The sequence below is a fragment of the Homo sapiens genome, chromosome X, assembly GCF_000001405.40.
Source record: "Homo sapiens chromosome X, GRCh38.p14 Primary Assembly".
In the NCBI taxonomy this organism is placed as follows: Eukaryota; Metazoa; Chordata; class Mammalia; order Primates; family Hominidae; genus Homo; species Homo sapiens.
In genome coordinates, this window is record NC_000023.11 from 42,633,283 (window position 1) to 42,702,598 (window position 69,316).

At 39.0% G+C, this 69,316-nt stretch overlaps 1 long non-coding RNA gene across 1 annotated transcript; it reads right to left on the reverse strand.

Moving 5' to 3' along the window:
* Positions 1–48,266: 48,266 nt before the first annotated feature.
* Positions 48,267–59,494, reverse strand: LOC124905181 (uncharacterized). The gene is made up of 2 exons (XR_007068221.1): positions 57,937–59,494; positions 48,267–49,509 (listed from the first exon to the last, which is right to left on the reverse strand). It is a non-coding gene; the product is annotated as an uncharacterized LOC124905181 (long non-coding RNA).
* Between the last annotated feature and the right edge of the window lie 9,822 nt (positions 59,495–69,316).

The following is a 69,316-nucleotide window of genomic DNA, read 5'->3' on the forward strand; positions in this document are numbered from 1 at the left end:
TAAAACATGCTTTCTTTTTATCTGATCCCATTGTTTTTTCCTGTTGCAGGTCTGTTCTAGATTAACATTGCTATGGTTTGAATATGTCCCCTCCAAAAGTTATGTTGAAACTTAATACCCATTGTGGCGGTATTAAGAGGAGGGCCTTTGGGGAAGTGATTACGTCATGAGGGCTCTGCCCTCATGAATGGATTAAAATCCTCATAGAAGAAGCTTCAGAGAGAGCTTTGTCATTTTTGCCCTTTCACCTTTGGCCATGTGAGGACGCAGCAAAGAAGCCCTCGTCAGATACCGACTGCTGGTTCCTTGACCTTGGACTTTCCAGCCTCCAGAACTGTGAGAAATAAATTTTTGTGGTTTACAAATTACCAAGTTTTCGGTATTTCATTACAGAAGCACATTAAGCACAGAAGGATTAAGACAAACATTAACAAAAATTTTATGAATTTTATTGAGATTAAAGTAGAAATTTCCTTAACATGTTCTTTCAGTTTCTGCAGTGATTTCACCAAGTGTTTTCCTTTCTTCTAAACTAACAGGGAATTAACTTCTCTGTAAGTAGAATAGAATGATTCCCAGGCCCTGAATTGTCAATTGTTTTGTTTCTAATCATACCAAATGAGGAGAAATCTATACTGGCCCCTGTTTATAACAGGTAGAGGCTTGATCACCCTAAAGCTAAGAGAACCCCCTTCTTGGCCATAAAGGCAGGTGCTAGTTTTATCTGCAAAATCCAAAGCTTGAAATTCATTGCTCTGTGTTAAATTTTTACAGATTTGCTGAGCTGGAGTGGAAACTTTTTCTCTTCAACTGTTTCATTTTTTGACTCTGTAGAATGCATGAGTGATGATGGTGTTGAAGAAAGAGAAGGAAGATGGCAGAAGTAAATAATCTTGACTACTCTACCAGGCACTTTTCTAAGATCTTTAATTACTTATCTCATTTTATTCTCTTAAGAACTCTTTGAAGTAGCTACTATTCTTGCCCCATGTTACTTATAAGGGAACTAAGGTATGGATAGATTAAATAACTCAAAATCTTGCAACAAGTAGTAAGAAGAGGTCAGACTACTCCAGGTCTGTCTGATTCCAAAGTCCATGCTCTTGATCTTTATGCAATGCTCTATTCTATATAGGCTCTTTCTTGAATAGGTTGGTGCATGCCAATCTACCCCTGACCTCTGAATATAGCTTGCTTAGCCCCAGAGGACATTTCAGGATTCAATGATCCATCATTTCTACTGCTTTCAACTGCTCATCATGTTGCACATAGAACTCTGTGTCTACTGTAGCTTTGTGCTTGGAGCTAGAGGCAGAGAGTCCAGTGGCCCTAATCTCCTTCCACTGACTTCTTAAATGTGTTATTCTGTTTAGAGTTTGGGCATGCTTTGGCTAGTGCTTGTGGGGTTTTTTTTTCTTTTTAAAAAAATTTTTAAAATAGAGATGGGATCTCACTGTGTTGCCCAGGCTGGTCTCGAACTCCTGGGCTCAAGTGATGCTCTTGTTTCGTCCTCCCAAAATGTTGGGATTACAGGTGTGAGCCACCATGCCCGGCCATGATTGTTTCTTAATTCATACTTATGTGATATAGTTAATGAAAATTTCTTCCCGCTTCCACACTGTACTGGACTCTCCTCCTTGGTTTATTTTGTTATCTTATTGTAATTATTAATCTATTGTGCTACCACAATTTTTCCCTTTTGTTATCATATATTTTTTAAGGGAATATGAGAAAAGATGGAATCCAAAACCTTTAGCTAGCTATCATTTTTTGTTTGTTTGTTTTTTGTTTGCTTGTTTGTTTTGTGACAGGGTCTTGCTCCGTTGCCCAGACTGGAGTGCAGTGTGCAGTCACTCACAGCAGCCTCAACCTCCCAGGCTCAAGTGACCCTCCCAAGTAGCTGGGACCACAGGCATGTGCCATTATTATTTGTAGGACGGGGTTTTGCCACGTTGTCCAGATTGGTCTCAAACTCCTGAGTTCAAGTGATCTGCTGGCCTCTGTCTCCCAAAATACTGGGATCACAGGCATGAGCCACCATGCCCAGTTGCTAGCTATCATTTTTTTATGCCAAACCTCCACTCTCTTTTCAATGTTTAATTTAAAATAATATCTTAGAAGAAACATTAAGAATTGCTGTCTTTGATGCTATAGGCATATTGATATTCATTCAAATTAACAAATGTTTATTAAGTACTAGGAATGTGCAAAGTGCAGTGATCAGCAATTTGGGGATATAGATACAGAGAAATCATAATTCTTACTTTCAGGTGCCTCGTGAGAGAAACAGGTATATCTATGATTCACTATGTCTTTTTTAATGTCCTGTATGACACTCTAATGTAACAAAATGTTATGGGAACCCAGGAGGAGAAGGAATTATTTGCTGCAGGGTTACTGGAAAAGGACTTCCAGGATATCTTAGCTTGAATTCCCCTGGAAGCATGTATCAAGAGTAGTATTTGGGCACAGGGTTTATTTGGAAGGTGATTTAGGAAGTCAAGCAGACTGCACTAATAAGCAGCTTACTGTTATGGGCAACGGGGGCTCATTCCTACTGGGGACCTCAGGGAGATAGTTAAGAATAAACCTGAGTGTTGTTCTTCTTGAGGTGGGCAGAGGAAAATGAAATTTTTATTTACCAAATTTTATGTATCGCTGTTTGAGGGCTTTGCCAGGGATGTTAACTTTCCAGTACTTCTCACCTGTCCCACATGTGGGCTGAGTCTGTGTTTGTGCAGCCAGTGAAAGGCCTCAGACAAAGAGTTATAAACTTGAGTAGTGCATGGAAACAGGATTTGGCTGAGACACAGACAGCATCTGCTTCACTGGAGGAGGTGGCATTTAAATTGAACCTTGGATGATGAGAAGGTTTTTCAGCAAGTCGTGATATGGGTGGGGGTAAGCATTTCAGCATGTAAGAGTAGGACGGACAAGGCAGCATTTGTGTGGTCCATGGCAAATAATAATAAAGCACCAAAGTTTGAAAATGATTCACATTTTTAAAATTAGAGAAAATTCAAGGTTATCCCTATAAATATTCATTCTCACTCCCTTGCTTTGAGTGGGAAGGAACGTAGCTCTCAAGAGTTTGCTCAGAGGGAATCGTGCTTCACCAGCAGCCTGTCTCCTTTAGTTAATATCTAGGTTGCTTTGACTTATTACGTTGTTTTACTTCTCGGCAGAATTTTGGGGTTCTGTCCAAATGTGGGCATGACTATGTGAATTGTGTTGTTGTATATGGGGGATGTCATTACTTACATGCGTCACAATGGGGAGAAGGTTAAGAATTGCTGATACAAGGCTTGGTGATGTGGCAGGCAGGTATAAGGAAGAAAAAATAATCCAGTGGTTGGAGCATAGGTTGTAGTGTATGGGGATGGGAACTGAGGGTGGATGAGGAAGGGAAAGGTGAGGTGGTATATCCTTATATATCTATATATATTTATCTATATGTATAAATATATTCCTAACTTAATATTTGGGCTAATATTTGGTGAGTGTTTTAAATTCAGCATCTCTAAAATAATGAAGAGAGGCTACACATCACAGGAGTGAAAATGAGTCATGTGAATTTTCCTTTTACTTGCATGTAGAATGAGGAGAAATATCGAACCATATTATCTACTTCACAAGGTGCAATTGCTCCCTGCTAATAAAATCCATGTGAGGTTTCACTTCAACCTTAGAGAATATTGAAATTTTTGACAAGGCAGGTTATTAGTAGGTTGAGAGTCTGCAACAAAATTTGCACCTGTTTGAAAATGCTTCATTCTGGACAGGCAGCTGACATCTCTGGTAATTCGGTAATTCACACCTGTGAGCTCCTGAAGCTTTGGAAAACTGAGTAAAAGCAACACCACATCACTGCAGTACTTATCCCGCATTTCCCATGGGGCACAAGGCTATCAACTGTGAGCAGGTGAGGCTTATTTAAAACATCTTCATTTCTAGTTTGCATAACACGGAATAGAGTATTGCATGCCATATGAGTACATGGAATACTGAATACATAGAATACTTGTATAAGAACTAGCCTTGTTTCCATAGACTATCATAGAAGTAGAAATGACATTCTTCTGAGGGCTGTTAATAAACAGTGACAGTGCATAGAAATTCTGTTTAGAGAGAAAGACAAAAAAAAAAGGATGAGCTTTGTTTCAAAAATAATGTCAAAGATGAAGGATAGTTCTTAAGACTCCATAGTTTGTTTTTTGTACTATTTTTTTCTTTTCTTTCTTTTTTTTTTTTTTTTTTTTGAGACATGGTCTCGCTCTGTTACCCAGGCTGAAGTGCATTGGTGCGATCATAGCTTACTGCAGCCTCAAACTCTACTTTCAAAGTTCAGCATCTTCTGTGGTAAGAGGAAGTTTTATGGCATTTCCATTCCAGTTGTCTACCCCACAGTGCTGCTCTTATCCCACTCCTGCTTGGCAGCTCCATGGCTTCAGGTTGAACATCTCAGCCCCCTGAGCATTATTCAGCTGTTTCTCCTTTATGAAAGCCAGTGGCAAGTTTGCACTGGGACCAGCCACACTTCCCTTTGATAACCTCTCTTTCTGTTCATCACTGTATCTCCACACAAGGTAAAAAGGATGGGATACATTTTACTGACGGATTGGGAAAAAAAAATTATGATGGAGAAAACTTCAAAATCAGTGCTATAGCATGATTTTTTTCCCACAAGTTTTTGAGACAAACTGGTAAATTAAACCTCTCACAGGGAAATTGCCAATTTTATCTCTGTTTCTGACTTGCTTTTCCCCATTCAGTCTATCAAAAAGAGAAAGAGAAGTATTTTTCTATTTTCTCTGTAATTTTTAAGTTCTGTCATTCAAATGAAATATTAATTTTCCATTAGCATTCAAAGAGTGCTGAAGTCATCTCTTTTATCCTTCACCACTGCTCCCCACCTCCTCCATGACTGTTGGCAATAATAAATAGGCCCCTTACTGAGTTTTTTTGCCCTTTATTAGCTATTTTCTTAGCTACCAATAGAGAAACTTGAGATTATCACCTTATTAGCCAATGACTTTAATTTTCTCCACCCATTCTCTTGTTTTTGAGGAGAGAAGAGGGAGGAGAGATTATTTGTTAATTTTTTTAAAAATAAGATAATGTAAAGGTCTTTTGGAGTGATTTTGAACAATACTGTTGTTTTCTAAACTTTAAATATTCAGTGAACTCTATTGTAAAAACTGGTCATAGACTCCTACACTACCCCATCCATTTTCTCTCACCTTCTGACACATATTCTACTGTGGCTCTTATTTCATTGGCTTAGACATACCTATTCATTGGTCTCCTCCTGGGTGCAATGTCAGAGACCATAGCACATTTGTTTTGGTTCCTCTGAAGTCCTGTATCGAGAAAGGCAAATAACAGGTAATAAATAAATGGTTGTTGAATATATTTGTATCCAATCTGCCAACTCACCTTCTGAAGCAGTTCCATTTAACAAATTCTAAAACAATGACATTCATATTTTGGAAAGCTTCCAGAAACCTGTTTCAATATTTGCTACCAAGGAGAAATGGGAAAGGAGAGAAGAAGATCAACATTTATGAAATATCAACTCTGTATCACATATAAGTATAACATACCTCGTCTCTTTTATTCTTTAAAACAGTTCTATTAGGTAAGATCTACTAATCTCCATTTTTCCAACAAGGAAATTGGGGTACATAAAAATTCTGGAGGTCATGGGTTATCATGAGACAAAACCAAGATGCAAACCTGAGACTGTCTGTTTCCAAGGCCCAGATTCTTTCCACCTTACTTCTTAATCATTGCCTAGCGAAGAAAGAAAGTAGACTTGACTCTTGAACAGCATGGTTTTGAACTGTGAGTGTCCACTTAGATGCAGATTTTCTTCTGTCTCTGCCATCCCTGAGACAGCAAGACTAACCCTTCCTCTTCCTCTTTCTCCTCAGCCTTCTCAACATAAAGATAAGGATGAAGACCTTTATAATGAACCACTTCCACTTAATAAATGCTTTTTTGTTCTTATAATAACATTTCTTAATAACATTTTTTTCTCTAGCTTATTTCATTGTCAGAACACAGCATATAATACACATAATATACAAAATAACGAAATATGTATCAATCGACTATTTATGTTATGGGTAAGGCTTCCAGTGAACAGTGGGCTATGAGTAGCTATGGTTTGGGGAGTCAAAAGTTATACATGGATTTTTGACTTCATGGGGGATCAGTCCCGCTAACCCCTGAGCTGTTCAAGGGTCAACTGTATTCGTTTCCACACCTCATTGACAGATCAATTTACTTGATGCTTTATTTTTGCCCAAATCCTGTCAGTCATTCCCCTTTGTCTAACAGAGTTCATACAACACAGCCTGAATAGCAAGGCAGTACATCCCAGTGGTAAACAAGTTATGTGGGCTTCTGTGTCAGTGATAATGGGAACTCTATAATTTCTTACTTGATCTCATAAAACTATTCTGTTAAATGGGCATAATAATAGTATCTACTTCACAACAAAGTTTTTTGAAAATCAAGTGATATAATACATATGAAATGCTCAGCACAGTACACAGTAAGGACTTGATAAATATAAGCTGGTACCACTATGTGTTGTCCTTGTTGTTGTTAATATAACTTTACCATACCCTTCCTTACTTTTTTTTTTTTTTTGAGATGGTGTTTTGATCTGCCACCAAGACTGGGGTGCAGTGGCATGATCATGGCTCACCGCAGCCTCAACCTCCTGGCTCAAGCAATCCTCCCACCTCAGCCTTCCGAGTAGCTAAGACCACAGGCATGCACCACCATGCTCAGCTAATTTTTTTTATTTTTGTGGAGACAGAGTTTCACCATGTTGCCCAAGCTGGTCTCAAACTCCTGGGCTCAAGAGACCCACCCACCTAGGCCTCCTCAAGTGCTAGTATTACAGGCATGAGCCACCGGGCCCAGCCCATATCCTTCCTTTCTAACCTTTGGTTTTTCCTATAAAAGTGCTCCATAGCACAAACTTGCCTCCAGCTGGGCTGGGTTCCCCAAGCTGTGCCAAACTCTATGATTATCCTTGCCTTTATTCTTTGGCTTAAACTAACACCTCTTCCTCTCCATCTGCTCATGCAAATCCAATCAATTTTCTCTCTCAGGCAAAGCTGGTACTCCAAATAGCCATCCTGTGGATGTTGGCTTCTTTCCCAAGCTACCCTGTGGGAGAGTGCTCAATGTGCAAAGTGGCTATGGCATCAGGAATGGGGGTTACACATGGGCTTCACAATGCTGACTTTGCCTGACTAATGCTAGTCCAGCTACCACCACTATTGAATGTCTGCTTGACAACATCAGAAATAAAGTTGAGCCCTGTTAGGACATTATTTTCTGAGGATGAAGTTGTGAGGAGTCGGGTCAGGGGAGCAGGGGAGTCCAGCCAGCTTCTTGGTGGCATATTGATTGATTACATTCAACCTCTTCCAACATGGAGGAAGCAGAAATTTGTCCTCACTGGAATATATATTCTAAATATGGATTGGCATCCCTGCCCATGATACTATTGCCAGGACCACCATTCATAGATTTATGGAATTCATTATTCACTATATTATTTTGCATAGCAGTGCTTCTCAACAAATATTGAATTTTTCAGGCAAAGAAATGTGGCTTGGCTTCATGGTCATGAAATTCATTGCCCTTACTATGTGCTCCACTCTTCAGAAGCAGGTGACCCCACAGAATGTTAGAATAGCCTGTTGAAGATACAGCTATAGTGTCTATTGCAGTAGAAGACTGTATCTTTGTGGTTGGAAAACTGTCCTCAGGGATATGATATATTTTAAACCAATGACCAATATTGTCACCATTTTCCCATAGCCATAATGCATAGGTCTCAGAACCAAAGGGTGAAGTCAATAGTGATTTTTCTCATCATTCCACCTAATAATACATTCACTGAATTTTGCCAAAAGTTCCCTCTGGAACTTTTATTTTGGGCCCTGCTGGTTGAGAAGTGTTGATTCCCCAGGGGGCTTGGGAAGACATTTCTACTAATGGACACAATAATGGTTCTGTTGAACACGAAGCTGAGAGTGCCATCTGATCTTGTTGGTTCCTCAGGCCACTAAACTTACTGCAGGCAAAGAAGGGGGTTACTCTACTAGACAGAGTGCTTGATCCTGATTATCAAGGGGAAATTGAATTATTGTACATAATGGGAGCAGAAAGAACTTTGACTAGAACTCAGCAGGTTTCATAGGACACCATTTCTTTAATTATAAAAGTTAATTGAAGACTACCCAGTTAATGCAGGATCACTAAGGACTCAGACTCTTTACAATGAAGATTTGAATCATCCAACCAGCTAAAAGTTTGACCAGGTAAAGTGAAGGGTAATTATAAAAAAAGCATGGAATATGCAATGAACAAAAGACCTTCAATTTCCACTATGGATTCGTGTCCAGTTACAGAAACAAGAACTATTACATACTTTGTGCAGTGTGTATATTTGGTTTTTTGCTTGATTTATATGCATGTGTGTTTTATCATTCACTTCCCCTTTTCGCACTATTTTGTATAAGCAGTGTTGGTAATACTTAATTTTTAAATTTAGTCTTCAGATATTAAATACCTCTGTGGGCTTTTTACTGATCTAGAAAAGAAATTAGCCTTTCCAGAAAGGGATATGGTGACTAATAGGATCCTGTATTTCACCCTTTTGGGAAGAGAATAAGTATACCTTAACTTGTGCAAGAAAGAGTTGTAGTGGTGATGTCATAAAAATGGTGGAGTAGGAAACTCCAAAAATTGGTTTGTTCATTGAAGCAAGCATTAAGCAAAACTAAAAGAATCATTTTTTTTTGGAACTCTGGAGTCTAATCAAAATCTTACAGCAACCAGGAAAGTGTTTAATGAAAACAGACACTGCTAAATTTTGATAAGAAAATATTGTGGCATTTTCGCTTGCTCGCCTAACATCTCCCACTTTCCAGCTCGATAGTGGCTGTGGGAACAGCAGCTTGTATACCTGGCATGGTTTGCTGGTGCTGAGATGGGGGACAATATGGATCTCATTCTCAATACATTTTGGTTTTGATCAATCTAATGTTTCCCTGAGGGACTGGCACAGAGACTGACCTTTGTTTGCCACTACCTCCCTGCCCTGAGGCTAGAGCGACGACTTTTTAGGTGACATCTATCAAAAGTATTTCAAAACATACTCTACATGTCTGCCTGGGACAAGGGACAGAAGATGGGGCAAGCAGCAGACAGACCCAAAAGTCTGGGAAGGAAAAGACTAAGGAGGAAATTTCTTCAGGGAATAAGGGCTCTGAAAGGTTACCACGTGTACTGGGAAATCCAGGGTGCAACATGCATACCCAGGGCCAGATGCATCCTCACAAAAAACTTGAGAGGATTTTAGGCTTGCACTTCTGGTTAATCTTTGGGCTTTGCACAAGTATGAGGTAAAAGCTGAAGCAGAGTTTTAGGTGGCCTGGCTTAGTGTTGAAGGAGTGCTCCAGCACAGAGCCAATCTTCAAAAACTGGGAGAGTAGTTTTTTTCTTTTCCTTTTTGGCTCCAAGTATTTAAAGAAATTTCTGGCAAGTCGACGACTGAATGCTGAGATAACAACACAGAGACTTCAGAGACCACATACAACAAGAACCTATTGCAAAAAATAGTTTAGAAAAGTCATTAAACCAGTGGACAATTGCAGCCCTCAGTAATCAATAGCAACAAACCCAGAGGATGGGGAGAATATGATTTACATAGTTACCATTTTATAATATTTGCATTTTCTGGTTTTCAAAAACAATTCAGTGCATACAAAGAAATAGGAAAGTATGGCCCATTCAAAGTGATAAAAAAAAAAAAAAGAAATAGACAGAAAGTATTCCTGGGAAAGCCCATACCTTGGACTTAATAAAGACTTTAAATTGATTGTCTTAAATATGCTAAAAGAGTTACAGGAAACCATAGACAAAGAACTAAAGGAAACAAGGAGCAAGATGTATGGACGAATAGAGAATATCAACAAAGAGACAAATTATAAAAAGGAACAAAATAGAAATTCTAGAGGTGAAAGGTACAATTACTGAAATTGAAATTTCACTAAACTAAATAAAAAATTTACTCTCAGAACTTCCAGAAGGAATAAGTCCTGCTGACACCTTAACTTCAGCCTAGTGAAACTGATTATGGACTTCTGACCCCCACAACTGTGAAACAATAAATTTATGTTGTTTCAAGCTACTAAATTTGTGGTAACTTGTTATAGCAGCAATAAGCAGTTAGTACAACACTTTTAAATCAATTCCAACCATTAAATTCCTCTGTCATTAAAATACCTAGAGTGGTGTCTGTTTTCCTGTCTGAGTATTGATAAGTAGGTGTTCTATCAATATTTGTGGAATAAACTAATGTATAAAATCTGTAATGTCCAAAGCTAAGGTCCAAAGTCCTCCACTCTCTTAGTTTGGGTTCCTTTAGAAGCTGACCCTGAGCTAAGAAGTTGGTTGCAATGTTTCCTGGGAAATATTGGTAAGGGAGTGTAGACATGAGACAGGGAAGGGAACACAATCGAGGTCAATGCAGGGAATGACATCAAGCAAGTTATCACGAGGGAAAATTGAAACCTAATCTTATGGGGGAACTCTGGGAGCCAGTGTTGAACACGCACCTCAGAGTTACTCTACCTGGGGGGCAAGGGAGTTGGAGAATTTCTTACCAGCCATCATCAGTCCTTCCTTGAGGGCTACACCAACTCACTGGCACCTCTGATCTGCCACCTGTAGGGGCAGAGCAGGTTCTGGTGGTCAGAGAAAGTTCTCAGACCACGAGATGCCAATTCTGGCAGTTGGAAGGTAGGTGGGCATGCACTGAAGTGGTAAGGGCTTGGAGTTGGGGATAGAACATCCACAACTTCATCTATACTCACAAAATCTACTTTAGCCAATCCAGTCCAGGTTTACCTCCTTCCTATTAACCAATAGACACACACTACATGCACCACTCCCTAGCAAAACAGTGCCTTGGAGGCAATAATGTGCGCATTTTGTCCCTTAGTAGGTCTGCAGGATTTCTGACAGCACGGGCCATGACTTGTTTTTCTTTTATGTTTCTCACAATGCTGGGTGCCATAGCAACATATATATTTTGGGCACTTAATATATATTGTTGAATTGAATTGATTCTCATAATTGTGTGATATCTATTTCTTATATTTGAAGGTGGCTCTCTGTTGAGTTTTCTATGTTTCTTCTTTTTAACCTTTTCCTTCATTGCAATATTTTAAGTACACATTAACAAGTGATAACGAGGGAAACAACCTAAAGATTTTATTTTTAATGTAAGTATCTCCCTACCTACCAATGTGTTCAGCCTTTGAGGAAATCAATGTTAATACTTACCATTAGCCTTTCACAGCCTTTTCCATTTTCTTACAAATGCACGTGAATGTGCACATGCTATGTTTTTGTTTTTACAAAACATATGATTATATTATGTACCTTCCTTTGCCAATTGTCAATTTACTTGATAATAGGTCATACACACCACCAGGTCAAAATAGATTTAGTTTATTTATTTTAACAGTTGCAGAATATTATCTTTTGTATGTACTGTAATTTATTCAACCATTATTTTATTGATGAACATGTAATTTGCTTCCAGTTTCTTTTTGCCTCCTTAAACGATGCTGCAGTAAACATCCTACTACAAATATTCATTTATATTCTTCAAAGTGCTATTACTATGTCAAAGAGTATGTGCATTTGGAATTTTCATAGATATTGCCAGATTATCTGCCTCTTCTTATCCATATTGAAAATTCTCATTTCTCTTAAACATTTCATATTTTATTTATATGTAATGGGATTTGTCTAACCAGCATTAATATATACACGGTTATGAATGATAAACTGGCATGGTACTGCTAGGAATCATTTGCATGTATCAATTGTCATGAGAATTTTCTGCTGAAGGGGAATTGTGGGGGTTTCTTTGTGTCTTGGAGTAGAGAAATGTGGCAGAATCTGAAGCAGAGGCTGTGCTTCTTTTGTCTAAGCAATAAAGTATGATGCAGCTTTGGGGAAGCAGACTTGTCCCCACTTCTAAATGGAACACAGTGTAGTTGTGGCAGCAAAGAATCTGGCACACAAAAATGCCTACTTAGCTTGGAACATCCTAGGGGATTAGCAGAGATAACTGGGTTGTACTTAGTTCAGCAGTGGGTAGCAAAAGCCAATGAGACAAGTGTTGTTGCAATTAAAGTAGCTAGCCACTTTCCTCCCCCTAGATTTGTACCCATTGGCTAGCAAGGTGTGGGAAACTTACTTTACATATAAATGGACTTGAATTCTCAAATTGGTCTAAAATCTTATACCACTTTGAATAGACTCACTTCCTGAAATAGCAAATTATTTTTCTCTGTTGATCCTTTTATTACTGTAAAAACATTTCAGAGTAGAGAAATATAGTGATGAGATGATGAAACACTTTATTAATATAGCACTGTGAACCTTTTAATTGAAGTTTGTGCTTTATATTGTTTGCAAATGAGTTTCAAAAATCATAAGGAAAACTTTCCTCCTTTCTGGAAAATTCCCACTTCAAAGCTAAAATGAAAGCATTTAAAAAAATTAATTTTCAACAACAAAACAGCGTTAATGGATATACCTAAGGGCAATTCAGTGGCGAGAGAAGGCATATATGTTTTATGTACTAACCCAGCTTTGCCAAGTTTCCCACTTTGCTGCAAAGTTCATTTTCAAAACATTGGTAATCTATCATTTGACAGCTTGTTGCTTCTGAAATTCTAAATTTCTGGTATGCAGCTAATGTATGTACATTTAAAAAACACTAGATCTGAATTCATATGTATGCAACTCTTAAATTACATGCTGCTGTCAGGTATTGACTTTTATGGTTGATAGCTTTAATATTACTATTTGTGTCTCTATAAATTATTTTATCTGAAGCCAAAAAAGATGAAAATCTGGGTTTTATTAATAGATGTACTAAGCATAACACTCAAGACATAATTGATATGAATATCAATAGCATGATTTTAATAACATCAAACATTTTGGTGTCATAGGGAAATGTCTTCTAAATGCAGAGTGTGAAAGGTGCAGTGAATCAGGGGCAGGCTCGTAGGAGGAAATACCTGACTTGAATCTATGAAAAGAATGGAAGAGTCTGAAAACCATTAGAGACAGCATTTGAAATAGTCCAGAAGATTCACATTTATCATAACCTTGATTTTTACAACCATAAAAATTACAAATTTTATGAACCAAAAACAAAAAATTGGCTGCAATGAGGCCATCAAGATTTCTAGAACTATGCAAACAATGGGGATTTGTTATTCTCCTTAAATGTTGTATGGAAAATATTTGTGTGTGTGTGTGTGTGTGTGTGTGTGTGTGTGTGTGTCTTAAGGGAAAATGAGGTGTTTAATTACAGAGAGAGACTCCTTTAGAGTATTTCCTAATGACAGGAATTTATAACTTTAGGGATGTTTGGTTTCTTTCCAAGTTTGGACCTTAGCTTTGTAGAGTGGCAGATGTATGAGGAAGGAGCTTTAACAGGGTTTCTTTGAGAGAGGACAAAGTAATGCAGATGTAACAGAGGGCAGAGAATCCCTTAATGAAACTCCTTGCTGATCAAGTTTGACAGAAGAAGACACAGAGGAAGTCCTGACACCAGAGCCCCACAAAGTGTTGAACCCCTGGCAGTTGACTCATGGAAAAAGGGCCATTGATTGACCCAAAGTGAGATAGAGCAAAGTGGTCTTTAACACTTCCCATTCAATCCCTTCTCTCCCTTTCTAACTTCAAGCTCTATGGCCTCAGCTTACTCTCCAGTTACTCAGAACTTGATGTGGTTTGGCTGTGTCCCACTCAAATCTCATCTTGAATTCTGGTTCCCATAATCCCCATGTGTCATGGGAGGGACATGGTCGGGGGGTGGGTGAGATAATTGAATCATAGGGGAAGTGCCCCAGGCTGCTGTTCTCGTGATAGTGAGTGAATTCTCATGAGATCTAATGGTTTTATAAGGGGCTCCCCACATTTTCTCTGCACTTCTCTCCTCCCACCATGTGATGGATGTGTTTGCTTCCACTTCTGCCATGATTTTAAGTTTCCTGAGGCCTCCCCAGCCATGCTGAACTGTGACTCAATTAAACATCTTCCCTTTATAAATTACCCAGTCTCCAATATGTCTTTATTAGCAGGGTGAGAATGGACTAATACGGTAAATTGATACCGGGAGTGAGATGCTGCTGTAAAGATACCCAAAAATGTGAAAGTGGGTAACAGGACTTTGGAAGTGGGTAACAGGCAGAGGTTGGAACCGTTTGGAGGGCTCAGAAGATGATATGAAAATGTGGGAAAGTTTGGAACTTCCTAGAGACTTGGAGCACTCAGAAGACAGGAAGATGTGGGAAAGTTTGGAATTTCCTAGAGACCCGTTAAATGGCTTTGACCAAAATGTTGATAGTGATATGGACAATAACGTCTATGCTGAGGTGGTCTCATATGGAGATAAGAAACTTTTTGGAAATGGGAGGAAAGGTCACTCTTGCTATGCAGAGACTGGTGGCATTTTGCACCTGCCCTAGAGGTCTGTAAACTTTGAAGTTGAGAGAGATGATTTAGGGTATCTGGCAGAATAAATTTCTAAGGGGCAAAGCATTCAAGAGGAAAAAGAGAGAGTTACATCATCATGGCAGACAGGAAGCTGGACTAGATTGCAGCTCTGGAAAGAGCAGTGTGTGGAGGCTCACATTGTGAATTTGAGCTCCAGATCCACTGCAAGACAAACTGACAATCCTGAGAGGACCCACATACCCTCCGAAGGAAACAGACTGCTCCTGCAGGACCCGGGAGACCCCCATATACTCTGATTGCCCCAACTGCAGAAGTAGGAATGGGAAGCCCTCCTCTCCCAAACACACACCCCACTGGAGAAACCGAAGGTCTGTTTGCAGGAAAAGTTTCCAACCTTACCTGGAGCTGAGTTAACTTGGGGAGCCGAGTGAAATACAGGAAGCAGCAGAAAGGCCCTCGGAGCTCGCTGGGTCTCCAAGTAGCCCATTCCTGCCTGGTACCACAGAGATCCATCAGGAGGGTAGCCAGAGGAGCAGGGGGTAAAACTCCACAGGGAGAAGGAAATCTGTAGCTGAACTTTGTAACAATTTGAATGGGGCGAGAAGCCTCCTGGCCAGAACTCAGGGGAGTGCACAAATTTGGCATGCAGACTCCTCCTCAAGCAAGGGAAGAACCAAGCCCTTTTCTTTTGTAGCTGGAAGGCAGGTAGCCTGGGACAAGTTTTCAAGCCTATCTCACCCACCACCTGCAAACAGACTCTGGGCTTTTGGAGTGGGGAACAGTGGGAGTGAGACTGGCCCTTCAGTTTGCATGGGAGCTGGGTGAGGCCTGTGACTGCTGGCTTCTCCCCACTTTCCTGACAACCTGCAAGATTCAGCAGGGGCAGCCATAATTCTCCTAGGCACACAACTCCAGTGACCTGGGAATCTCACCCCGATTCCCCACAGCAGCTGCAGCAAGACCTGCCCAAGGAGAGTCTGAGCTCAGACACACCTGGCCCTTCCCCCACCTGATGGTCCTTCCCTACCCACCCTGGTAGCAGAAGACAAAGGGCATATAATCTTGGGAGTTCTAGGGCCCTGCCCACCACAAGTTCCTCTCCATACTACCACAGCTGATGCTCTCTGGAAAGCACCACCAACTGTCAGGAGGCCAACCAGCATAAAAAGAGAGCATTAAACCAAGAAAGTTAAGAACCATCACAGAGTCCATTGCACCCCTCTATCATCTCCACTGGAACAGGCACTCATATCCACGGCTGAGAGACCTATAGACGGTTCACATCACAGGACTCTGTGCAGGCAACCCCCAGTACCAGCCTGGAGCCAGGTAGACTTGCAGGGTGGATAGACCTAGAAGAGAGACAACAATCACAGCAGTTCAGCTCACAGGAAGCCACATCCATAGGAAAAGGGGGAGGGTACTACATCAAGGGAACAAGAGAAAGGTGAAGCCCAGTGCAAGGAAATCCAAAAAAAAAAAAAAAAAGATACAAGAAATGAAGCAAGAGATATTCAAGGAAATAGATAGATTAAAGAAAAATCAATCACCAAAATTCAGGAAACTTTGGACACACTTTTAGAAATGTGAAATGCTCTGGAAAGTCTCAGAAATAAAATTGAACAAGTAGAAGAAAGAAATTCAGAGCTCAAAGACAAGGTCTTTGAATTAATCCAATCCAACAAAGAAAAAGAAAAAATAATAATAAAACATGAACAAAGCCTCCAAGAAGTCTGGGATTACATTAAATGACCAAACCTAAGAATAATCGGTGTTCCTGAGGAAGAAGGGAATTCTAAAAGCTTGGAAAACGTATTTCGGGAATAAGTGAGGAAAACTTCCCTGGCTTTGCTAGAGATCTAGACATCCAAAAATACAAGAAACACAGAGAACACCTGGGAAATTAATTGCAAAAAGATCATCGCTTAGGCACATCATCATCAAGTTATCCAAAGTAAAGACAAAGGAAAGAATCTTAAGAGTTGTGACACAAAAGCGATGGATAACCTATAAAGGAAAACCTATCAGATTAACAGATTTCTTAGCAGAAACCCTACAAGTTATAAGGGATTGGGGCCCTATCTTCAGCCTCCTCAAATGAAACAATTATCAGCCAAGAATTTTGTATCTACCAAAACTAAGCATCATATATGAAGGAAAGATACAGTCTTTTGCAGACAAACAAATGCTTAGAGAATTCACTACTACCAAGCCACCACTACAAGAACTGCTAAAAGGAGCTCTAAATCTTGAAACAAATCCTGGAAACACATCAAAACAGAATATCTTTAAAGGATAAATTACACAGGACCTATAAAACAAAAATGCAAATTAAAAAGCAAAAACAAAAAACAAAAAAACAAAAGTACACAGGCAACCAAGAGCATGGTGAACGCCATGGTACCTCACATTTCAATACTAACATTAAACGTAAATGGCCTAAATGCTCCACTTAAAAGATACAGAACCACAGAATGGCAGACAACTATCTGCTGCCTTCAGGAGACTCACCTAACACATAAGGCGACTCATATAAACTTAAAGTAAAGGGGTGGGGAAAGGCATTTTAGGCAAATTGACACCAAAAGCAAGCAGGGGTAGCTATTTTTATATCAGACAAAACAAACATTAAAGCAGCAGCAGTTAAAAGAGACAAAGAGGGACATTATATAATGGTAAGAGGCCTTGTCCAACAGGAAAATATCATAATCCTAAACATATATGAACCTAACACTGGAGCTCCCAAATTTATAAAACAAATACTAATAGACTGAAGAAATGAGTTAGACAGCAACACAATAATAGTGGGGGACTTCAGTACTCCACTGACAGCACTAGACAGGTCCACAACACAGAAAGTCAACAAAGAAACAACTGAGGGTGGAGCCAAGATGGCCGAATAGGAACAGCTCCATTCTACAGCTCCCAGCATGAGCGACGCAGAAGACGGGTGATTTCTGCATTTCGAATTGAGGTACCGGGTTCATCTCACTGGGGAATGTTGGGCAGTGGGTGCAGTGCACTGAGTGTGAGCCGAAGAAGGGCGAGGCATCGCTTCACCTGGGAAGTGCAAGGGGTCAGGGAGTTCCCTTTCCTAGTCAAAGAAAGGGGTGACAGATGGCACCTGGAAAATCGGGTCACTCCCACCCTAATACTGCACTTTTCCAATGGTCTTAGCAAACGGCACACCAGGAGATTATATCCCACGCTTGGCTCGGAGGGTCCTAGCCCACAGAGCCTCACTCATTGCTAGCACAGCAGTCTGAGATCAAACTGCAAGGCAGTAGCGAGGCTTGGGGAGGGGCGCCCACCATTGCTGGGGCTTGAGTAGGTAAACAAAGCGGCCAGGAAGCTCGAACTGGGTGGAGCCCACCGCAGCTCAAGGAAGCCTGCCTGCCTCTGTAGACTCCACCTCAGGGGGCAGGGCATAGACAAACAAAAGGCAGCAGAAACCTCTGCAGACTTAAATGTCCCTGTCTGACAGCTTTGAAGAGAGTAGTGGTTCTCCCAGCACGCAGCCGGAGATCTGAGAACGGACAGACTGCCTCCTCAAGTGAGTTCCTGACCCACGAGTAGCCTAACTGGGAGGCACCCCCCAGGAGGGGCAGACTGACACCTCACATGGCTGGGTACTCCTCTGAGACAAAACTTACAGCGGAACGATCAGGCAGCAACATTTGCTGTTCACCAAAATCTGCTGTTCTGCAGCCTCCGCTGCTGATACCCAGCCAAACAGGATCTGGAGTGGACCTCCAGCAAACTCCAACAGACCTGCAGCTGAAGGTCCTGACTGTTAGAAGGAAAACTAACAAACAGAAAGGACATCCACACCAAAACCCCATCTGTATGTCACCATCATCAGAGATCAAAGGTAGATAAAACAACAAAGATGCAGAAAAAACAGAGCAGAAAACCTGGAAACTCTAAAAATCAGAGCACCTCTCCTCCTCCAAAGGAATGCAGCTGCTCACCAGCAACAGAACAAAGCTGGATGGAGAATGACTTTGACAAGTTGAGAGAAGAAGGCTTCAGATGATCAAACTACTCTGATCTAAAGGAGGAAGTTAGAACCCATGGCAAAGAGGTTAAAAACCTTGAAAAAAAATTAAACGAATGGCTAACTAGAATAACCAATGCAGAGAAGTCCTTAAAGGACCTGATGGAGCTGAAAACCATGGCACGAGAACTATGAGATGAATGCACAAGCCTCAGTAGCCGATGCGATCAACTGGAAGAAAGGGTATCAGTGATGGAAGATCAAATGAATGAAATGAAGCAAGAAGAGAAGTTTAGAGAAAAAAGAATAAAAAGAAATGAACAAAGCCTCCAAGAAATATGGGACTATGTGAAAAGACCAAATCTAAGTGATGGGGAGAAGGGAACCAAGTTGGAAAACATCTGCAGGATACTATCCAGGAGAACTTCCCCAATCTAGCAAGGCAGGCCAATATTCAAATTCAGGAAATACAGAGAATGCCACAAAGATACTCCTCGAGAAGAGCAACTCCAAGACACATAATTGTCCAATTCACCAAAGTTGAAATGTAGGAAAAAATGTTAAGGGCAGCCAGAGAGAAAGGTCATGTTACCCACAAAGGGAAGCCCTTCAGAATAACAGCTGATCTCTCGGCAGAAACTCTACGAGCCAGAAGATAGTGGGGGCCAATATTCAACATTCTTAAAGAAAAGAATTTTCAACCCAGAATTTCATGTCCAGCCAAACTAAGCTTCATAAGTGAAGGAGAAATAAAATCCCTTACAGACAAGCAAATGCTGAGAGAATTTGTCACCACCAGACCTGCCCTAAAAGAGCTCCTGAAGGAAGCACTAAACATGGAAAGGAAAAACCGGTACCAGCCACTGCAAAAACATGCCAAATTGTAAAGACCATCGAGGCTAGGAAGAAACTGCATCAACTAACGAGCAAAATAACCAGCTAACATCATAATGACAGGATCAAATTCACACATAACAATATTAACCTTAAATGTAAATGGGCTAAATGCTCCAATTAAAAGACACAGACTGGCAAATTGGATAAAGAGTCAAGACCCATCAGTGTGCTGTATTCAGGAAACCCATCTCATGTGCAGAGACACACATAGGCTCAAAACAAAGGGATGGAGGAAGATCTACCAAGCAAATGGAAAATAAAAAAAGGCAGGGGTTGCAATCCTAGTCTCTGATAAAACAGACTTAAAACCAACAAAGATCAAAAGAGACAAAGAAGGCCATTACATAATGGTAAAGGGATCAATTCAACAAGAAGAGCTAACTATCCTAAATATATATGCACCCAATACAGGAGCACCCAGATTCATAAAGCAAGTCCTTAGAGACCTACAAAGAGACTTAGACTCCCACACAATAATAATGGGAGACTTTAACACCCCACTGTCAACATTAGACAGATCAATGAGACAGAAAGTTAACAAGGATATCCAGGAATGGAACTCAGTTCTGCACCAAGCAGAACTAATAAACATCTACAGAACTCTCCACCCCAAATCAACAGAATATACATTCTTCTCAGCACCACATCACACTTATTCCAAAATTGACCACATAGTTGGAAGGAAAGGACTCCTCAGCAAATGTAAAAGAAAAGAAATTATAACAAACTGTCTCTCAGACCACAGTGCAATCAAACTAGAACTCAAGATTAAGAAACTCACTCAAAACTGCTCAACTACATAGAAACTGAACAACCTGCTCCTGAATGAATACTGGGTACATAACAAAATGAAGTCAGGAATAAAGATATTCTTTGAAACCAATGAGAACAAAGACACAACATACCAGCATCTCTGGGACACATTCAATGCAGTGTGTAGAGGGAAATTTATAGCACTAAATGCCCACAAGAGAAAGCAGGAAAGATCCAAAATTGACACCCTAACATCACAATTAAAAGAACTAGAGAAGCAAGTGCAAACACATTCAAAAGCTAGTAGAAGGCAAGAAATAACTAAGATCAGAGCAGAACTGAAGGAGATACAGACACAAAAAACCCTTCAAAAAAATCAATGAATCCAGGAGCTGGTTTTTTGAAAAGATCTATAAAATTGATAGACCGCTAGCAAGACTAATAAAGAAGAAAAGAAAGAAGAATCAAATAGACGCAATAAAAAATGATAAAGGTGATATCACCACTGATCCCACAGAAATACAAACTACCATCAGAGAATACTATATACACCTCTATGCAAATAAACTAGAAAATCTAGAAGAAATGGATAAATTCCTCGACACATACACCCTCCCAAGACTAAACCAGGAATAACTTGAATCTCTGAATAGACCAATAACAGGCTCTGAAATTGAGGCAATAATTCATAGCTTACCAACCAAAAAAAGTCCAGGGCCAGATGGATTCACAGCCGAATTCTACCAGAGGTACAAGGAGGAACTGGTACCATTCCTTCTGAAACTATTCCAATCAATAGAAAAAGAGGGAATCCTCCCTAACTCATTTTATGAGGCCAGCATTATCCTGATACCAAAGCCTGGAAGAGACACAATAAAAAAAGAGAATTTTAGACCAATATCCCTGATGAACGCCCATGCAAAAATCCTCAATAAAATACTGGCAAACCGAATCCAGCAGCACATCAAAAAGCTTATCCACCATGATCAAGTGGGCTTCATCCCTGGGATGCAAGGCTGGTTCAATATACGCAAATCAATAAACGTAATCCAGCATATAAACAGAACCAAAGACAAAAACCACATGATTATCTCAATAGATGCAGAAAAGTCCTTTGACAAAATTCAACAACACTTCATGCTAAAAACCTCAATAAATTAGGTATTGATGGGACGTATCTCGAAATAATAAGAGCTATCTATGACAAACCCACAGCCAACATCATACTGAATGGGCAAAAACTGGAAGCATTCCCTTTGAAAACTGGCACAAGACAGGGATGCCCTCTCTCACCACTCCTATTCAACACAGTGTTGGAAGTTCTGGCAGAGGCAATCAGGCAGGAGAAGGAAATAAAGGGTATTCAATCAGGAAAAGAGGAAGTCAAATTGTCCCTGTTTCCAGATGACATGATTGTATATCTAGAAAACCCCATCGTCTCAGCCCAAAATTTCCTTAAGCTGATAGGCAACTTCAGCGAAGTCTCAGGATACAAAATCAGTGTGCAAAAATCACAAGCATTCTTATATACCAATAACAGACAAACAGAGAACCAAATCATGAGTGAACTCCCATTCACAATTGCTTCAAAGAGAATAAAATACCTAGGAATCCAACTTGCAAGGGATGTGAAGGACCTCTTCAAGGAGAACTACAAACCACTGCTCAAGGAAATAAAAGAGGATACAAACAAATGGAAGAACATTCCATGCTCATAGGTAGGAAGAATCAATATTGTGAAAATGGCCATACTGCCCAAGGTAATTTATAGATTCAATGCCATCCCCATCAAGCTACCAATGACTTTCTTCACAGAATTGGAAAAAACTACTTTAAAGTTCATATGGAACCAGAAAAGAGCCCGCATCACCAAGTCAATCCTAAGCCAAAAGAACAAAGCTGGAGGCATCATGCTACCGGACTGCAAACTATACTACAAGGCTACAGTAACCAAAACAGCATGGTACTGGTACCAAAACAGAGATATAGACCAATGGAACAGAAAAGAGCCCTCAGAAATAATGCCACATATCTACAACTATCTGATCTTTGACAAACCTGAGAAAAACAAGAAATGGGGAAAGGATTCCCTATTTAATAAATGGCGCTGGGAAAACTGGCCAGCCATACTTAGAAAGCTGAAACTGGATCCCTTCCTTACACCTTATACAAAAATTAATTCAAGATGGATGAAAGACTTTAATGTCAGACCTAAAACCATAAAAACCCTAGAAGAAAACCTAGGCAATACCATTCAGGACATAGGCATGGGCAAGGACTTCACGTCTAAAACACCAAAAGCAATGGCAACAAAAGCCAAAATTGACAAATGGGATCTAATTAAACTGAAGAGCTTCTGCACAGCAAAAGGAACTACCATCAAAGTGAACAGGCAGCCTACAGAATGGGAGAAAATGTTTGCAATCTACTCATCTGACAAAGGGCTAATATCCAGAATCTACAATAAACTCAAACAAATTTACAAGAAAAAAACAAACAACCCCATCAAAAAGTGGGCGAAGGATATGAACAGACACTTCTCATAAGAAGGCATTTATGCAGCCAAAAGACACATGAAAAATGCTCATCATCACTGGCCATCAGATAAATGCCAATCAAAACCACAATGAGATACCATCTCACACCAGTTAGAATGGCAATCATTAAAAAGTCAGGAAACAACAGGTGCTGGAGAGGATGTGGAGAAATAGGAACACTTTTACAGTGTTGGTGGGACTTTAAACTAGTTCAACCATTGTGGAAGTCAGTGTGGCGATTCCTCAGGGATCTAGAACTAGAAATACCATTTGACCCAGCCATCCCATTACTGGGTATATACCCAAAGGATTATAAATCATGCTGCTATAAAGACACATGCATACATATGTTTATTGTGGCATTATTCACAATAGCAAAGACTTGGAACCAACCCAAATGTCCAACAATGATAGACTGGATTAAGAAAATGTGGCACATATACACCATGGAATACTATGCAGTCATAAAAAAGGATGAGTTCCTGTCCTTTGTAGGGACATGTATGAATCTGGAAACCATCATTCTCAGCAAACTATCGCAAGGACAAAAAACCAAACACCACATGTTCTCACTCATAAGTGGGAACTGAACAATGAGAACACATGGACACAGGAAGGGGAACATCACACACCGGGGCCTGTTGTGGGGTCGGGGGAGGGGGGAGGGATAGCATTAGGAGATATACCTAATGTTAAATGAAGAGCTAATGGGTGCAGCACACCAACATGGCACATGCATACATATGTAACAAACCTGCACGTTGTGCACATGTACCCTAAAACTTAAAGTATAATAAAAAAAAGAAACAATGGATTTAAACTATACCTTGGAACAAATAAACTTAACAGTTATATACAGAACATTTCATCCAACAATTGCAAAATACACGTTCTATTCAACAGTGCATGTAACTTTCCTCAAGGTAGACCATATGATAGGCCATAAAACAACCCTCAATAAATGTAAGAAAACTAAAATTATATCAAGCAGTCTCTCAGACCACCATGGAATAAAACTGGAAATTGACTCCAAAAGAAACCTTTGAAACCATACAAATACATGGAAATTAGATGACTTGCTCTTACATGAGCATTGGGTCAAAAACAAAATCAAGATAGAAATTAAAGAATTATTTGAACTAAATGACAATAATGACACAACCTACCAAAACCTCTGGGGTACAACAAGGGCACTGCTAAGAGGAAAGTTCATAGCCCTGAACACCTACATCAAAAAGACTGAAAGAGCACAAATCAACATTCTAAGGTCACACCTCAAGGAACTAGAGAAACAAGAAGAAACCAAACCCAAACCCAGCAGAAGAAAGGAAATGACCAAAATCAGAGCAGAACTAAAGGAAATTGAAACAGAAAAAAAAATACAAAAGATAAATGAAACAAAAAGCTGGTTCTTTGAAAACATAAATAAAATCGATAGACCATTAGCAAGATTAACCAAGAAAAGAAGAGAGAAAATCCAAATAACCTCACTAAGAAATGAAACAGGAAATATTACAACTGACACCACTGAAATACGAAAGATCATTCAAGGCTACTATGAACACCTTTACGCACATAAACCAGAAAACCTAGAAGAGATGAATAAATTCCTGGAAAAATACAACCCTCCTGGCTTAAATCAGGAATAATTAGATTCCCCAAACAGACCAATAACAAGCAGCAAGATTGAAATGGTAATGAAAAAATTACCAACAAAAAAACAGTCCAGAACCAGATGGATTCACAGCAGAATTCTACCAGACATTCGAAGAAGAACTGGTACCAATCCTTCTGACCCTATTCCACAAGATAGAGAAAGAAGAAACTCTCCCAAATTTATTTTATGAAGCCAGCATCACCCTAATACCAAAACCAGGGAAGGACTTAACCAAAAAAGAAAACAACAGACCAATATCCTTGATGAACATAGATGCTAAAATCCTTAACAAAATACTAGCTAACTGAATCCAACAACATATCAAAAAGATAATCCACCATGATCAAGTGGGTTTCATACCAGGGATGCAGGGATGGTTTAACATATGCAGTCAATAAATGTGATACACCACATAAACAGAATTAAAAACAAAAATTACATGATCATCTTAAAAGATGCAGAAAAAGCATTAGACAAAATCCAGCATCTCTTTATGATTAAAACTCTCAGCAAAATTGACATACAAGGGATGTACCTTAATGTAATAAAAGCCATCTATGACAAACCCACAGTCAGCATAATACTGAATGGGGAAAAGTTGAAAGCATTCCCTCTGAGAACTGAAACAAGACAAGGATAGCCACTCTCACCACTCCTCTTCAACATAGCACTGGAAATTCTAGCCAAAGCAATCAGACAAGAGAAAGAAATAAAAGGCATCCAAATAGGTAAAGAGAAAGTCAAACTGTCACTGTTTGCTGACAGTATGAACATTTACCTTGAAAACCCTAAAGACTCCTCCAGAAAACTGCTATAAATGATGAAAGATTCAGCAAAGTGTCCGAATACAAGATTAATGTACACAAATCAGTAGCTCTTTTATACATCAAAAGTGACAAAGTGGAGAATCAAATCAAGAACTCAACTCCTTTTACAATAGCTGCAAAAAAAATAAAATACCTAGGCATATACCTAACCAAGAAGTCAAAAGGCTTCTACAAGGAAAACTAACAAAACACTGCTGAAAGAAATCACAGATGACACAAAAATTTGAAACACATCCCATGCTCATGGATGGGTAGAATCAATATTGTGAAAATGACCAGACTGTCAAAAGAAATCTACAAATTCAATGCAATCCGCATCAAAATATCACCATCATTCTTCACCGAATTAGATACAACAGAGCCCACATAGCCAAAGTAAGACTAAGCAAAAAGAATAAATCTGGAGGCATCACACTACCTGATTTCAAACTGTATTGTAAGGCCATAGTCACCAAAACAGCAAGGTACTGGTATAAAAACAGGCACATAGACCAATGGAACAAAACAGAGAACTCAGAAATAAACCCAAATACTTACAGCTAACTGATCTTCGACAAAGTAAACAAAAACATAAAGTAGGGAAAGGACACCCTATTCAACAAATGGTGCTGAGATAATTGGCTAGCCACATGTAGGAGAATGAAACTGGATCCTCATCTCTCACCTTATATAAAAATCAACTCAAGATGGATTAAGGACTTAAACCTAAGACCTGACACTATAAAAATTTTAGAAGATAACCTTGGAAAACCCCCTCTAGACAATGGCTTAGGCAAGGATTTCATGACCAAGAACCCAAAAGCAAATGCAATAAAAAAAAAAGCTAAATAGCTGGGACCTAATTAAATTAAAGAGCTTTTGCATGGCAAAAGGAATAGTCAGCAGAGTAAACAGATGACCCACAGAGTGGGATAAAATCTTCATAATCTATACAACTACATAGGACTAATATCCAGAATCTACAATAAACTCAAACAAATCAGTAAGAAAAAAATCAAACAAACCCATCAAAAAGTAGGCTAAGGACATGAACAGACAATTCTCAAAAGAAGATATATAAATAGCCAACAAACATACAAAAAAAACTGAGCATCACTAACGATCAGGGAAATGCAAATCAAAACCACAATGCGATATCACCTTACTCCTGCAAGAATGGCCATAATAAAAAAATCAGAAAACAGTAGATGTTGGCCTGGATACGGTGATCAGGAAACACTTCTACACTGATGGTGGGAATGTAAACTAGTACAGCCACTATGGAAACAGTGTGGAGACTCCTTGAAGACCTAAAAGTGGAACTAGTATTTGATCCAGCAATCTCACTCCTTTGTATCTACCCAGAGGAAAAGAAGTCATTATTTGAAAAAGACACTTGCACACACATGTTTATAACAGCACAATTTGCAATTGCAAAAATATGGAACCAACCCAAATGCCCATCAATCAACTAATGGATATATCAATGCTGGGGCATTGCCTAGTGGAGCTGTGAGAAGGTCATCGTCCTCCAGAACCCAGAATGGAAGATCCTCTGACAGCTTGCACTGTGCGCCTGGAAAAGCTGCAGACACTCAACACCAGCACACAAAAGTAGCCAGGAGGGGAGCTGTACCCTGCAAAGCCACAGGGGCAGAGCTGCCCAAGGCCATGGGAGCCCACCTCTTGCATTAGCATGACTTGGAAGTGAGACATGAAATCAAAGGAGATCATTTTGGAACTTTAAGGTTTAGTGACTGCCCTATTAGTTTTCGGACTTGCATGGGGCCTGTAGCCCCTTTGTTTTGGCCAATTTCTTTCCTTTGGAATGGGTGTATTTATGCAATGCCTGTACCTTCATTTTATGTAGGAAGTAACTAACTTGCTTTTGATTTTACAGGCTCATAGGCAGAAGGGACTTGCCTTGTCTCAGATGAGACTTTGGACTTGGACTGTTGGTTTAATGCTGGAATGAGTTAAGACTTTGGGGCACTGTTGGGAAAGCATGATTGTGTTTTGAAATGTGAGGACATGAGATTTGGGAGGGGCCAGGGGTGAGATGATATGATTTGGCTGTGTCCCTACCCAAATCTCATCAAGAATTGTAGTTCCCATAATCCTCACATATCGTGGGAGGGACCTGGTGGGAGGTAATTGAATCATTATTTCCACACTGTTCTCCTGATAGTGAGTGAGTTCTCATGAAATCTGATGGTTTTATAAGGGGCTTTTCCCCCTTTTGTTCAGTACTTCTCTTTGCTGTTGCCATGTGAAAAAGGACATGTTTCCTTCCCCTTCCACCATGATTGTAAGTTTCCTGAGGCCTCTCCAGCCATACTGAACTGTGAGTCAATTACATCTCTTTCCTTTATAAATTAACCAGTCTCAGGTATGTCTTTATTAGCAGCATGAGAACAGACTTACACAGAACTCTTCTGTTAGTTGTTTTGTACCAGTATATATCCTTCCTGGGCAGTATCAAATTTGGCTGGACATTTCACCACTAGCCTTCATTTCTTTTTACCCTAATAAAATCTTAGCCTTCCTGAAGTTTATTCCCTGAGTTTTACAATTAAAGCAATTTGGATCATCAGTCAATATGATGTTTCTTATCTAATATACTGATGTCCTAATAGAATCTCTCGGAGTTGTTCAAAGGACAGGTTTTGTTCAAATGGATAGGATAGGTTCAAATGGTGGTCTTTTAATTTGAACAGGTGGGTGGGGGAGCTTCTTTAGGGGTGAAAGATTTCTTGCTTGTCCTCAAACCACATCATGTACAGAGCTGCCTATTCTGCCTAAGCATAAGCCCATTTCTGATGCCTTGTCCACATGTGGTGTGTAGCTCATTGTCACATACTCAAGGTGATGCCCAGCATACTGTGCTCAGCTTATGTTACTGCCCATCTACTAGGTATCCCCTGTCCCCATGGGCCTTGGCTACTTGCCTTGCTTCCCAGTAAGAGTGGTCCTAAGGAGGACTTGGGCTTTTCCTGTGCTCTTTAAAGCTCTGGCTGCCCTCCTTCCATGATCAAAGAGGCCCTCATGCTCAGTTCTGACTGATAAGGAAAGTCTGTCATGCCTGCAAACTGGCTGGAGTGGGCCCACAGAGGGCCTGCTTTCTCAGTGATTTTCCAGAAGGCCACAGAAACTCAACCCAGACGTGCACGTAGGCTAGTGTCCTGTTGACCAATCAGATACTTTTTTGTATTTACTCTCCTTCCTCCCCTTCCTCGCTTTTATTTTTTCCCTCCTTCTTGCTTCCCTGGGAGAATACTCCCCAGTAAAGGGTTACAATATAAGCTTCTACCACTGGCTCTGTTTTCTAGAGAATCAGGGCTAAAAAAAGAAGTAAAAATAGATGATTGACAATGTCAAAGAAACATCCAAGTGTATCTCTATTTTCCTAACTATAAGCCAAACTTAGTCCTGTCACAGTTGCCCAAGGATTATGGGATACAGGAAGTGGTCAAGTGTCACATGATGTAGCATGGAGTGATGGGGGTGAACATGGCAGGAATGTCTGGAGCCTGGACTCCAAAGGGCAATGACCCAAAGGCATAAGAAAGTTCATATTAATGCAAGGTGCTCGGATGTGTTTGGCTACAACAGTAAGTGTCACTTGTGCCTCAGACAGTGTAGAAAAGAAATTGAGATAAAGGAAATGGTGAGCAAACCCTGAGGGTGATTTTTTTCTTTCCAGGCACAGGCTTTGTGGACATCTTGCCTTGTTGGCGTGGCCAAGGGTCTAAGAGCTGGGTCCAGCTGGGGGTTTCTAGGGAGTCCTGAGGAGCAGCACGCTGCTCCAGTTTTCCTCTGGGTCCACACGTTCTCAAGGTCAAGTAAAGCTTATGTGTGTATAGACTTGATAATTGACCTGCAAAACAAAGAGTCCACCTTTACATGTGGTTCTTAAAATACTTTCCACTTTACGACCAATTTCTACTTACCATTCTTAACAAGCAGAAGATTTGAAATGACCGTATGCATAACAGGATAAGCGTCTCCACAGGTTCATGCGTGAAGCTAGAGGCTTAGAGTGGACAGTGTCCTCTAAATGAAATGAAGGGGAAACGTAATAATGGCTTTTAACAAGGTCACATTGAAAGGGAATGACAGGATAAATTGGACCATTTGAGAACTTTGCCAAGTGTAAAAATTAAGGTAACATTACTAAAAAATCTATCTAGATAATCTTGGGCTCTGAAAAAAAGTTAATGGGAAGTGGACCTAATTATTTGAACTGAGATGCAGAAAATGTAGTTCATGTACCTATTAAGGATACATCAGATGCCCAAGGTATCTGAACAAAAATGCTGACAAAGATCAATTTAATATTGAATGATTTATTTCAGGAGACCCAGAATTTTTTTTAAATAAGAGACTTAGGGGAAAGTCTGCTAAAATAAACAAATCCTGAGATAATATTTAATTTGGATTTGGGTTAGTAGATAAGTTTGATTTTTAAAATATGTCTAAAGTTGAGAGTTTAAAAAAGACTTGACAAAAATAGACCAAGTGCTTTTTAACTGAAACCAAAGAATTTTAAAAATATAGAAATAATCAGGTGTAGCAATATGTTTGGTTTACTCCCTTAAAAGAAAAAAAAATCAACATATTTTAGGAATTTAAGGCTTTCAGGTGACTTTAGATGAATTTATATTGTTTGGACAATCTTCTTAAAATATAAAAATGGTAAAAAAAAAAAGAATCTTATGAAAACTCAGTCATTTAATTTTGAGGCATTAAGAAAAACCATTCCAAGCACTTGGTTAAGTCTTTTCTGTATATTATCTTGTTGATTTTTCAGAATAACTTTTTAAGGAAATAATTTCTGTAACCTCATTATAGATAAAACAGGTTTAGGGAAGTTAGCTAATTTGCCCAAAGTCTTACCTCTTGTAAGCCAGGACTTGAACTCAAGCCTCTCAGATTAAACGGTATGGTTAGACAGTGGGACTTAGACCCTGTGCTGTCACCAATCTGCTAAGTGCACAGAGCATTTCATGTGTGTAGTTCAGCCATGCAGACTAGCTTTTTAGCTTGTCATTCTTGGATAATTAACTGTCTTTGACAAAGTCTGACTGCTCTTGCTTCTCTAGCATTCATTTTTGGTATGACCACTTTTTCTAGCATGTGGAAGAAATGTTTGCATGTTTGGATGTGTCTTTTTGTTAATCAAGATACAGACTAATATGGCAAAGAGATGAAAAGCTTGTCTCCATTTGAGCAACTCCATAGATTTCTGACAAAGCAACAGAATTTGGCGATGCTGATGCTCTAAGAATGATTGAATGGATAAAGTTCCTAATGACAACACCCAGGGAGGTATGATTGGTTTTCTTTTGCTGCTTTCAAGGAAGCGTGTACTCTAGCCAAATTTAGGATGCCCCATAGGACACCAGGAAATGTTACAAAATTTTGTGCAGTAAAAAAAACCTTTAAAATGTATAAGATTCCTTCATACTTAGCAGCCTTGGATTCCATTTTTAACAAATTTTATAATATACCAAATTTAATGAGCTATTGTCTGAATATAGAGTTTGTCTATTTTAAAAAAGAAAGTAGTAAGACTGAATTTGTTGTGACCTATGGGATCATAAAATTTATAGTCATAGGCTTTGAAATTAAACTGAGTTTGAATTTTAGCTCTGCTACTTCTAGGCTGTGAGGCTGGGAGAAGTTATTTAGCCTCTGTTTCTTGTTTTTCTCATCTCATTGTAAGGATTAAATGAGATCATGTATTACAAATGCATCCATTGTGTTCATTTATTATTTTTTATAAACCATACTTGTACAGTCAGTGTAGCAAACTTGATTTTATAAGCAAATCAAGTTTCTTCAATGTATATATTTTGGATTCTTAAGTCAGTGTATTGATTTTAAGGGGTAAAGAACTTTAAAAAATAATATACAAACGTATGTTTTTCCATTTTCTCTTTTCCCCTACTTTCTTATCATCCACCCTCCACCTGTCATGAAAAGGAAAGAGAAAGAGAGAGGAATAAGAAACAGGAAGGAAGGAAGGAAGGAGGGAAGGAAGGAAGGAAGGAGGGAAGGAAGGAAGGAAGGCAGGCAGACAGGCTAGCAAAGAATGAAATAAAACAAAAATTAATTTTTTAAATTTCTTCATAATTTTTGGAAATTTAACTTCTTTAGATGCTGCTATTTAAAATACATACATAGGTCAATAAATTCAGGAAGGACACTAGGCTGAAAAATTTTCCCTTCGGTAAATCTGACACCAGCAACTCATACAGCTTGTCGGATCTAAGGTCTCACTGGGAAGCACAAAGGAAGCAGGCAGCAGAAGGAGACATCAAATGGTGCAGCCTGCAGTTCCCAGCAGTGACTCTCAATGGGACTGCATGCATTACCATGGTTCCTGCAGGAACTACTGCCCAGCTGATTGTCAGTGGAAGTGTGGACACAGGCTATCCTCATTTCTCCTACCCTTATCTGGTTTCCCAGCAGCAGATGGTGATGGTAGTCACGTTTTTCCAGCTGTCCACACTACAGAGGAGGACCCAAGTTTGTCTGTACACTCCCTTCCCTCATTTTGAGGAGTCTGAGGGCTGAAATGTTATGCAAGAGAAAGATCTGGTTTGATACTTTGGATCCCTCTAAAATTCTGTAATTTTTATCTTTAATGAAAATTGCTAAATAGTACAAGCTTGGATAGTGGCAAATTAATAAATTCAAGCACTCTATAAATAACTAAAGTATTAATAAGCATCTCTCTAAAAGTTTGGGCAGAAAATTATCTTAATCTTACATTATTATGGAGAGGGCATGAAAAATTACTTGATCATGAGATACATAATACTTATCAGTAAAATCAATCCAGGGGTAATGTAATAGCAAAATGTTCTATCATGATTTTAAAGCCATTATCCAAATTAGTTGCTGAAGAAAGAAACTAAATATAATAAGAACTGTAGAACCATTAGTAGTATTTTGGTCTCACTAAAAGTAAGCTGTAAGAATGCTCATCTAAAATTACAAGCATAATTAAAAAATCACAGAGGCCTTGAACCAAAACACAAAATGACAATCATGAAATCCATCAACTGCTCTAATAGCAACTTATGTTTATATGGTGACTTACACTTTGAAATGAGATTTCACAGATGTTATTGTAATACAATATCCTTTGAAGTAGATGGACATGCACCATTATTCCTGTTTACTAGATGAATATACTGAGACTCAAAGAGATTAGGTAACATGACAACATCAGACCTATAATCCAGTTTTCTTGTCTTCAGAGTAGGTCTTTTTTTTTCCATCTCTGCAGGTCATAGATGTTAATTTTTATTGTGTAGCAGCCACTGGAAACATCTCAATTTGCTCGAAGAACTCAAATACTCATCTATATTTTGTGTATATGTGTGTGGGGGGGATACTGGTGCTAATGTTGTGCTTCTCTGTTGCATTGGTGGCCCCAAATGAAACATATCTCTTGATATTCTTTTCTTTGCATGTTCTGCCCTTTGTATCTGAGCGTGACCTGTGTTTGCTTAAACCAAAAGAACACAACTGAATTGCTATTATTCCAGTTCTGGGCCTAACCCTTAAGAAGGCCTGGCATATTTTGCTTTGTACTCTTGAAAGCCCAAGATATTCGTGAAAGAAGCCTGACTAGTCTGCTGGAGAGGCCACTTGCATAGAGGGATAAAATGGAGAGGCTACTTGGAAAGAGAGAGCCTCTAAGGCAGCAAGGAAAGAGAGAAGCTCAGACATACCAGAACCCTGGCTGAGCCCCGTCCCCAGACAATCTGCCTGCTGAATTTAATCACACTAGTGACCCCAGGGGGTGACTAACAGAAGAATCCCCAGCTGAGCACAGCCGAGGCTGCAGGGCTGGGAGAAAATAAAACGAATGTTGTTTTCAGCTACTAGGTTTTATGGTGGTTTGCTACAGACAGATACCTGAAATAAATGTCAAAGCAATGGGCTTCAGGCTTCATTACTCTTTCCAAGTACACAGTTACTGAATGAGTAAGCATTCCACAATCCTACATCTCAAAATCCAGATGACAGTTCTATGAATTCTGCATTGGATGTGTTTCATCATCAGGGAAAAAGAAAGGCCTGCTGTGAAAGACCAAAACATTCACGAAACTGACTTATTTTGTATCAGAGCAATAATGCTGCTAATTGTTTAAACCAAAAACCCAGGCACGATGTGGCTGCCAAGATATGAAATGACACTCCGTAAACTTGCAATTTCATTTCACATCCATGAATGCATTTTCATCCTATGAGGACTGCTGTGTATGCGGGTGCTTTCAATTCTGGGAATGTCATCTGGGAAAAGAGAGCAGCAGCTTGGCCATGAAACTGCAGGTTTGCAAATTAGCAAATTTTCAGCACTCTGTTCATTAGTGAAATCAATGAGACTTTTAAAGGACTGAGAAAAATTGTCAAAATATGAGCATATGAAAATGATGACACAAATGGGACTTTAGAAACTCAGGGGTGAATTTGGGGGAGACACAGCACAGGAAGAATCCTTTGATAAACTCCCAAACAGGCTACAGTTGGTTACATCAACTGAAGTGACTGCTCTGCCTCTAGGTCATTTGCAACTTTGGAATTCTTGCTTGGAACTGGCTTTTTTGGGTCATCACTTGGTTTAAATTATGTTCTCTTCAGATTAAGAGCACACCAGATGTTAAGTGATTCTCTTCAACTGTGTAATTTTAAAGGAAGTTACTTTAAGATAGTTATTAACTTAACTGTATATTTAACACTTAATGCAAAAAACAATCATGGTTTTCATAATGGAAGCACATGATTCAGAGGGGGAGGGAAAGGCCTAAACTGGTATATGGTAAGATCTAGCTTTTCCAACTGTTTTATCTTGCCTGCCACTGGCTTGTGGGAATTCTTCCAGAGGCAGCTGATGCTTCTGGAAGTAAGTTAAAGATGGCCAAGAAAAGCCTAACATACAGCCCCTGCCTTCAAGGGGCTTAGAGTTTAGTTAAAAAAACAGTGATTTGGGAGGTTCTTAACCATTCTCACAGTCAGAGAGCCTCAGAGATGCTAGTGATGAAATCGGTCTTTCCATTATTTAGAAAAAATGGGTGCAAGTTAGATATACACATTGCTTTCCTCTCACTTTTTGTGTCAATAGGCAGCAGCACGATTCCCTAGTCCCCACCTCTTATTAGTCACCCCAAATACCTACAATCTTGAAATATATCAACTGCCCTATAGCGACTTACATTAAATGATGCCTTACAATTTAAAATCCAACTTCGTAGTTTTTTAAAAAACAAAATAATCCTAAAATGTAGGTGAAGCATAAACTACTATTCTTATTTTTTTTAATAAATAAACTGATTGAGAGAGATCCACACAATATGTGTAAAAGTCAGGAGGTTATACACTCATAGATAATAAGTTGTTGACTTTTAGCAAAAATTCTCCAGAAACACAATTCTTATTCTGTCCAGTTACCCCGGTTGGAAATCAGAGGGGGTGGCTGTGAAGGGGTAGAAGATTTATATGGAAAGAAAGATGAGTATCCTATGGTGTGCTGAGGATAACTTTTCTTGTGGAAAAAGAAAAGTCATAAGCTCAGAGGCCATGGGATTGCTGGGATGCCATTAGGAAGGAGTCAGCCCCTCACCCAACTTCCCACTTTTAAGTGGGTGTCAACCTGTATGTTAATTGCAGCACTATTCATAATATCTAGGATGTGGAATCAACCTAGGTGCTCATCAAGGGTAGATTAGATAGAGAATATAAGGTACATGTACACCATGGAATACTACACAGCCATAAAAAAGAATGAAATCATGTCCTTTGCAGCAATATAGATGCAGCTGGATGCAATTATCCTAAGCAAACGAATGCAGAAACAAAAAAAAAAAAAAACAAGCACTGCATGTTCTCACTTATAAGTGAGAGCTAAACATTGGGTACACATGGACATAAAGATGGGAACAATAGACACTGGGGACTAAAATAAGGAGGACGGAGGGAGAGGGATAAGGGTTGAAAAACTTCCCTGTTGTGTACTGTGCTCACTACCTGGGTGACGGATTCAATTATACCCCAAGCCTCAGCATCATGCAATATAACTTTGTAGTAAACCTGTATGTGTACCCTCTGAATCAAAAATAAAAGTTAAATAAATACATGAATATGTAAATCATTTCCAAAAAGTACACAGAAACTACCAACTTAAAGCAGAAAAGAAATGACAGGACCAACATGGCAGAAGCCTCCTTTTTTAAAAAAAATCCAGTGCTGAAATAATGCATGTTTTCTGGTGTGTAGGAGAGTTCCAAGGCTTACCCTGTCTGAGCTGTTTTCACTATGGTGTATGCATGCACACATACATGCATACTCACATGCATATGTGTATGCACATATGTACATGCACACACATATGTTATTGCTTTAATCTGCTGTATTTAGTGGACACATAACCTGGAGAAAACACTGTGCCTTTTCTATTTTCATCTGTACGATACCTGCTGAGAAGCTTTCAGTATCATTTTGAATAGAACTAGAACAAACGGCACGATTTTGTGCAATCTCAACTGTCCTCAAGCTTGAGCTATAGAGCAGAGAACACTTTCCGTCTTCCCACACCAAACAGCATCCTTCCGAAGTGTTTGAACAGGACATATTTTCTAGAACAAAACTAAGACATGAACTGGACTGATGGAACATTTAGTTTGAATTTCTGGTCTCTAGTAAATGGTTCAAACTCTCTGTGCCTCAGTTGTCTTTTTAGTAAATTGAAGAGGATTAGGATTCTTTCCTGATAGGAAATTTTAACCATGTGAGAAATTTTTTTATATTACTTCGACATGAGAGAAATAGGTTTACTGTAAATATAGGATTGTTATTTTTTCCCAATGGTTCTGTGAACTCAATTAAGAGATAATCTAGTATATACCCTGTGTGCACTGACATTTATTTTATCCTTTCTCATGAGAGCCAAAGGACAGACACAGTTAATCCAATCATGGCAAATGAATAAACTTCCTCCACAGCCCAGGCCAGACATTTCTCATGCTTTGTCTAGCTGTCTCTAATTTTCTGTTTGATTTTCTACCACTCACATGCAAGATAGAGGGTTGCTTTGGCAGAAATTAAATGTGCAAAAATGTTTTACCATCTGCTGGAATATTCTTGGATGTTATCCTTCCAGTAGCACTCATTATTAAAAATATTTATTGGACATGAACAATATATCAAATTCTGCTCAAAATATGGCTGCCTCACAGTTACTGCTCAAACAAGAATGAAAAAAAATCACATGATTTTAAAATAATGATTGCATTAGTTCTGTCCCTGAATTTTGCTGCTCTTGACACTATTTTTCTCGTCTGAGGAAGAGTGGTACTATTTTTCCCCTCCGAGGAAGAGGAAGTTATTTAAGGCAAGAATTGCGTTTCTCTTATTTAAAATATGAACAGCCCTTAACACAGTGCATGTTAGTAGAGGCTAAAAATGTTGATTCACTGATAAATTTGTAAAGCCTGTTTTACCACCTAAATTGCCAGTTTCTCAAGGGGCAATGACAGGATTTACTATCTCTTAGGTATGTGAACATCTGTTAGTTTTTGGTTTTGTATTTTATTTTCAATGCCCAGAATCTGACGCTGTAGTCTAGGTTTAGAAAAACACCCACTATAAAAGCTGAAACACCAGATACTTGTTTTTCCCAGCCTCCCTTGCAGCTAGGGTACTGGCAGACAACCTAGTTAGATCAATTAGGAGCTAATAATGTTAAGAATAAAGTACTGTGTAGAATTTATTTGCAGCAGAAACATTTGACATTACAGGAGTGGCAGTGGTAGCAGAGTTAATAATGAAGGCTGTAGTGGCCAGTGTTCATAGAAGTGGCAGAAATCCTTTTTCCAAATCCTTCATAGTTCTCATTGTTTTCCAAGCCTTATTTTATGACTTTGTAGGTAATTATCTAGCCCTGAGATACATTCAATGAATTATCTTCTGCTGAAATTAGGCAGGACAATTTCTGTGGCTTCCATGTTAAGAAACCTAGCTGATGTATTGGGCTTATTCTGAAGCCTCTTCAACATAGAGTTTTAGTCAACATCCTATAGTCCATTTACCCAACATCATTTTGTGTTCCACCCATGGAAAATTCTACATTCTGTTGTATTTTTAACTGTTTTTATGCATTAGTCTTTCCTGTCCCATGATATTATAAAGAACTTGCAAGCAGAAATCACATTATCCTTCTTTTTAACCTCAGAGTCATACAGGATTCTTTAAAAAGAGTACATGTTGAATACATACTTTACTGATTGATATCAGGTAAATAACATCAGAACAATAGTCATTAGCACTGTGGGTATATGACTCAATAAAAAGATAGATGCCATTTTTTTCTAGACCAAGATAGAGAATACATGAGTTGCTTAAAATTAAAATTCAGTGCCATATAAGAGGAACAAAAGATTTTTACTGAGTTCAAACTGCTTTGAATTTAATTTAGTCAAATCAATTTTTGTAACTAGACAGTCTTAAAATGGAGACTAATTGTAGGTGTAGCCTTCAGGCTAAAATTAGACAAAATAAGAATAAAAGGATGGATTTTCAATGTCGTTGGTCTAATGTCAGCATTAGATTAATGATAATAGTGCATGTTCTACCCCTTTCTTTATTTCTTCTTTTCCTGCCCCAAACACAATCACATAACTAAGTCAGAGGAAATTGGTTTGAGATTGAGTGTCAAAGGGATTCAAGAAAGGATTGAGGGATAGAACTTGATGCAGGGGAAAATCTCTGAAAATGTGGCCTTGGCTATGGAAATGGGCCTGGGAACTGAGCTGTATGTTTCAGGGAGGGAACTTTGGTAGTTGGTGGTGGGAGGTGGTGTAGAGAACTGCTTGTGTCAGAGCACAAAAGATTATATCTGTATTTAAATAATTAGAATCTGATTCTACAGATTTCAGTGTTATGATGAATCAATATCAAGCAGTTCCTTCTGTTATTCATTAATTCAACAACCATTTATGGAAGATCTTTTTTCTGTCATGCATTGCTCTAGGCTCTAGACCGAGAATAGTGAGTGAGACAGATAAAATCCTGAGCCCAAGGAGCATATATTCTAGTAAGAGAGATAGATAAAAAGCCATCAAGGAGGCAGAAATATATTCTAGGTATTAGACAGTGATAAGTGCTATAAAGAAAAATAAAGTAGGATAGGGAGATAGAGGGTGATAGTGCTGCAATTTTAGGCAGGGTTGTCAGAAAAGTTTTTCTCTGAGGTGGTTACATTTGGGAAGAGACTTCAAATGAGGAAGTAGGCCGGGCATGGTGGCTCACACCTGTAATCCCAGCACTTTGGGAGGCTGAGGCGGGCGGATCATGAGGTCAGGAGATTGAGACCATCCTGGCTAACGCGATGAAACCCTGTCTCTACTAAAAATACAAAAAATTAGCTGGGTGTGGTGGTGGGCGCCTGTAGTCCCAGCTACTCGGAAGGCTGAGGTAGGAGAATGGTGTGAACCTGGGAGGCAGAGCTTGCAGTGAGCTGAGATCGCGCCACTGCATTCCAGCCTAGGCGACAGAGCCAGACTCCGTCTCAAAAAAAAAAAAAAAAAAAAATGGTGGGGGAGTAATCCAATAAAACATCTAGGAAGAGGAAAAAACAAGAGAAAAGTCCCTGAGGCATGGTTGTACTGGACTTGCTTGAAGAAAAGCAAGGAGGCTAGTTTACCTGGCGCTGACTAAACCAGTGGAAGAATCATAGGAGATGAGGTAGGAAAGTGTATTGAACACTGTGATGCACTGACCAGATTCCCCTTCAACGAATAAATTGTTGCTCCAGCTGTTAAGAGTGCTATGGGCAGACAAACATCAGCTGTCAGGCCTTCCAGGGACTGCCCCAGCTGCTAAGAACCACCTCAACCAAGGTCTTGCCCCTTTTGGGGGCAGCCTACACCCAAACACTGATCAGTGAGGGAGTATAAAAGGCCAACATCTTGACCTAACTCAGGACAACTCCAAAGAGCCATTCCAGCTTCAGAGCTTGCCATGAAGTTGGCGAAAACTATTGTGCCTAAATCTCAGTTTGCCCTCTCCCTCTGCCCACTCTTCCTTTGTTTTCCTCCCTTCCGCAGATGTCGATTCCAAGGGCGTTCCTTAATAAAAACTCTGCCCTCTAAACTCCAGAGGGATAATTCAACCTGCTTCAACAATGAGGTAGGTGATTGGATTTCATTGAAAGTGTTATGGAAAGACTGTGGGGTTCTGAGCAGAGGAGTCATGTAATCTAATTTATATTTTACAGAAATTACTTGGCTGCTGTAAACTACAGGAGGAAAAGAGAGAAAGTTGGGAAGGTATTGAAGTAATCCAGGCAAAAGGTGATGATGACTTAGACTAGAGAAGCATTGATGGAAGTGATGAGAAATGAGTAGGTTCAACATGTTTTCCGAAAGGAGAGCTGAAAGGATCAAGCAATGTTCTTTAACTCGTCAAAGACGCTATAAAACTCAACAATTAGCATCAGAAACAAAAGAGTCAATTAAAAACATGGCCATTTTACAAGGATTAGTGTTGTTTAAAATGGACAAAAGCATTAATATAAGTCAAGTCATCTCTTATATTCATAATCTAAATGCTTTGTTTATGTCACAGAAACAAATATCGCTGGATTACCTGGTAGAGTGCCCAGTTAGTGCTGGTGGGCTATGCACTCTTTATATCAGGAGTTAGCAAATTACAGCCCACGAGATAAATCCAGCCTGCTGCATGTTTTCATGTGGCCCATATCCTAAGAATGATTTTTATATTTTTAAATGGTTAAAAAAATCAAAACAAGAATAATATTTTATAACACATAGAAATTATATGAAATTCAAATTGCAGCATCCATATAAAAGTTTTATTGGCACATAACCAAGCTCATTTGTTTATGTATAGTCAATGGCTACTTTCATGTTATAAGAGCAGAGTTGTGTAACTATGACAGAAACCATGTGGCCCACAAAGCATAAAATATTTACTAACTGGCCTTTAGAAAAAGTTTGCTGACCTCTAATTTATCTCAGAGAAGTACAGCCTGGTGAAATGCCCAGTTAATGCTGGTGGGGCTGGTGGCCTGTTCACTTACTCTAACTTTGTTCCTGCTAGATACCAGTGTGATGAGCAATCATTCAGGGTCAGTTTGTTTAGGAAGGGCCTACAAAATTCTGGCTTTTTCCATGGTTCCTTTTGTTTGTTTCAAGGTCTATTGTGATACCATGGCTGTTAGCAGTTTCTTGTGATAAAACATGGGCTTGAGACCTCTTCAACTGTCCTTGTAACTTTCAACTAATCATATCCATGGTGCAGCATGCAGTGACGAATAAAAGCAAATGACAAATATTTCAGTACCATTTTCCACAACTTTCTATGTGCTCCAATTTCTCCTTGTTCTCCTTGTTTTCCCCCTGCCCCAGCAATTTGGACTTGACATTTAAGCTTGATCTTCCAAGTATTGATCCTTAATATTCTCTATGGATTTTGCCTCATACTTGCCTTTATGTTCTTCCGCTCGTAGCTATCCTAGAGGAAGCTCTAGACTGGCTTTGGCCCCAGGACTCAATCCTAGTACTGCCCTTCCTAAAGGACTCTCCCTTCCACCAGAGTCTGCCTTACCAGTTGGTTGTTTTTCCACTGTGCTCCCACTGTTGCTCCATGGTCATCTTCTCTCCTCTTTGCATGAACACACTCTGCACCCAGCTTCACTTTACCCCATCTCCTTCCTTTGAGCTCTTCTTTGCATCCACTCTTAATTAATGCTCTTCTCTCTTGACCAGAGCACTATATCAATGAAGAGAGGCCTCTTGGGCTTCTAAGGGTGCAGGAACCACATCTTTTGCCAGGAGACCCATCAATTTACTTACTTTAATTATAACAAGAACCGTAGTTATTACAACTTACATTTATTGAGCGTATATCTCTGTCTCTGATGGTGCTTGTATTAGGCTGGTAGAGCTGCCATAACAAAATACCACAGACTGGATGGCTTAAACAATAGAAATTTATTTTTCTCAGTTTGGGAAGCTGGAGTTCCAAGATCAAGATGCTGGTAGGGTTGGTTTCTGGTAAGGCCTCTCTTCCTGGCTTGCAAATGGCTGCTTTCTTGCTGTGGACTCACATGGCCTTTTCTCTGTGCATGTACAATACTGGTGTCTCTTTGTCCTCTTATGAGGACTAGTCTGATTGGATTAGGGCTCCAACTTTATGACCTCATTTAACCTTAATTACCTCCCTAAAGGCCTTATGTACAAATACAGTCATATTGGGTGTTAGGGCTTCAACATATGAATTTTAGGGTACACAATTCAGGCCATAACAGTGCATTACAAACTTTACTTACAATGTCTCATTTATTTCTCTCAACAGTTGCATGAGGTAGGTGGGTGCTCTTATCATTCCCATTTTACATATGCAGAAACTGAGATTCGTTTTGGACAAGGTTACATTTGTGGTACCTTTGGTAGATTTCATGCTGAATCTCAGGTCTGATGAAACCCACAGCTCACTCCTTTAATCTTTTCTGTATATGGCCTCTCAAAGATTACCTAGCTATTTTAAAGGATTTACAGAAGTTAACTCTAATTCACTGGATAACTCTTTTTCTTTCATTGGTTATGAACAACTTAGCGACCTCTAGGACTATTTAGTCAGAAACCCTTGCTGCCCACATGATCTGCAAGGCCTATACTGCCTTAGGCTGATTGTGGAGGAGTCCTGGAAGACAGTGGAAGTCAATTCAATGTAAGGATGTTAACACTGGGGCTGTAGCTGTGTGCAGGATTCTGTGGTTCGATTTTGTAGCATTCTGGTAAAAGGACTATTTGACAAGCTTCCATGATTTTAAGTAAGAAGAAAAATGTGTGTGTGCGTTGTGAGGGAGTGAGGGTGGGTGGGTGAGTGTGTGTAAATGTGGCAGCAGGAAGGGTGGAAGGGGAATGAAAATGAAAAATAAATTAATATTTATGGAGCATCAATTATGTACTAGAAAATCTGCTTTGCTAAACTATAACATTTTGTTTCATCCTTGCTAGGCCTGCTTTTTTAATTAAAATTTTTATTGAGATAATTGTAGAGTCACATGCACTTGTAAGAAATAATAGAGAGACCCTGTATATTTATTTTGTGTTTGTGTGTGTGTATATATGCATGTGTTTGTGTTTAGTTCTATACAATTTTATTATACATGTAGGTTTATATCCACAACCACTGTTAAGACCCAGAAGAAATAGTTTCATCAAGGCAAGGACACCTTATGTTCTCCTTTTATAACATGCTTACCTCCTTTCCTGTCGCAAACCCCAGCAACCATTAATCTGTCCTCCATTTCTAAAATTTTATCATTTCAAAAATGTTTTATAACTGGAATCATACAGCATATAATATTTTGGAATTGACTTTTCTCGCTCAGAATAGGTCCCTGAAGAGTCATCCAAATTGCCGCATGTATCAATAATTCATTCTTTTTGTCAATAAGCAGTATTCCATGTATATACGTATCCCAGTTGGTTTAACCATTCTCTTTTTGATAGCTATCTAGGATGATTCCAGTCTGTGCCTATTACTATTAAAGCTGCTATTGACATTCATGCACAGGATTTTGTGTGGATATAAGTTTTCATTTCTCTGGAACAAATGCCTGAGAGTATAATTGCAGGATCCCTCTAGGTGAAGGAAGAGAGTTTGGGGCCCAGAGCGACAAAGAAACTTCTTGTATGGGGCCAATTGCTAGAGTTCCCTATTGCTGGTTCTTTTCACCCACTTCAGCATCTCTCGGTGGGGTGAGGGAGTCTAAGGCATGACTGAAATGGAGAGCACTTCTCCTGGCTGCTTATTGTTGGTAGGGCTCCTTGTTGATCTCCCTTGCGGGAGTTGCCAGGTCAGGGGTAGGGAAACTCCAAGTCTGAGTTGCCTTCTCTTCCATTGAGTGGGGGCACATGAGACACTGTGCTTCTGGGTTGTCCCTCCAGTGTTGTAGTCTCAGAGGGGTTCATCTTCGCATCACCTTTCAGATATCTCCTTTAGTTGTCTCTTTTATAATTTCAGGGGCTTAATGAGGAGAAGCAAGGCAAAAGGGGTCTATGGAGTCTTGCCTAGACAGGAAGTCTAAGTCTAAGTAAAGAGATAGGAAATTCAGGACAGAAAAAGTCTGAGCAATTGGCAATGGGTGTGTTCACTGTCCTTTATTGTCTAGTCAGAACAATGTTATAGAGCAGTGACCCTTACTGGTTTTAGCCTTTTGCATGTGACAGTTTTCCTAGTTTTCATATATCTAGATCACCATTCTCACACCTTTGATTATGGGGTGGACGTGGAGTGGGTAGGCAGACAATAGAAGGTTAATCTTCACACTGGGCATCTGTTTCAAAGCCAAGATTCATGCCCCTTTTATAATTTCTTTGAGAACAGAAATGATTGGGTATGATAAGACCCAACCATAACTCTATGGCCTTATTGAGGTGGATCAGTGGGCAGGTCATCCTTCCCTGTTCTTTAGAACCAACACTGAACATCAAGCTGGCACAAGCTTTGGACAAAAAAACCTGTCAGAGGCGTTGCAAGCATTACATGTTCCATTTGTTGCGAGAGCATGAAAGTTTACCTTTCTGAGAAAGGAGCACTCAGAATTTTGTTGGACTAATTTAATAAGTTACACAATTTTGTATGTCCGTCTTTTTCTTGAGAGACAGAAGACTAATAAATCTATGATAGAGGTCAGGGCACTTTCAGGTTCTATAGTAGAATTCGTGTAAGAATCTTGGGAACAATGATCGTAAGAGTATTATAAGGTAAGTATTATTTTCTCTATTTTACAGATGATGGAGCTCTATCTCAGCAAACATAAGTGATTTAACCTCTGGTTAATAAGGGACAAGAGAATCCACCTACTTTGAATCCTAGTGATGATTCAAAAGCCCATGCTGTTCCTTCAATTTAGTTAAACTTTTATTCAGTGTAATGTCTTGTGTTAAGATCCGAGGAAAAAATAAGGAGTCAGACATGGTCGCTACTTTCCAGGGAATCACAATCTAGTGGGTACCACGGACTCTTTGCTTTAACTTTATTCACACCCCATCCCCAGCCTTTCTTGTTTTGTCCATCCAATAGTAATTAAAGCTAACCCCTTTACCTATCATATGCTGGCCTTAGCTAAGAAATGTCCCATTGTAAATTTTCAAATTCTGTGATTTTTTTTCTGTTTCTTTCTTCAATTTTCCTTTAGGTGAAAGTTACATTGATACAGACACAAGCGAAAAATTTGATGGCCAATAGGGGACATGATCCATTTTCCAGTGTAAGGAATCTATTACTATCTTTTATATCTGATGTCTTAAAAACGATAGCAATGATTGTGTTTCCGTTAAAAAAATCGTTTTTACATGATTTCCTTAATAAGTGACATAAATAGCGCTTATTTAAATGGGAGCTTAATGGGAAGCTTTCATAACAGATTAAATATTTCAATGTTCAAAAATGTAAATTTTATCCATAATAAGAAAAAAGTATTTCTTACTTTTTGCATCATCACTCTCTTACCCTGCTATGGTAAATATTTTGTCTCTTTTAACTTCATTTAGATGTGGCAGCAGGGAGAGAAGGAAGACTCCAACTATAAAACTTTTATAGTCAAGGACATCTAGTTAGAATCTTAGCTCTGCCATTCACTTGCTATATGACCTTAGGCAAGTGACATAGCCTTGCCGAACATTAGTGTCTTTATTAAGAAAAGGCATGGGAGAAAATCAAGGTGTCAGCAGGACTCCCTCTGGAGGCTCTAGGGGAGAATTCATTCCTTTCCTCTTCTAGCTTCTGGTGGCTGCCAGCATTCCTTGGTGTTCTTTGGCTGGTGGCCACATCATTCTAATCTCTGCCTCTGTCATCACATTGCCTTCTTTTGTAATCTCCTTCTGCGGGTCTCTTATAAAGACATTAACACGGGCCGGGCATGGTGGCTCACGCCTGTAATCCCAGCACTTTCGGAGGCTGAGGCAGGCAAATCACCTGAGGTCGGGTGTTCGAGACCAGCCTGACCAACATGGAGAAACCCCATCTCTACTAAAAGTACAAAATTATCTGGGCGTGGTGGTGCATGCCTGTAATCCCAGATACTTGGGAGGCTGAGGCAGGAGAATTGCTTGAACCCGGGAGGTGGAAGTTGTGGTGAGCCGAGATCACGCCATTGCACTCCAGCCTGGGCAACAAAAGCGAAACTCCATCTCAAAAAAAAAAAAAAAAAGACACTAAAATTGTATTTATGGTTCACCTGGATAATCGAAGATAATCTCCTTATCTCAAAAGCCTTAACTACAACTTCAAGACCTTTTTGCTTATAAGGTAACATTTACCTGTTCCAGGGATTAAGACTTGATATCTTCAAGTGGCCATTATTCAGCCTACTACAGGATCCATTTAGGTAAAGCTTAGTGGGGTATGTCTATGTATTTTCACAGTCATTTTCTTGTGCAGTTGTTACTAGCCATCCTGATAGAATAATATAATCCTACTTCCCATGATGCTAATTTATCTCTCACTGTAACATGAAGGTTAAGGATCATATTGTGATATGAACTTGTCCTTTGGAACTTGGAAGCATGAGTATAAAGGTAGGTAGTGGAGGACAAGCAAATATAGGCAGCCAGAAACTGATCTGTGAAAAATAATTATAAATATCACAGTGTATCTATGAAAGAAATTCGATAGAGATTTTTGTAAATTTGGCAATCCTAATAATGCACCTGTCATTGTCAATAACAGGTTGTAAAGTGGAAAGAAACTTCCTAAACTATGGATTTTTAACAAATTTCCATCATTTGCGCTAGAAAAAAGGCTGAATTATCTTTCTGTTTTCCGTATAGAAAATATTATAAAAGATTAAGGAATATGCAGTCAAAATGTAGAAAATAATGTACAATACAGGTGTATCAGGCAGTTAATTCATCAAAAATATTAGTTAATTTTTAGAAATGTTCATGGTATCTGCCAGGTTTTAAAGATTTTGTAATTTGTTGTGTTTTCTCATTCTAAATAAAAATTAACTTTTGCAGTTGATTTTGTATGTATCTTCTAAAATGGCTCCCCAGAATTGTTCAAATTTTAGGTACAATAAAACCTAGAAGAGCTCAGGCCCTCTCCCGAATGCTCTGTGGTTCAGGCATGCTCTCTTGGGAGTGAGTGAAAGGACAGTTTCTCATATGCATAAAGGGGAGCTGCCTCAGGAGACAGAGCTCTTCAACAATGACAAGAAGTCAGTTTTATTTACAACTCGGCAAAGCTGGCAACACAGAGCAGTTGCTCTCCAGCTACTTGTCTGGGGTATCTTCCTGAACTTGGTGCTTCTCCCAAGTGTGGCCAAAAAACCAAATACTTATGGTGATTTGTTGAATGAGGGATGTGCAGTGCATTCATCCATTCTTTGCACATGCTCATCTCTTTCCCTGGACCAAGGTAGACCATCAGAGATGTGTGTGGATGTCCTTGGCAAATTGCTCTTCCTGGGTTATATTTATATGGTGGCACCAAGGGGAGTGTAAGAAACTTCCCTTTGAACCTGTTTCTGTATTTACTGTAGGGATGCTGTTGAGGAAGTTGTCCATTATATTCCTGTTTATGAGAATCCAGGGGAGACATTTCTCTCTGGCTCTTTTGAGTATCAAGTCTGATTTTTATTGTATGGATGTTGTAAGACATGTGCCTGGTTTTGTCTCTCACATCTCACATCTCTAGTGAAACAATGAGGACTTAGAACACGCATTTGGGGTATCAATATAACCCCTGGCTCTATCTCAACTACTTTTATTTTCTCCTTTACCCTGCTTTTCTTCTTTGCTTCTTATTAGTTTTTATCTTATATAATTAAATGTATTTATGTAAGCCACCCTAAAATCAGTATGCAACAATGTGGCCAGAAATAAATAATCATTTAAAAACCATGTTAAGTGATTAAAAAAACAATAAAACATCTAAAGCACATTTCCCCTCAAGGCATTATTAATTACCTGATATTTCTGCACAGGCCTTTTGCGAACAGGTCAGAACCATATTTAGTGAAAAAGGATCCAGGTTTTATTAATGAAACTTTAGATATTTTCAGCAGAAAAGAAAAAAATATTTTTTTCCCCATTCACTTTTTTCTTTTCCCCTTTGCATTATATTGTTCATTTAAGGGTACAGAGGTTCTCTGAAGCCCCCAGTTCTTTTTTATTTAAGTAGATTTAGTCAAATTACACATAACAAAGACGACAAAGGCCTTTCTAATCTTCAGTGCTTTCTGCTCCTGGGAAAACTCAGGCCTTGTGTTCTTGTTTCCCTTTCCTGAGTCAGCGCTTGGCTAGTCCAAGGCTATGGGGCTCCAGGTCAGACAGTTAGAAATAAGCATAGAGAGATAGAAAAAACAACAGCCCATAGTTTAAATTTGAAAAGGAGCCTTGCTCTTTAGGTGGCAGCATAACTTTGTTGTTAACACAATTCTGGAGAGAAGGACTAGGGCTATGGGATGTCAAGAACATGAAAAACATGGTGTTTCTTTAACCCCACTTAAATTAATTGTGATGCTAAACTACAGAGTGGGATAATACCCCTCTGGCTGAAGAGATACCGAAAATATATAGGTAAGATTATAAAGTACTAAGGTTATTTTATGTACCTGAGTCTGAATCCCTGTTTCTTATTCTCCAAGGAAAAGTTTTCTAGTCTTTTGCTGATAGTGACATAAGCTTTATAAGTCTTTTAATTCTGATAGTCTTATTTTTTTTTCCATGTTTGTTTTTAGCCCTGGTGAAAATAGTCTCTAGTTAATGGTTAATATAGTTTTTAGATTACTTCCAACTAAGATATAATTTGATTATTTTTTTCCTTTGTAGGACAGGAAAAGGTGCAGTAACCTTTCTTACCCATCATAAAAATCACAGCCAACACTCTTGTAACAAAAGATAGGTTAACAAGAGAAAAGCATAACAAATGTATTTAATCAAAATTTTACATAACAAGGAAGCCTTCAGAAATGAAGACACAAAGACTCAGGGAAAATTGTCTACTTTTATTCTTAGTTTTCATGAAGAATGGACAACCATGTAGAAATATGATTCCACACAAAAAATGTATGATCTAATGGCAATAGACGGAGTGGGAAACCCATTAAGTCCTGCTTGTTTGGCTTCTCCTTGACCTCTGTGTAGCATTCCTTTCTCCCAGGTATGGGGCAGGACCCCTCTGGAATAAGGATCTTATGACCTGCTATCAGACAAGGTAGGTCAGAGAATTTCTTTATGGCCAGCTCCTACTGTTGTGCCAGACCTACTGACTCCAATAGGGATAGCACCATGTCCTAGAAGCGGAAGAAGAGAGGAGACCCGGAACCAGCAGATGACACATAGGGTTTACTGAGGACTTACATATGGGGCAGTACAGTGGTGGTGGGCTGGACTGAAAACCTGCTACCACCCTCCACCTAACAACCTCCATATAACCCAAAACAAAGGACCTTAATCCCCTATATGGCCTGCATTCCAAGGCATGGGCCAGGGGGTCATATGTCCTTCATAGACAAGGAGCGAATCTCTAGGTTTGCCACTCCTGGATTTCTTAGCTCAGAACTCCAAACACACATTCTTCTTAGACTTGAGGGTCTTTCTCAGGGTATGCTTAAGTTATTGCTGTCAGATGCATCTGCTATACACCTACACAGAAAGGTGGGGGATAGAGTGGCTTTGCTTCTGAGGCATTCCAATCTCCTTTAGTTCAAAGTACTCAGCACACTAAAGTGCCATAATTTGGCATGTCATTTTCTGAGCCCTGACACCTTCATTACTGTTATTGCCAAAATTTCTTGCCTCATCAACATGGCCAATTTTTAATTACATAGCTACATTAGATTCACCTTGTAATTTATTTTTGACCTGGTGGCCATCTGATTTAGAGTTTAGGTAGTAATATTTTATTTCAGGATTTATGAATCAGTTTTCTATTTGTCATCTCCCTGACTGTCGAAGTTCTTATGACCTTGACATGGCATTATTTTATGTACTTCCCCAGGCTGAAACTCCATCTTATACACCATTCTCCACTTTATGATTTCCTGTCTGTTTCTATATCCTGTCTACTGGCCATTCACAGGAACACTTCAAATCAATGTTCGCTTTGTGGACCTATGCAAATTACCATCCCATTTTCTTGACAATCTCTGCTCATGCAGCACCCATTCATGATGGTTTCTTGTCTGCCTTTTCCTGGGCTGCCTTAGAGCTTTTCCAAGTTCACATCCTATATTAAATAAAAGGAATATAAAATTAAAATCCCAATACAAATCATCCAAACTAAACATCTACCAATGAACTTGCAGGACTGTTTTACTTAGAGTATCATTTCTGCTTCAGGATCGCTCCATCTTTGATTCATTAAATGTGTTTAAGCAATAATTGCTACATTAGAATCTTTTCCTTTTGGTTGCTCTGTTGTAAGGCTCTAGAAGTTATGTACACTATGTGTAAATCATGCTGCACATGCATTCTCTTTCTTTACCCCAATCCCCATAATCTCAGTGTACCACATTAACAAAAGCATCCTAAAAAGGAATCCAAGAAAAATGTTACACATCATTTGATCAGTAAAGACCGTATTATACAGTCAAAGGGACATTAAAACAAACAACAGCAATGCTTAACATGCTGAGCACTTACAAGGTGCTAGGCATGTACAAAGCAATTTGCATATAGTTTAACTAATCTAATAACAACCTTAAAAGTGTGTAATTATAGAAATACAGAAACATATGGTTCTTGTTCTCCACTCTAGAGGGGAAAAGGCCAGCTGGCTGGCTCCTAGAGGAATTCACTACCTTTGTGAATTTCTTGAGAACCAGGACCTGGCTCTCAGTCTCATAGCCCTAAACACCTGATCAGCTTAGTGAATGTGGATTCATCTCTCAGGGGTGAATCATAAGCCAAGAAGGAATCACCATCAGACAAACCCAGTACTCAAACCCACATGCTCAGCATATGCATCAGTCAGGGGCTCAACAGGAGACAGATGGCATGCTGAAATTAGGATATTTGAGGGAGGGCTTAATAAAGGGAGTTATTTATTAATAATACAAAAGTGTGGGCAGGATTAGAAAAACCATACAGGATAGTATGGAACTGAAAGCTAGTAAAAATTTCTCTGTTTCCACCTAGGCTTAAGAATGGTAGCCCATTCTCTAGGCCTAAAGGAAAGAGGAGAGGAAGCAGTTTCAATGAGAGAGTCTTGGGGTGAGAGGGCCACCTTGACAAGAGCTGCAATCTTTAGTCAAAGAATTCAGCCAGCCCAAAGCAACCTTACAGGGAGGGAATTGTGAGAATTAATGGCCTGAAATCACTTTTCGTCTCCAGCCACGAGGTAGGGCTTTCTATTGGTGAAGTCCAACAAGAAGCCACAAGGCAAGACTTTTTTTAAGGCAGTCTATACAGGTCAGCTTCCTGGAGTAAAGGGCAGGGTAGAAAGGGTAGAGGGTAAATATGGACAGGCAAAGGGAAGTCTTTCAGCATTGAATATCTTCTCCTTAAGCCAAACCTGGGTCAGAACCCACTTCACAAATTCATCATGAATAATTACCACATTAGGGGTAGGAATCCTTAAAGTTAATGTAGTCGGCCCATTGCCCACTATAGGCAGACTATGTGAGAGGCCAGATCATATTTAGAAATTTATTGGCAAGCATGGACTCAAGGGAAACTAGGAGAATGGAGTGATTTATGATGTCAACCCCTGGGGACTGGAATGCTAAAAGCTATAAAGCCCTGTGGTGTCTATTGCTACATAACAAACTACTATAAAACTTAGTGACTTAAAACAATAAACAAGTATTTTTAATAATTCCGTGGGCTATCTGGGTGTTTTTTTTGGGGTCTGGCAACTTCTTTGAGGCTGGATGGTCTAGGATGGCCTCACTTAGAGGTATGAGGCCTCAGGTAGGATGGTTGGACAGCTGAGGACTCTCTACATGTAGGTTCTCATTCTCCAGGAGATTGGCCCAGGCCTGTTCGTGTGATGTAGGAATAATTCGCAGAAGCAGAGAAGGTAACCCCACTATGTGAGCACTATTCAAACCTCTGCTTATTTATATTTGCTAATATCCCATTGGCCAAAGCAAATCACATGGCCAAACCCAGATACACGGGTGGAGGAACAGACTCCACCTCTTGATGAGAGGACCTTCAAAATATTGTGGCTTTTTTTTTTTTTTTCCAATTTACCACACCTGTAACTCCACATTAGCAATGGTCTATCCTGTTGAACAGGAAACACTCAAAGTTTCTTCGCTTATACTCTTTCTCCCTAACCCAGTGCTTAGGCAATTGTATTTTGTGATGTTCTGCTATGTTTCTATGGTTGATTACAACCCCTACTGTGATTGCAGTTGCTACCAGTTCTTACAGCCATTCTGTGTTTTGAGAGCTATTGGGCCATGAGTCATTGTGTTGATGCTTAAGCTTAATTCTCAAACATAATTTTATTTTCCTTGTTTCTGATTTTTAGGAGACTCTTACATTTAGTCCCCAAGTATTAATAATATGCATTATTATTCTCATTTTACATATTGTGGGATTAGGAACACAGACCGTAGAGGTTGGATCAGAATCCTAGTCTAATAGAATCCACAGCCTGCTCTCTCTCTCTCTCTCTCTCTCTCTCTATATATATATATATATATATATATATATATTTATATACAGTTGCTTCTTAAAATTTACGTGAAAACACTTTCTAAATATAAAGGAGCATTGTCATCATCATCACTCTTATTAGGATTGTCAGTATTATTGAGAGTAGAGCCCCCCCCCCAGTCCACAGTGAGGTAACAGCATTACAGCAGACAATTTCATCCTTCTTTTTTTTTTCTCCTGAGCCAGCAATAAGCACTTCATAAAACTTACATAAAAATCAGTCTTGATTAGAAGGTTCTGAGTTAATGGTTTTCCATTCTATTAAATTGCCACTTATTCTTTTAAATTAGCTGTCATTTCAATAGGGAAGCCAATTGGTTGAGCAACCAGGCTATAGGGTGTACAGATTAAGCCATCTGTAGAGCAAGCATGTTTCATGCTCCCATTATATTCCATATAAAGGACAAGAACAGGCCCATAGTTTGCTGAATACTTAGTCCCTGCGTTCCAGAGAATTACTGTCCAGTTTAGGGCCATCAAATTAAATTTCATTATGAGTTACCTGAGTCAATATTCCTCTATATTCAAATAAATTGTAGGTCTCTTAGTGGCAGGAATTGAGATGTATACTTCTTTTGTGTAGCACCTAACACATAAGGCACATATTAAGTGTCTGAGAATATTGTTGATTGATGTATTGACTGAAGGCTGAGAGAAGTTATGAGTAGGGGTTGATGGGGAATAGTGGCTCCTTCTATAAAATACTATTGGGTAAACATTAATCCTTTGGATCAGGAAAGAATTAGGTTTGCCTGCACTAATGGATGCCCAAATCAGAGTAGCTTGCAAAATATAGGGAGTTTACTTTTATTTCACATACCATTAAATTTAGCAGTAGACAATAAAGAGGTGTGGAGGCTTTGTGGATGACATCAGTGACACCATCTCCTTGGGTTTTTCTGCTGCATCATCTCAAGCACAAGTATTTACAACATGCATTATCAATTTATCAGCATCTTACAACGCATATTTTGGGAAATGTTAATCTAAATGAAATCTTTCATTTTGCAAAATCAACAGAATTTAATTCAGCAAATATTTATTGAACAAACACTATATGTCAAAAAACTGTTTTTGAAGCCCAGGAAAAGGATAGAGAAGGAAATCAAGATCCTAAGAGGTGAAGCAACTTGAAAGTTGACACATCAAATGAATGGACTGAGACAAGGCTAGAGTCTGAAGCATGTTCCCTTCTTTTAACAAACATGACCAAGCCTCAAAGAATTACACAGGGCAGGCTTTCAGGCGTTATTATAATAATTCTCCCTTTTCAGGTTAGTAAATGTGGCTCAGAGATAGTGAGTAACTTGCCCTAGGTCACCCAACTATCCAGATATTGAACAGAAACTTTTTCCTGACTCATGTGACCCCAGATTTCTTAATTTTTTACTATAGCATGTTTGTTGTTTTCCTATTTCATCTTTGACACAGCAAAATATAGAAACTGCTTCAGGTATGGGAGGTGGCAGGCTTAAAGGAGTTCAGTTCTTAAGTTTCAGGTTAGTTCCTTGTCCTAGCAGGGAGCTCATGCAGGAACATGGAAACAGAGGCTTAGACATTCATGAGGTCAGTGAGCTGGCCATCTTTGATGGCAGTTGGCCCACACATTAGGCTGTACCCTGCCCATCTGAGGTTACTGCAGAAGCCAGATGTGTTAGTGTCAGACTATTTCAACATTCCTATTGTCGAGACAGAGAGAGAAAGAAAGAGAGAGAGAGAGAGAGAGAGAGTCTTCAATGCAAGACCCAGACATCATTTCCTTAAGCCCTGGGCAGGGCTGAACTTGCCAGATGTATACAGCAGTGGCTTCCATGAGTTTTCCGACACTTCTTTCATCATCCTTTCATTCCTTACTATATACTGTCTTTGTTGTACATGCCTTTTACATCCCATCCACCACCAAATACTTTCTAAGATTTCTTCTTTAGATACGTATTTTGAAGTGTTTCCTTTTTCTTTTCCATTACCAGTCTTCAATGATGCATTCTAAGATTACCATCGTGGAGAGATCAAACAGGAGACTGTCACCAGACTCTCACATTCCAGTCTCTTTCTCTGTCCTCCCGGAAAAATCTTTAAACCTTATGCTATTTCTATGTTCAAAATGTCATATATAATACCTAGCCTATATTAACATCCTTTACCAAATGTGGCAAAGACTCCTAGTGTCTTATCCATAATTCTTCTCCTCTTATTTTTTCATTTAAAAAGCCCTAGTTTTGTTCAGGTTAGCAAGGTACCTGGTTAAAACAATAACAACAACAAAAACATTACATTTGTAATACTTCCTTGAAAATATGGATTGCCTACCCATTACAGTAAGAAGAAAACACTGGATGAGCTCCTAGAAAAATCTATTTAAATAGGGCTAACTTAGCTAGGAAAGCTAGACTGTGGACTTGACTGATATTCCAGCAACCATCTTGTAATTATGAGAAGAATGGAATTCATGCACTAAGGAGCAGAAAGATAGAAGGCACTTGTCTCTGAGGACTTCATGGAGCTGCCATGACATCTCTGAATTCTAGAATTATTTTTGCTAGAGAAATAAGTCTAAGCCAAATATAGGCATTTTCTGACTAACCTCAATAATCCATCATAGAAAATAAGACATGATACATGAAAATGCTAATGATGTCTAGTTCCCATTATTTTAAATGAGAAAAATCATGGGTTTAAAGGTCAACGAAAACCATCTGACCAATTTCTTGAAACAAAACTAAAACACAGTAAATTGCCAATATGCAAATAACAATTGTGTTGATTTGTAAAATACTCAAAATATCACTTTCTAATATACAAACAATCAATACTGTTGTTAACAAACAATTGGACCTTCCACTTGCAGCCAAAATTGAGTAAGGAGTACCAGATTCACTGAACCAACCAAAACAACCAAAAAAGTACACAAAAATATATGAAACAACAGTTTTTAAGACATTAGACATCATGTAAAAAAGGACAGTGATTCCTGAGATCTGAGAAACAAATGAGGTAAACCCTACCATTGGCCCAGCTTACTAACTTCAAATAAATTCCAGGCTGAAGTACAGAGAAGAGGAACTGAGGCAGAGCCAGAAAAATTCCCTGAGTTGAGGAGATGTGGCTGAAGATCTGGCAAGAATCAATGACCTCAGCTTCAACCTTAAGAAACTGGAAAAATACGAGCATTATCAAAAGTAAACATAAGAAAAAAAATAATAAAGTTCAGACAAAAAAATGGACTAGAAAAGAGAAAAACAATAGAAAAATAATCATAAAACTATTAGTTGGTTTTTGGAGAAAATCAATAAAATTGATAAAACTCTTGCCAGGTTGATCAGGAAAAAGAGCTAGAGCTAGAGGTGGAGGTAGAGAGAGACAGAAAGAAAGAGAAGACAAATTATCAACATCAGGAATGAGAGAAATGATAGCACTATAGATTCTATAGATAAAGAACGTTATGAACTACTTTATGCAAATAAATTTGATAAATTAGAATAAATAGACACATTTTTTGAAAGGAACAAACTACCAAAACTCACAAAGAAATAGATAATTTAAATAGCCATATATCTATTTTAAATATGTAGTAAAAACTCTTCTCACAAAAAATCCTCAGAAGTAGATGCCTTCATTGGAGAGTTCTACCAAACATGTAAGTAAGAAATAACAATTCTTCACAAACTCTTTCACAAAATGGGTGACCATAAACAAGTATACAAGAAAATGCTCAACCTGATTAGTCATTAGGGAAATAAAAATTAGAACCACAATGAGAAGTATCTCATACTCCATACTATGCTCCATACATATTAGCATAGCCCAAATTAAAAGATAGACCAGGCCAGGCATGATGGCTCATGCCTGTAATGCCAGCACTTTGGAAGTCCTGAGACGGGAGGATCACCTGAGCCCAGTAGTTTGAGACCAGCCTGGGCAACATAATGAGAAACCCTGTCTCTACAAACAAAACAAAATGAAAAAACAACCATTAGCCAGGTGTGGTGGCACATGCCTGTATTCCCAGCTATTTGGGAGGCTGAGGTGGGAAGATCACTTAAAATCAGTAGTCTGAGGCTACAGTGAGCTATGATCACACTACTGCACTCCAGCCCAGGTGACAGAGTGAGTGAGACCCACCCCCGCCAGCCCCCTCCTCTCTCTCTCTCTCTCTCCTCTCTCTCTCTCTCTCTATACATATATATAATATATGTATATGTATATATGTATATATACATATACATATATACACATATATATACACACACATATATATTTTATATATATATATATATATATTACTTCTGGTGGGAATTTAAAATGGTACAACCACATTGGAAAACATTTTTTGTTGTTGCTGTTATTTGAATAGCTTTAAAGGTACTAGTAGTTTTTGGCTACATGGATGAATTGTATAGCAGTGAAATCTCAGCTTTTAGTGTACCCATCACCCCATTGGTGTACGTTGGACTCAACAGGTGATTTTTCATCTCTCGACCCCCCACCCTCCCCACTTCTGAGCCTCCAATGTCCATTACACTATTCTGTATGCCTTTGCAAACCCATAGCTTACCTCCCACTTATAAGTGAGAATATGCGGTATTTTGTTTTCCATTCCCGAGTTACTTTAATTAGGATAATGGCCTCTAGCTCCACCCAAGTTGCTGCAAAATACATGATTTTATTCTTTTTTATAGCTGAGTAGTATTCCATGGTGTGTGTGTGTGTGTGTATGTATATATATATATATCACATTTTCTTTAGCCACTCATCTGTTGATGGGCACTTAGGTTGATTTCATATCTCTGCAATTGTGAAATGTGCTATGATAAACATATGTGTGTAGGTGTCTTTTTGATATAATGACTTATTTTCCTTTGCGTGGATACCCAGTAGTGGGATTGATGAATTGAATGGTAGATCTACTTTAGTTCTTTGAGAAATTTCTATTCTGTTTTCCATAGAGGTTATACTACTAATTTACATTCCTACAAGCAGTGTATAAATACTGCCTTTTCACCACAGCTGCACCAATATCTATTGTTTTTTGACTTTTTAATAATGGCCATTCTGGCTGGGATAAGGTGGTATCTCATTGTGGTTTTAATTTGCAATGGAAAACATTTTTGATGGGTTTTTAAAAAAAGTTAAATATACACCTAGCCATATGACCCAGCATTTTACAATAGGTATTTACCCAAGGGAAAAATAAGAGTATATGATTATGCAAATACTTGTATAGGTAGATCATAGGAGCTTTTTTTTTTCATAATAGCCAGAAACCAGATATAACCCAGATGTCCATCAGCTGGTGAGTTAAATAATCAATTATGAAGTATTTATATAATGGAATACTACTCAGCAGTAAAATGGAATGAACTATTGATATACAGTGAATCTCAAAATAAATATGCTGAGTGACAGAAGCTGGACAAAAAAGTGTATATTAGTATATATCGTATGATTCTATTTACATAACATTCTACAAAAGGCAATTTAATTTATAGTGATAGATAACAGATCAACGCTTTTCCAGGTAGGGAGGTTTGGAGCTGTGAGGGAAATGAGGGAGTTATTCTAAAGGAACACAAGGAGACTTTCAAAGTGATGAACATTTTTATTGTTTTGATTGTGGTTTTGGTTTCATGTATGTCAAAATTACCAAATAGTATACTTTAAACAGTTGCAGGTTATCATATGCCAACTATATCTCAATAGAGTTGTTTTTTAGAAAGCAATTGTTTTATTTTCAGTTTCTCAACTTTTCCTAGCATCAGTAGCATGATAGCTTTACATCCCCTTTGTCATCTCTTTTCAAAATGTCTGCTTCACATATTATGACATTTTACCAATTGTATTTGGAATGTTTCTTGAAACTTCCCTGACACATTATTTTGTTTTAAAATGTTACAAATGTTTAGATGTTAGAAATTGTCTTAATATAATTTTTACTATAGAAATATAAGGCAAAAAATGATCTACAAATGCAAGGTATAATACTTACATTTATAACTTGGGTTCAGCAGAAAGCAGAGCTGAGGCTTCTGGAGCTATTTGCTTGCACTTTATTAGGGATACAATTCTGGGGAGCAGGAGAGAAACAAAGAGAGTGGAGCAGCTAAAGGAGAACAAATACACAATTGTGCTGTTGAACTTACTGTTGCTAAGTGCAGCAGAATGCTAGATTTGTGAAACTCGGCCTCCAAGAAGCTATCTCTATAAAGTACATTCAAGGACTCTACTGGGGGCAATATGTGGACAAAAAGGAAGGATTTATCCACTGGTTCCTGTTTCCCACTGGCCAAAGGTTTACTCCACAGGATATTAATTTGTCTATACTTCTGGATTATGTAGGCCAGGGTGAGGGCACAGGGCAGTGAACCAAAAAGAGAGGCTTTAGGAGCAGGCAGGAGGCGATGACACTCTCTGCTTGGGACTGTGTAAAGAAAAGCCCTCATTGAGCTGCCTGCCACCACAAAAGCTGAAAAAATAAAGAAAGAAAGAAAGAAAGAAGAAAAAAAGAAAAATAAAAAGAAAAAAGGGAAAAAAGCGTGAAGCTAAGAAAGAGGATCTGAAATGATGCAGCAGAGATATCTGAAACATGTATGTTCTATAGCTATTAAGAACAGCAGTAAGCCTAAAACAAAGTTTTTTTTCTATGTCCTAGGTATCATATGCAACCTATAGCTCATCCTATTTGACATATGTATCCTACTAATTTGTTTTACGTGAGTACACTCTTAATCATGCTTGTGGCACTCATCTCTGAGGTACACTAAATTTACTTGGATCACTTTTATAAACCATTGACATCTGTGCTCCATCACACAGCAATCAAAACAGAACACCTGAGATGGGCTGAGTATCACTATTTGTAAAGACTTCCAAGTGATCCTAATGTGTAGCCAGGGTAGAGAATCATTGAATCACTTCAGTCTCCCAGGTGTCCACTGTATGTTCCATGTTTTTACCAATTCCAAATACTATTCACACCTTCACTACTTAATAGAATGCTACTTTCTTTCTCTAAGTTCTACCCATTATTCAGAGTTCATTTTAAATCTTATCTCACCTACATATCTTTTCCTAACCATTTTATCCTTCATGGTTTTTCCCTTATTTGACTCCATCATCTGTATTAGCAAAGCATCTTCTATATCCACCTTAGCAGTCTGTAGTAAAACCCTTTTTTATTTCTTTCCCAACTTAATTGCTTTCCTCTTACCTTCAACTTTTGGAATCCTCAATGTTAACACACACATGTTCTCAACACAAAGATTTCAGGATAAGATTCCCCTGAAAATTGTGTTAGTTCTGTTTATTTTGAACAAGTTCAATGGGGCCAACAGATTTTAAGATGGTCCAATAATCTCTGCTTTTGTAAGTCCATGTCCTTGTATAATCCTTTCCCCTTGAATGTAGGTGAAATCTGTGACTTGCTTCTGACCAAAAAAATATGGCAAAGGTGATAAGATGTCATTCCCATGATTATGTTTCATTATATAAGGCTCCATCTTATTAACAGTCTCCTTCAATTACTGGTTTTGAAGAAGTTTCTATGAATTCTACAGTCACAAAGAATACACCCTGGGAGAACTTGGAAGTAAATAATTCCTCACTTAAGCCTCTGATGAGAACCCGGTCTGGCTGATACTTTGATTCCAGCCTCGTGAAACCCTAAGCAGAGGACCAAGTTAAGCAGTGCTCTGACTTTGGACTTACTAAAACCAGGATATTACATGTGTGCTGCTTTAAGCCATTAAGTTTGTAGTAATTTGGGACATAGCAATAAAAAATTAATACATACTTTGGTACTAGAAATGGGATGCTTTTTATCTGAAGTGGAATTCTGTTGTAAAATACCTAAAAATGTAAGAGTAGCTTTAGAATTGGGTGGGTGCACACTGGAAGAATTTGGAGAACAACGGAGAAAGTATAAATTGCCTTGAGTGGACTGTTAGTGGAAATCTAAAATTGAAGCATGCTCCTGGTAAGGGTGAGAGCTCAGAAGAAGTGAGGAATAAGCCATTGAAAACTGGAGGAAAGAGAAACTCTTGCTAAGTAGAAGAAAACTCAGAATTGTCTCCTGCATTTATATGTAAAGCAGAACGTGTAAGTGATGAACCTGTTTATCTAGTTAAGGAAATTTACAAAAGAAGTATTGAAGGTGCTATCTCGTTTCTTCTTGTTGCTTACAATAAAATGTGAGAAGAGAGAAATAAATCAAAAGAAGAACAAAAATGAACAAGAACTTGATGATTTTGAAAATCCAGTCTCTTCAAATGGCAAAAAGTTAATGGCTGAAATTAAGATGGCTTGGTCTAGAGAAAAATTTGACCATATGACTCTACAACTTTTCACTAAAAGTTCAGAAAAATCAAAATATCAGAATATTCAGCCACACAAAGGACGCTTTCAAGAGATTAAGGGAGTGGCTCACAAATCTTAATCTGTAGGGCTTTCGTGCTCTGGTATAATCCCTTCCCCTTGAATGTTGGTGGAATCCGTGATTTGCTTCTAACCAGTAGAATATTGGAAAGGTGATAGATTACCACTCCTATGATTGTGTTCTGTTATATAAGACTCCATTTTGCTAGTAGTCTCATTTTCTTCATTGCTGGCTTTGAAGAAGAAAGCTTTCATGAATCCTACACATACAAGGAAATGAATTCTGCCAACCTAAGGGAGCTTGAAAGTAGATCCTTCTTCAGTCAAGCTTCTGATGAGAACTCAGTCCTGATAAACATCTTGATTGGAGCTTTGAGAGACACTAAGCAGAGGCCCCCACTAAGTCGTGCCCAGACTCCTGACCCACAAGAACTGTGAGATAATAAGCATTAATTAAGTTATTAAAGTTGTGGTAATTTGTTATGCAGAACTAGAAAACTAATACAGTCTGACTATTTATTGCTATATTTTAGTCACCATTTCTAGTCACTAAGCAAGAGGTAAATTATGAGATTATAGTTGCCTTCCACTTTTAGACATTTATTTTCATTTCTGTCTTATCCACAATCTGCACATGTGGACATTGAGAGTTGAAGCCAAATTTCCTGACCCTTAGAGCACTGGTTCTTAAATTTTAGTGTGCATCAAAATCACCTGAAAAGCTTGTGAAGATACAGATTGCTGGGCCCCAGCCCTAGAGTTTTTGATTCAGTAGATCTAGAGTGGGGCCCAAGAATCTGCACATTTAGTAAGTTCTCAGGTGATGCTACTGCTGCTAGTCCAGGACCAATACTTTGAGAACCACTTCTATGGACCATCTTTACCATAGTTCTTTCTGTGGCCTCCATGATATTCATTTCTGCAATTTACTCTGCCTCTCTTCTCATGATGATTAATATTGTAAGCTGCTGGAATTTCTAGGTTTTGGCTGGCAGTTGCCATGGCAACACACACAGCGTTGCCCAGTGCCTGAGGCCCTGAGTGAGGATGGCACCAGATGAATCACTGGAATAAGTGACTTGCAAGGGGCACAGACATTTTTCCCTGAGTTGTCCATTTCCTTCTGTGACCCTTATTCTTGGTCTTTTCTTTTTTTGGTAATGTCTTTTTTGAGACCCCCTCCAGATTCTTCTCTATGTAATGTAATAATAACAAAACCTTAGATTCATGTCATTCTTCACATTTATAAAACAAGCAATACCCTTTCCAGCACAAAATCAAATTTTATTTGCATAACAACCTTGTGAGGTGTGTTGTATAGGTCTTATTATTCCCATTGACAAATACTTAATGTAAGGCTCAAAAACATTCAGAAATAACTGATATCCAAAGTTACATAAGGTAGAGAGTGGCAGAGCCAAGTCTGGAGGCCAGAACTCCTGATTTCTAGCTCAGAGCTTGTATCACCCAGGGCCCTAGCAAGAAACAAATTTCACAGTCAAAAGGATAACTGAAGAGAGATTAACGAAGGGAACCCATGAGTGATGGTGACATACCCCAGCCTAGCAAGTAGCCTGGAGGGTCAATAGGATAGAGTGGTTAGTAAAACCTGGAAAGAGATATAGCTACAGGTGTAGCTGCAGGAGGACACCCAACAAAAAAGCTGTGGCCTTTAGTGGAGGAATGCAGTCACTGCCAACCCAAAGCCTATAAGGAAGGGTGCCAGAGCAGTAAACAACACAACTTCTCTCCCCAGGTTATGAGGGAGGCTTAAGATGAAGTAGAGACATTTTGACTTACCACTGTCTGATTAGGTCATTGCAGGTTTCTGAACAGGGAGCAATACATGAAAATGAGGCCCTAGGAAAACTGGACTGGCAGCACCATGCAGGGCTGGTTGGAGGGAGAAGCTGGAGCTATGGAGATCAATCAAAAGGATGCTACAGAGCTTAGAACATTTCCATTTCTGTCCACACTGAAGTGGGTCTGAACAAAACGGGCAAAGGCAGACATGAATGTTATGGAAGGGTGTTATGCCCCCATCCCTAGGGCATCTTTGTTTGAAGGAAATATCCCACTATACATGCATACTCAATATTGATCTTAAAGCCTTTCAGGATTTAACTGGGGTATGACTGGTCTTTTGGCCTTGGTTTGGGTTCTGGAAAAGCAGACTCAGAGATAGGGATTCAAGTATAAGTAGCTTATTAAGGAGGTGCAGGGAACACCAGCAGGGAAATAATAAGTGAGGGAGGCAAACCAAGAAAGGGGTATTACTAAATCAGCTATCACAGTCAGTGACTGCCACTTAAGACCAAGAGTAAATTCCAGGAACTAGTGTAAAATGCATACCTCAGAATCATTCCACTTGAGCGGTGAAGGAGTTGAAACATTTGTATACCAACTCCTAAGCATCATTGGTTAAGGCACGCTCCCGGGAAGCAATAATTCCTGACACTTCCAGCCTGCCACAAACAAAGGCAGAATTACCTTCTGTGGTTCTGGAAACAGCTTCCTGATGCAGAAATGCAGACACTGGCAGTTGGAAGTCATTCTGAGCACAACGAACTGGACATGGGTGGAGCATTGACAATACCTGCCACATTTTCATTTGCAGGATTGTGTTCATCAGCACTACAGTCTCTACCCACTTGATACAGCACCTACCCTGCCATGTCCACATGGAATTCAACTTGCTCATGCACAAAATCAAGCCAGCACAATTGTTTTGAAAGTTATAGCATTGTTGGATAAATACCATAATGGGCAGCGGAATTTGTAGTAAAACACAGGAGGTAAATTTTGGTAATTTTTAAAGGTTTCAGAGGAGAGAAAAGACATATTACCAAATGGCCAGGGGATCAAGGTAGCTAACATATCTGTTTTTGGCTAACAGGTGATCTGTCCCTGGGATTCAGGTGTCAACCCAAAAGAAAAACACAATAAGGAAATGCAAGTACCCATGAAAAAGAACTCATCCTGCATTGCACAGCATATCTGTTTATCGTCTTGAACTGGCTGCAAAAGATACCTAATTGCTCTTACTTCGCTCAAAAATAAAAGCTTCAAAGTGCTGTCATTTTCCACTGAGTTTCAGAACAGCTGATCATCTCATGCACTCGCTCTGTACTTAGACCACACTAAGTTTGCATCTCTCAATTCAGCCAGGACATCTGTCCTGCTCTGCATCAGAGCCCTCAGCATGATCTTGAATCTACACAGACACAAGGCAAAAAAAAAAAAAAAAAAAAAAAAAAAAGAGGCAGAGAGAAGCATTTTCTGTGCCACACTGTGCTGAATTATTTACTCCCAGCTCTGGGATTCAGAGAGCTAGTGCTTTCTCAGCCTTGAATTTTATTGCAATACAAAGAAATAAAATAAGTAAATAAGGAGAGAGAGGAAGTAAATCCCTTGGAGACCTACTGGCATATGAAATATCTTTTGAAATGGAGCTTGATGCTGAAATAATTGTGTCATTTAGAGTGCAATACTAATATGCTCACAACTATGGCTAAATGCTGGAGCAAAGAACAATTTTGCAGCAATAAATGTGTGGCCATTTGTTTAAGCAGAAAAAAAAATGAACCTAAAATTTGAATGGATTTATTTAATTAAGCATTGGCAAATTTAGACATTGACTACAAAACAATGCCTTCAAGCATTATGTGCAAAACAATAAGTACAGGTAATGGAAATTAGGGTATGTTTATTTCATCTGAGATCGGAATGAGAAAAAGGAATACAGTATGGTCGGGAGGTATTTGTATGGCCATAAAAGAGAGAAATCCGCCTCGTTTCACGATATGTGTCACAGACAGGGATTGTGAACATTCTCAATGTATTCTAAAGGGGCTGTAATCATGTAATCACATAAATATAAAGTAACTTTATTTTTGTCTCCCACTACTCCTTTACATATTTCAGAAGGAAATTTCTTCCCAGCCTCTAGGCAAAATCCTGCCCCACCGCCCCCACCCCCTCCATTTCTTTCCTGGGGTGCTTAAGTATTAAAAAATTCCTATGGTCTCTTTAAGTCCAAAGTACATTCTCTTTTTAGTGATTATCAGTAGCTATAATCTCCAGGTTCGTGTAATGCTCAAAACTTTGAACATTACTTGCTACTCTGATAGGAAGCCTGGAGAAGGGGAAGGGCAGGAGAGACACGGTCAGCTTTTCCTCTGGAGGAAAAGAAATAGTGCTTCTTTGTCTTCCTCCTCCAGCTGCTCACCTTGTTCCTCACTCCTCCTGCACCAGTGTGCAGGGAGAGAGAAATATACAGAGAAAGAAAGCATGTTGTAACTGGAATGCTTATGAACACCATCCATTTAGTGGCCTGGTTGGCATACAATTCTGACTCTTCCTCATGGATGCAGTTGTGATGTTTTCGGAGATCCTTTTCCACACCAAATATTGGGGACCTCTCACTTCCAGATGTCTTGCCCTTGATTGATGGACTCTCTCCTGTTTCACCTTTGCACTGTTTTCTTAGTCTCTAGCTGTCCCCTTGGGTTCACTGTTAGCTCTTTTCTCTGGAGATCTTTTCACTTGTCCAAGTGAGCCCTCCTGGCTAGTCCCTAAATTGATTTTATGCTCGTTTATTCTGTTTCTGTCCCTCGCTGTCTCTGGCTCTCTCTCTCTCTCTCCTCTCTTTTTCTCTCTTTCTTTTACACACATACATACACACTTGTCCAATTCTGTTTCACAGGAAACACTTAAACATTTATGCATTATTTTCTCCAATAAATTTCAGGATGTTGGTCAATCCCAATGCAGCCACCCATCAGAGCAGCCAGTCTATCCATTTCAGTTATGACGTAGACATTAATCCACTGCGTCTGCCCCTCAAATCTTGGGTAACAAATATTACCTTAAAGCCCCTCTCTTTTGACTTGAGGTAAAAAGAGAGGCACCTTCCGACCTTCTAAACAGAGCTTGCTCAAATACATTACATCTAAAAAATCTTTCTCCAAACCCCGACCCTCAACCATTTTTGCTCATGTGTTGGGTGAGAGTCATAAAACTCATAAAATTCATAACATTGGTGTTTGGTCATTTCTTTCTGGAAATCCTATAGGAAAGCCTATCTCACAAGTCACTTTGGTATCTGGTATCTATTAGTGTCTCAGCAGAAATTTCTATTTTAACATCCAATTATGAAATAAAAAGTGTGAGGAGGCTAATTTTCTCTCAGTCAACCCTTGGAAGTGCCCACAGACTTAGCAATAAGGAAATCCTTGGCTGCTATTTTTAGGTCTGCAGAGGGCTTCAGAACCATGTTTTACTGAAGGGTAGTGCGTTAACACTATTTATTAGAAAACCACCATGTGCCCCCAAGATAGTTATAATGTGTAAAATGCTATTTTCCTTTTTTTTCCCCAGAAAAAGAACTGGAGGTACAGACAAATAAAGTGACTGGTCTAGAGACATTAATGAGCTGTTAGAACTTGAGAAACAACTCCATTATTGTATGGTCAGCTAACTGGTTAAGTCTGTTAACAGACATGTGGCATAATTTAATCTAATAATTTTTTCTATTCCTCAGGCCTATAGGTTGAGGTTGATCTGAAAGATAGGACTATTTGTGATCCAGAATCAAAAGAGTCAAGAAAAGTCTGAGAATTTCATCCTTGGAGCAGAAAGTGAAAGTGTTCTGGAGCCAAAAGTAGTAACAAAGATGGAGGGCAAGAGATCATTGGATTAAATCATATTGGCAGACCAAATTTCAGAAGAATCAACACACCAGAGACAAGAAGAACTTGAAGTTAAAGCAAAGTTCCCTTATACTGGAGAATTCTTCTGCATTCTCTGCTCAAATATGATGCCCCCCACCATGAAGAAGAGATTCACCTTGGATATAACCACAATTTACCCCCCTCAACAGATCCCAGGAGGCTGCTGCTTACCTACTAGGGAGCCCACCTGCCTCGCTTTCTGCTTCCCCAGTCCTATCCATCTTGCTCCATATGAACTTTCCCAGGCCCAAGCTGCAGATATGAGAATGATAGCTACTCATCAAACCTTTTTCCTTGTCTTGTTGAGCACACAGCTGGACCCCATTTCAAAGCCTCTGTTGAGGTTAGATATGGTCATGTGCCTGAGTCCTAGCCAATAGAATGTAACTGGGAACTGTTGTGTGTCTCTTTGAAATCTGGCTGATGAATACCCACCCCCATGCTACCCTCCATGTTGTTTCCCTTTGTACTGACTTGATGCAATTGAGCCCAGGAAGCTTCAAAGCTATATGCTGAGGATGGATTTGATATCACAGAGGAAGCCTGGGTCCCTACATCACTGCTTTGAGAACTGCTGCCCACCTTTTGGACCACCCATTTTGGACTTAACATGAGCAAGAAATAAACTTTTCTGTTTGAACCATTATATATGTTTGGATTTGTATGTTGCAGCAGCTACAATTACCTTAACCAATATGGACCCCCTGAGAAAAGTTGTTGGACCAATATGCATTTAAGCTCAGGTTTCAATTTTTCACACATGAAAAATTATAAATACATATAACTTTGAGCTTCTTTAGGAAAGAACGAATACCCTAACTGGCTTGGTATTCTCCCAGTAAATAGTTCTTGAAAGGGTATTTCATATAGTAGAAATTCAATGACTGCCTGTTCAAAATGTTTAAATGTTCAAGTCTTAAGAAAAAAATGTCAACTACGAGAAGATTAAGGATTCATTTACATAGTGAGAGCTAAATGAAGTCTTACTGAATAAATAAATGAATGAGTGAATAAATGGTATATTTGATGAAAATAAGTCTCACCTTAAGATTCACAGAGAAATTTGCTTATCTGTAAGATAAGGATTGTGATACCTTGCGCTTTCTACCTCACACGAAATGTGTTAGTATCAAATCAGAGAATTTACTTTCAAGCATTTACTTTCTAAATTACCAAGTGCTAGACACATGTGAGTTCTCCAGTATAATTTAGATAGATTACTTTATGTTTTGTCAGTATGTTGACAGTTTATTGATAATGGAGTTGAAACTCAAGGAAGGAGAATAATCTGTGAAGCACTTCTGAACATCTTGGAGATTTTTTTAAAAGTTATATTGGTGACCTGAAGATTTTAGACCTCTTAAAATTCTGAATTACTATTAACTTGCAGATAAAATAATGCCATTATTTACCACTGGACTCAAGAGAACATCTTTGTGTATTATTGGTACCCTGAAATTATAACTAATCATATCCCCTCTGTATCTCCCTAAGATGTATCTGCCACTTCTTAGGTTCCTACTTAGTGATTAGAGTCAGAAAAGCATTAATCAACACTGCTGTGCCAAATACTATGGAAATTCATTTAACCATATTACATAATTGAAATGTCAGAATGTTTAAACACTTTCTGTCATATGAAAATATATTGGAAATGTCTAGAACCAAGCTGGCAGAGAAAAACACAAGGAATGTTCTTATAAAACAAATGAGATCTAGCTGGGCATGGTGGCATGTGCCTGTAGTTCCAGCTGCTCAGGAGGCTGAGGTGGGAGGACTGCTTGAGCCCAGGAGTTTGAGGCCAGCCTGGACAACATAATGAGATCTCCATCACTAAAAATAAATTTTAAAATAATGGATAAGAAAGATTTAATGATCCATGGAATGGTTGTTTGTGGGCTTTTGGTCAGAAGCCTGAGAGTGGGGATTAGACAAAAGTGGCTGTCCAATGTGTCAGTGGTGATGCCAATCTCTTGCCAGCTGAAATTGAGAAGTATATGCAGCAGGCTTCAATGACTGCCCTCACTGCTGAAAAGAATATATCTTGTATTGCCTGGGCAGGTGACCTTCACCAGGGGTTAAGAGAATTCCTGTGAGTTCATTGTGAGACTACCTCTCTTTCATTTCCCAGTCCTTCATCAGAAAATTCAAGAGGCTCCTATCACATCCTAGAATAAAGATTTCCTTTATGCAGGCTCCATCCTCCATCAGTAGGAGTCAAGTGGTAGCCCCAAATTCTGCATATTTCTCTCACTCCTTTCAAACTGTCCAATACTTACTAGCACTTTCTTCTTTGGAACATCATGTCCTATATTTCTGTCATTTCAGTCACAAGAAGTGTAGGGCCCTAGATCGTCCCCTATCCCTTGGCCTTTAATCTCCTTATGGCTCCAAAAATTGCCTTTTCTGCCACCATCTCCCTTCTGCCCCATCTCCTGAAAGAACTGGAACTTTCTGTCAAGCATCTATCAATTATCAACCAAATTCCCTACATCCCCTCACATTTCCTTATTTTATTTGCTGGAACTAAAACTCACCTCTCCTCAAAGGACCCTGCTTGCCTTGCAGCCTCCTCAAGGGGTGGCTGTTTTCTCTCCCAGACCCCTCAAAGCACTGAGTCTGGATGTGGGGTAGTGTCCTCCTCCCTCCTCATTGCTTCTTCCAGATCATTATTCCTCATTTCTCCCTAAGACTACACAGTTTGAATGACTTCAATATTGCCAAACCTCAAAGTGTATTTGAGTCTTCATTTTACTTGATAGATCAGCAGCATTTTACACAGTTGATCACTCTCTTTCTGCTGAGACAGTTTCTTCACTTGACTTCCAGGACACCACACTCTCCGGCTTGCTTCCTGCTTCACTAGTTGCTCCTTCTCTGTTCCTTTGCTACTTCCTTCTCATCCCACTTATCTCTAAGTGAGAGCCCCTGCACTTAATCTTTGAACCTTGCCTCTTCTCTGGATACACTTGCTGCCTTAACAATCTCATTTAATCTCATGATTTTCTATGCTTTCTATATGTTGATGACTCTACAAGTTATAGCTTTATTCCAGAACTTTCTCCTGAACTTGAGATGTATGTATCCAAGGGCTCACCTGACATCTTCATCTGGATATTAATAGGTATTTCAAAATTAACACATGAAAAACTGAGCTCCTGATTTTTTCTTCAGATCTTCTTCTCTTGAAGCCCCTCCAACCCACACCAATCTCAGCAAATGACAATCCCAATCTTTCAGTCATTCAGGCCAAAAACTTTGAAG